General features: G+C 32.8%; 5 protein-coding genes across 8 annotated transcripts in view; 1 reads left to right on the top strand and 4 right to left on the bottom strand.

Annotated features, from left to right (window-relative positions):
• LOC123197746 (4-alpha-glucanotransferase DPE2) overlaps positions 1-8,282 on the bottom strand; it is a 9,694-nt gene extending 1,412 nt beyond the window's left edge. The window contains exons 1-21 of one of the 2 annotated variants that reach the window (XM_044612118.1): positions 8,109-8,282; positions 7,493-7,888; positions 6,392-6,509; positions 6,220-6,275; positions 5,961-6,088; positions 5,716-5,842; positions 5,355-5,551; positions 4,908-4,986; positions 4,686-4,724; positions 4,048-4,167; positions 3,825-3,926; positions 3,616-3,699; positions 3,263-3,505; positions 3,041-3,166; positions 2,841-2,915; positions 2,651-2,722; positions 1,369-1,488; positions 1,106-1,203; positions 722-881; positions 501-599; positions 1-22 (exon numbers count right to left, since the gene is read on the bottom strand). The exon at positions 1-22 is cut by the window's left edge and continues 176 nt beyond it. In XM_044612118.1, coding sequence (XP_044468053.1) covers positions 1-22; positions 501-599; positions 722-881; positions 1,106-1,203; positions 1,369-1,488; positions 2,651-2,722; positions 2,841-2,915; positions 3,041-3,166; positions 3,263-3,505; positions 3,616-3,699; positions 3,825-3,926; positions 4,048-4,167; positions 4,686-4,724; positions 4,908-4,986; positions 5,355-5,551; positions 5,716-5,842; positions 5,961-6,088; positions 6,220-6,275; positions 6,392-6,509; positions 7,493-7,846 — 2,419 coding nt within the window. In that variant the 5' untranslated portion in view covers positions 7,847-7,888; positions 8,109-8,282. Of the gene's footprint in view, positions 23-500; positions 600-721; positions 882-1,105; positions 1,204-1,368; positions 1,489-2,650; positions 2,723-2,840; positions 2,916-3,040; positions 3,167-3,262; positions 3,506-3,615; positions 3,700-3,824; positions 3,927-4,047; positions 4,168-4,685; positions 4,725-4,907; positions 4,987-5,354; positions 5,552-5,715; positions 5,843-5,960; positions 6,089-6,219; positions 6,276-6,391; positions 6,510-7,492; positions 7,893-8,035 lie in introns of both variants that reach the window. The other variant, XM_044612119.1, reaches the window with a different exon arrangement.
• Positions 8,283-11,903: 3,621 nt separating this feature from the next.
• Positions 11,904-16,800, bottom strand: LOC123197177. Its single transcript, XM_044611344.1, has 5 exons — positions 16,190-16,800; positions 14,200-14,312; positions 13,732-14,103; positions 12,740-13,484; positions 11,904-12,488 (listed from the first exon to the last, which is right to left on the bottom strand). Exons 1-5 carry the CDS (start codon positions 16,428-16,430, stop codon positions 12,421-12,423), a joined length of 1,539 nt encoding a protein of 512 aa, XP_044467279.1. The 5' UTR covers positions 16,431-16,800; the 3' UTR covers positions 11,904-12,420.
• A 9,405-nt stretch (positions 16,801-26,205) lies between these two features.
• On the top strand, positions 26,206-37,353 carry LOC123197646 (transcription elongation factor SPT6 homolog). The gene is made up of 17 exons (XM_044611985.1): positions 26,206-26,365; positions 26,440-26,529; positions 27,463-27,595; positions 27,969-28,041; positions 28,152-28,302; positions 28,387-28,522; positions 28,594-28,840; positions 29,125-29,331; positions 29,417-29,542; positions 29,660-30,046; positions 30,204-30,311; positions 30,428-31,207; positions 31,952-32,093; positions 32,175-33,349; positions 34,298-34,507; positions 35,408-35,903; positions 36,600-37,353. The coding sequence occupies exons 1-17, from the start codon at positions 26,335-26,337 to the stop codon at positions 37,028-37,030; spliced, it is 4,923 nt and encodes a 1,640-aa protein (XP_044467920.1). The 5' UTR covers positions 26,206-26,334; the 3' UTR covers positions 37,031-37,353.
• An 18,689-nt stretch (positions 37,354-56,042) lies between these two features.
• Positions 56,043-56,951, bottom strand: LOC123198162 (50S ribosomal protein 5 alpha, chloroplastic-like). Its single transcript, XM_044612797.1, has 2 exons — positions 56,742-56,951; positions 56,043-56,578 (listed from the first exon to the last, which is right to left on the bottom strand). Exons 1-2 carry the CDS (start codon positions 56,821-56,823, stop codon positions 56,250-56,252), a joined length of 411 nt encoding a protein of 136 aa, XP_044468732.1. The 5' UTR covers positions 56,824-56,951; the 3' UTR covers positions 56,043-56,249.
• Positions 56,952-57,283: 332 nt separating this feature from the next.
• On the bottom strand, positions 57,284-66,517 carry LOC123198161 (aladin). 3 transcript variants are annotated; one of them, XM_044612793.1, is made up of 16 exons: positions 66,317-66,517; positions 66,176-66,231; positions 65,954-66,094; positions 65,140-65,254; positions 64,879-64,978; positions 64,578-64,757; positions 64,196-64,254; positions 61,894-61,981; positions 61,716-61,791; positions 60,586-60,685; positions 59,822-59,873; positions 58,543-58,680; positions 58,084-58,171; positions 57,752-57,819; positions 57,597-57,636; positions 57,284-57,517 (listed from the first exon to the last, which is right to left on the bottom strand). In XM_044612793.1, the coding sequence occupies exons 1-14, from the start codon at positions 66,372-66,374 to the stop codon at positions 57,757-57,759; spliced, it is 1,314 nt and encodes a 437-aa protein (XP_044468728.1). In that variant the 5' UTR covers positions 66,375-66,517; the 3' UTR covers positions 57,284-57,517; positions 57,597-57,636; positions 57,752-57,756. The 3 variants fall into 3 exon arrangements, with proteins under 3 accessions (XP_044468728.1, XP_044468729.1, XP_044468731.1); XM_044612794.1 differs by having other exon boundaries at positions 57,597-57,633; XM_044612796.1 differs by lacking the exon at positions 58,543-58,680.
• Between the last annotated feature and the right edge of the window lie 5,174 nt (positions 66,518-71,691).

Genomic DNA, 71,691 nt, shown 5'->3' with positions numbered 1-71,691 from the left:
CATGGCAAGATGGAGCGCATACCTAAATTACATTGAGACAGACACCTATTTCAGCAGCATTCTAGCAAGATGAGGATCTCCTACCATGTGGCCAAAATGCACTACCAAAAGCATGTGATTTTCATGCCTTAATAGTAAAAACAAAATGCAAAATATTCCTTTCCATGTTTTGACTTCTCAATGTTATTGATAATTACTACACAAGTCTTCTGTTTGTAGAGCATTAAGAAAAATAGCTTTATGTTTAACTTCTCATATTTTCACAAGTATAACATCTTAGTTCACTGCATTCAACATCAAACACTATCTTACCTATTATTTGATTAATCTCTTTATGTTCTCTTTCTCCTGAATTTATATGTTTTTAAATCAGACATTCCACATGAAACCATGGTGATAATATTATAGAGCGCAATGGAATAACTTAACTCCAATAGACATCTATATTCACCTCAGTGATATGATTGTTTTCATTCTAAGCACATGGTACGCAATCATACCGTCATGTAGTTATATTGAGAAGGAACACCGAACTCTAGTCCAGGTTCACTGGGCATACGTTGAATACGTAAACCTATTAACCCCAGTTCTTGCATAACCTGAATAAAACCATCCTGTCACATTGTGCTTGCAGAAAATATTCTTTAAATATAAAGAAGCAAAGAGGGGCACGTAAGCTTAGGTATGGAGGGAGAGATATGTGAAGGCTGAATGCATTTACAGGATGAACACACGAAGGAATAAGGCCCAGATCTTCCCCACAGGCCATCATATCTGATGAGTTCAAAAGGGCAGGTAATGTCTTCAAGGCATTCTGTCGCCACAGCTTATCTTGCCGATGAAAATAGTAGTCATAGTACAATCTTTTCAGAACATTTTTGCTGCATCACAAGGACAACAAATAAGCAGAACCACATCAGCAGTAAATCAGGAGATTCATAAAGGAAAATGCCAAAGGGAAAGCATTTATGACTGTGAAGAGAACACCAACATGATTTACAATCATGAAATACAACTTCAATTCAAATCATTAATATCTCAGCCTGCTTCAAGATCACATGATAATTCAAGCTGATTATCCCAAAATTCACATGACAAAAAGTACCTGTGATCATCCAAGTCCATAAAACTTGATGTGTCTTCGAGATTGAATCGAGGATAGAATTTCCTTGCATCCTCTGGATCTCTGATAAGAACTATATTCTGCAGGAGCAACGGAATATATGAAAATCGAGGCCAAGTACTGGCAACATTATCAAACAATTATATATAGAATTCTGGAAGGGAAAAAGAAATTTATATCAAACAATTCATTGATTAACTAGTTTGAATCCAAAATTTCCAAACCATTCTAATGGAGCATGCTACCTTTAGAAGGTTGAAGAGATCGAGACGTATCCTATCTTCACTCTCCAGCAATATAGATTTATCTGCACATGACTTCAACTTCGCAGCAATTTTTTTCTCTGTGTTGCACTCCTCAGTGAACTAGGATATGGTATAAGAAATAATAAACAGAATTCAGTTTGGGCTCAAAGACATGTTGGTGTTCTCTGAAATTATGACTGTGTAGAGAACACCAACAGTTGATGCAAATGCAAATAGACTTTAGAATAGACCTAGAAATTTTTTCTCAAAAATTAAACGAATATCAACATTTTTTGAAACTAAAAGGTTGTTATTTATGAAGGGGAGAGAGAGAGGGAGAAACTTGTACTGTTTAGATTCACAATCTAAAACAAGTTACTGAGGATGAATTGTAAGCATCAAAACTCCATTTCTTAGAGTGATTCAGCAGAAACCATAGCTAAAGGGTGAAAGAAGAAAAGATCTCCACAAACTAGAACATATACAATAACGATGATATATGATAAAAGCAGAAGTTTGTGACGTTGCATGATCAGAGCATGCAATCACCAAAAGAGGTTAGTTATTATAAGCAGAAACAAAGCTTCAACATCAGGAAAGACATTACTTTCTGTGTCAACATTGAGTGGCAATAAACCTGTGTCAGTCCTTGAAAAAATGTGTGGAGGATTAAAGAACTAACTTACTGGGAGATTATCAAAAAACCTATGGCAGAAAAGATGAGAGAAGCGATCTAAACATAATTTGGTCAAGTGTGATGAAAATAAAATATTGCTCTCTCAAACCCAGAAAAATAATATAGTAATTATGCACTTAACTCGAATTGAGACATAGAGAGTTCATACTTCATGCTTTCCAATATTGTTGTGCAACTTTAATTTACATCTTATTTCACCATTCTAATTTTGAAGCCTAGTCAGCCCATTGACTACCTAACTGTCTGCAGGAAAATACAAAATTTCATAGACTAGATGCATTATTCATGCACTAAAATTAATTAAAATAAGTATATATAAAAACCATCTTCCTAAATAATTCCAAAAAAATGCCGAAGACCCTCTCTCAAATCTTTCTCTAAAATTAGAACTAATGCAATTGTTGAAAGACACAGCTTCTTAAACATGGGATTACATTGAAGTTGACTAACTTAATTGAAAATATCTCCATTTCTTCAGTAAATTCATATTGCGAAAGATCAAGACATTCTATAATTCCTTCAGAACAATTATGAGTTAGAAAAGACTAAAACATCAGACTTCATCCACCAAACTGTAATTATCACCTCATAGCGGCCCTTGTGAAACTCTTGTAGAAAATTTGCAGCAATATAAGTCCAAGAAGATCCAAATTTTTCCTGAAACAAGAAATAAAATTTTAAAAAAAAATTCACTAGAAGGATACTAAAATCACAACTTAAATGCCAGCAGGACTTTAGAAGAACCAGATTTTTCCAACAAGGAAAACTCAATAACCTGCAAGAACTCCTGTTTAACATACGGACGGGTCAAGCGATCAAAGTCCCATATTCCCTCTCGTTCTAGTTCTTCCTACAACAGAAGCACGTTTCAAGTAAAAATAAAATAAAATTATTTTTCTTATATGATATACTGATCTTGCCCTTATTTACCATTTAGATATAATATTTCAAGAATCATATGGGTGTAAGCCCCACCTGACTTAGAGGGATAGATGGCCGAAATTTTCCAAGTAGACCTGTCATAGCATGCTCTGGAAGCTCCCAAATTCTAAAGAAACCCAAAATATGATCAATCCTGTAGGCTGTAAAGTACTTTGCCATCTGTTACACAAGCAGAAAATAAACAAGAAGATTCAAGAACCAGAAAGAAAAAATAGCAGATATAGCATAGTCCGGAAACAAATAGGAGTGGAAAACCTGTGATAATCGAGCACGCCACCAGCCATAGTTGTCTTTTGACATTTCCTCCCAGTTATAAGTAGGAAACCCCCAGTTTTGGCCATTTTTATCAAAATAATCAGGAGGGGCTCCAGTAGATGTGTTCATGCGGAATAAATTTGGATAGACCCAGGTATCCACACTATTTCTGTCAACCCCAATAGGCAGGTCTCCCTTCAAAATAACTCCTTTCTTCCTCGCATATTCTGCAGCTTCTGATAGCTGCAATTGTATTATGTTACCAAAGAAAAACCATAAATAATTTGGTCAACACTTAGTGCAGATGATGCATGAATTATCTAGGCCAGAGATCATAGATCAACAGCACTTACCTGTAAATGTAAATGGTACTGGACATAATAGTTGAAGCAGATAATGTCATAGTGCGAGCTCTTTTCTGAGACAAGTTTCTCAAGCTGTAAGAAATGAAGATTTATCATTGCATAATCAAGGGAAGTCTTGACAAGGTTTAACATATTCTTCAGTCAATCATTACAACTACATTTAAAGCAACAGTCAATAAGATGAAATAGCTAACTACCTTGTCCTTCGAATAATGAGAAAAGCGACCCCATTGACTGTGGTCTGATGTTTCAAAAAAATCCCGTAGGAAACAAAAAGCAGCGTAAGGTTTTAACCAACCCTTTTACAAATTAAATGAAACACAGAATAAATTAGTTTTCTGAGGATTATACAAATTTAAATTTCAAAAAAGAAAATGGCATGTTCAACCGAATGAAGAAGAAAGTCAAACTCTATAAGACCTCATTCTCAGAGAGAAATTTCTGAAATGAACTGGATTTAAGTATTAAATCTTTCTCTCGGTCAAAAATTTTCTTGGCAATTGAAAGTTTAGCAGCCAGAGTAGCCTCATAATCAACATCCTGTACATATTCAAACTCAAATCAATTAAGAAAATGCCATGGATGCAAAGAGTTATATCACCACTAGTCATTGTACACTTGTATCTTTAAATTATTTACAAGAAAGACAAACATTGGAAAAAGTGGATTATATCTCTTGTATGGGCTTTTGTAGAAGGTTTTTCATGATAAATTCAACTTGAAGTATGAATTCACTGTTAGAGATCAAATATTGTTGCTGCAATTTTATCAATCAACTTAGACTTTTAGTAATGATTATTAAACATGGTATGAAAATGAATTTTGAGAAAGAGGTATTTCACGTCCTACACACACATAAGTAATTAATCAATATAAAGGACGTCAGCCATGTCCCAGATAGCTGGCTCACTACATCAAAAATAATTCCTTTTCTCTTCTATTCTTTCCATACCAAATATGGATTGAAACATGCATTGAAACCATAAAAAGATGAATGATATATTGTCTTCAATCAAGATTCAAAAAAAAAAAAAAAATTATAAATTGGGTGTTCTAACCTTTAAATCCAGTTGTAATTTTGCTTTCTCAATTTCTTTCTGCAAGAAAAGGAAACAAAAAGGTGGTCAAGATAAATAAATAAAAAACAAAACACAAAAAGCAAAAGAGAGAGAGAAAGAGATCACAAGTAGGAACAATTTAGATAAGTATCATTAATTGCTGAAGAAATATTATCATTTATTTGGGGACAAAAAACAAGAATCTAAAGTTATGAAGAGTACCTTGATATCCTCTGGCATGTTTTGAGAAAGTGCTTGCAGTCTCAGGTACAAGGGATGCAACGCAAATACAGAGAGTGAACTGGAATGAAAAAGAATCAGTGAGAACCATTAACATTATTATATTTATGGAAACAATCTGAATCTTCATGAATGCTACACTAACTGATTAACAGTAACTAAGGGAATATATAAGGTGATGTATGAATGTGACAGGAAAACGTAAGTCAAAAGAAGCAACTGTATCCTAGATGCAGATACAGGAAATAGGCTACTTCCATCAAATTAGATTATTGAACTAAACAATAGAAGCAATTATACGAATGCACAAATTTGCCAGCCAAAAGATGCATGTCACAATGTAAGTGATTAGTAAACATGCATGATATGTAAAGAATGGAAAATTTCATATTTGATTTATACAATTTAAGATCAAAGTCCTTGTGATACCTGTAGGGATATGAGTCCCACCACATCTTATGCACAGATGTATCATTGATTGGCAGAAGCTGAACTAAATGGAACCCAGACTGCACCGACCAGTCAACAAGTAATTTCAGGTCAAGAAACTCTCCAACACCAATATCAGCTTCTGTCCTAATAGAGAATATAGGGACTGCAACGCCAGCGCCTCTCCAAGGCATTTCCTAAGGAAAACAAATAGTTTAGAGAACAATATAACAGCCTCTTCTCTCTCTCTCTCTCTCTCTCTCTCTCTCTCTCTCTCTCTCTCTCTCTCTATATATATATATATATATATATATATATATATATTTCAGTTAGTTAATGATACGGTTTCCTCAGTAGTTACCCGCATCATGCCATCTGAAAGGAAGATGTATCTTGGCTGATTGTTAGAGGAGTCAACTGACAGTTCCCTTTGGGGACCAGTTTCCAAATGAATGTTCCCTGTTTTCCCATATTTACAGTACTTATACGTGGAATGAAGTTAAGGAGAAGAGAGAGAGAGAACATAATAATATCCAACCAGATTGCAGTATAGAAGATAATATGAATCTCACTTAATTATAAGATATGAAAAATCCAAAAGGATATTTAAAGGGAAAGTCACCCCTTTGCATTACACAGTCTGTTTCCCAAATTGATTCACCAGCATAACTAAGTTTAAGTCCGTCCTCAATCTTCCATTGCCCTAACTTTGAAGTGCTACCAATCAAATATACCTGCATTAGTCAAACTTCATAGATATAAGCAAGGCAGCAATTTCAAACAGCTGAGATTATTAGCCAAATTTAGAAGAAACAATTAATACGTAGATAATCATGAAAACTGATATCAGGTGAAGAAAGATTACTGAAGTGTCTTCTTCTATATTTGGACAGCAAATTTTGAAATGCACAAGGATTGAATCTGTTTTACATTTGAAAGACGTCAAAAATAACATGTTAGTTTGCTAATTTACAAGTTTTCAACTAGAAAAATTGGATAGAAAGGAGTGTCCAAAAATTCAATCTAATTATAATTACCTTCCCTGTCTAACTTATTCTGTATGAGTCCTTCAGGTCTCTCTATGTTCAAACTCCAACTTTGACGAAAGATGACATTTTTGAAGGCACTTCTGAAAGGGAGAGCATCGCTGCCTGTCTGGATTTACCCCAAAAAAAAACTATCAGGCAAAAATTGATTTTAAGAAACCAAAAATACTCAACATGAGAAATTTTTAGCCACCCGCAAATCAACCAACATCAAACAGCTAAGAATTTAAAAAGAGAGAAATACTTGTCAATATGAACTACCTAATGGCATATTCTAAGAGGGGGCTCTAATGATTGAAAAAACAAACTGTAACAAAAAATACTTTGGCAAAGCTCCATTGAGTTGCTGATAGGTTCTAAGACAAGACGGGGAGATACAATTCAAAATATGACTATACATTGATAATCATATTCATATTCAGTATTTAATATATAATTCTGACAGTGTTCAATAACAATTTTTACAGCAAATATTTATGAAACCAAAATTGAGTCCATAATATCAATAAGAATAAAGAGACACCAACTTAGAACTTATAATAAAAGAGGTACTGTGAATTCAAAAAACTCAAAGGTAATCATTACAAAAATATTATTAACAAAGACAAAACTGACAACCCTTAATCCCTAAGTGTGCAGATGCTTCAGTTGGGGCTAAGAAAATGAAGTCGAAGCAAGAGGGAAGATAAAACATGATTAGGCAACCTGCAACTTTTGAATTAGAGTGTTTTTTTTTTTTTTTTCCATTTAGATACCTAGAAATTCACTGACCTTCCCTGTATGGAATGCTTTAACACTCAAAGTTCCTTTATTCCTTTCTTTTCTTATATTCAGCGACACAAAATAACAAACAGAACTTTTTACGGTAACAATTCCCTATAATTGACCTTGGAAAATGTTGTCAGAGGATTAACAAATCCCAATTCCCAAATCAAAAATAAAACATAAGTTCAACTCAAGCAAGGAATATCCAACACCCTAGTTTTTTTTTTTTTTTTAAAAAAGAATATATCTGCAACCACAAAAACGCAAAGAGCCCATCAAAATCACAGATGAAGCATAGAGACGTAAGAAATTAAACAAGAAGAGCACCTGCCAAAGATCATGAAGCTGAACTACTTCCCCATCCTTAATCCCCTCGGGCAACAACACTTTACGTTTCTTTCCCATCTCCCATCTCAGTACATTTCTCTCATCATCCACGACGTAATAATTGTACTCACAAGAAAACCCACTTGAAACTGCAATATTTCCACACCATATGAGCTGGTCACCTTCATGAACAGGCCTCAGTAAAAAGCCCTTCTTCACATTCCATGAACCAAGCACCGGCTCAGAGCCGCAAACAAGCAGGCTCTGGCCCCACTGAGTATAATATGGTATCCTAAAGTTTATACTAGGGGACTTCACAGATTTGGTTCCAAAGAGTAACCCCAAATTCACCATTTCTTCGAAAATGAAGTAGACCGAGATCAAGTTTCTCGAAATCTAAGAGAACCCAAGTTTAAGTTAGTAGTATCTATAAAAACTGGACAGAGAATATAATGAAATTCAAGAAAAATTACTATTTTTAGAGATCCTGATAACTGACCCGAATATATATATATATATATATATATATATATATATATATATATATATATATATATAAAGGCAATAAGAAGAAACCGAACAGAGATATCAATGAAATAGAAGAGCAGTGGGTGACCTTCACTTGAACAAAGCGCAATAAATGCTTGAACGTATCTTCAAAGAAATGGTGGGTCTAAAATTAAGGGAGAGGAGAATATGCCAATAGGACTGAAGTTTTGTTTCGATGCAAAATAAAAACGAAGAGTTAGAGATTTTTGAAGAGATACACCGAGTAAAATGGAAGGAACATGTAAACAGAAGAAAGATATTTGGTTAAAAAGGAAAATAGAAAGGAAAGTGGTTGCGTTTAGTTGACGGTAAGCAATTGAAAGCGACATTCACGGACGGGAGATAACACAGACAATTGGCAGCTTCTGCAGAGTTCATGCCGGTTCGTGTCAAGTCAAGATCAAGATCAAGAATCGTTGATTTCCATATCCATATTAATTAACTAATGTCTAAAATCTCAGTTCTAGAGTTAATGATTCCTATTTGTCTAGTTTGATTTTATTTTTAATTAAAAAAATATTCTTTTTTCTCTCAAAAAGATATTTTTATTAGTCTTAGGACAAATATCTTTGTAAAAGAAGATGATTTTGAATGAACGTGTAAAATATGGAGGAAAAGTGGCTCCTCTCCTCTCCTCTCCTCTCCTTTATGTATGAAATAATGTTCTTAAAATTTAAGGTCGAGTTTAAATCGAATTAATTCAGTTTTAAAAATCAACTCAATTTGATTTGATTAGGTATAAAATCGTTTAACTTAGTTTATATTCATTTAGCTCAAATTCGAGTTTTTTATCAAAAAAATCAACTAATTGTTAAATTAAATCGAACCCAAATTAGAAAGAGTTCAGTTTGATCTATTTTACCAATCAATAAATGGTTTGATTCGATTAAAACTTGATTCATAATTCAATTCGAATTATATATTAAGCAATTGTCAAAACAACTTTATTTTATTTATTATTAAGCAAAACAATATTATTTTAATATTAAATTGCGAACTCAAACCATAGTTTTGGGTCATAAACTCAAACTAAATTTAAACTGATTTGAGTTAAACTATTTTTTATTTGATTTAAATTTACGCTACATTTGTTGGCAATGTTAAAACTAAGTCATTTGTACATCCTAGGGTGCGACCCCGTGCTTCTCTTAGCAGCTATTGTACAAAATATTTTGGATCTTAGAAGCATTTAACCCCTGTGAGGTTGGGATAGAAGTCCCTGCATGCTCTGCCTCCAGTGGGTTAAACTTTGGGGTGCTTCTATTCAATCTTCTTGGACATTATGATGCTATAAACCCACGCATGTTAGCTCATGAAAACTTAACTTCCAGGTAATAAAATTTTACTTGCATTGGTGAATTTGCGAGAATGGGCAAATTGTATGAGAAATTTCACATAACTTACTAAGCCACACATGACATACTCTCGCATAAACATGTTTTGGGTTTCAAATCGTGTTGTGATACCAACAAACATAACATACATCTCAAGAAGTATTATCCTCCGAAAAAAGACATTATTAACTTTATTACTATACATAATTAAATATTTTGTGGAAATTAAAAATTTATAATTACTAAAATAACATACATTACATAAATATTCATAAAATGGGAAGTGTATAAAAAATGTTTTTAACAAACCACATAAGTGTGTAGCATTAATGCTCAACAATTATAAAAAAAAAAATATAAATCTAACAACATAAACTTGATAAATCCCTCGTGTAAGTTTTAGTTAACTCGCCTTTTTGCAATTATTAACACATGTTACTTGTAAAATAATAAAGGAAATGAGGGCGTGGTAAATCACTTGTTAAATAAGAGACATTAGATTCTATATTTTTTTGTTTTTTAGTTCCTTTCCATAACTTAATGACTTACATTCTCTTATCTCCTAAGCTTCTCATTAAGAGTATATCTACGAACCTAAATTAAGATGACATAAAATGCAATGTATGATTAAAAAAATCATTAAAAACTTAGTAAAAGCATTTTCATATAATAACTTTTCTAAAAACTGAAATTGTTTATGCTTATCAAAGTAAATTGAAATAAAGGTTTAACATTCTGATCACATGAGTCTCATAAACTATCACAGTCACACAATATAATTGAAATCGTTATAACATCTCTACTGTGAGTGCGCATAATAGGTCTATCATAACACCCTACCATATTGTGTGTCCTACTATGGGTATTGAAAATCTCATGGGTACCTTCTCATAATAACTTTTATAAAAAACATATATTTAATAATTTTATGAGAAAACATATTTTTATCATTGTTATAACACTTTAAAATTTATACGATAATTATAGGAACACTTAACCCCAGTCCCACATGGCTTAACATCCTAAAGAATCTATAAAACATGTAAAAATATGTTTGCGATTGAAAAAGTAATCACTAACAAATCTGAAAGCAAGCACCTCTAGATTTTGCAATTGCCACATCCAAATTGATCAACTCCGTATGACATTGCTCTCATTACATTGATTAAGGGTGAGGGAGAAGGCCTTATAGCCATTACACGCACGTCATTGATCACCTAGAGTAACAACATGCGTCAAACTCTCATTCAACCCCTATCTTTTAATTCATCTCATTTTTCCCTCATCACTTCTCATTCACACTTTTGAGATAGTTTGGAATATTTAAAGGCATTTAATAAAATAATATCTTATAATATTAATCCAACACAATAATTATTTATATATTCTAATTTTATAAAAAAACGATACTAATTTATACCTAACACTTTTCAAGATACTCTATCTTGATGGTAATTGACAATGAAAAGATTAAACGCATCCCTCCACAAGGTTGACAATGGTTTGATAAAATACTTAACATGCCTCTGGAAGCCTCCCTTTAGATTAAGACTAGTAAAGGGGTCGAGAAAGTCCTTGGCATGATATCTTATGATTCAAACAGGCATTCATCTACTATCTAATAAAATTTTCTATAGGTGGACAAATAAAGTGCAGTTCTTTTTTTGGGGTCGACAAAACTAAATCTAATTATACTGTATTTGTTTATTAGCCGAACCAAAATTTTTATTCAATATGGTTCAGCTTACCCCATTTTCTAATGAATTTAAAAATATATATTTTTAGGAGTTTTATAATATTTTATGCGGCCTTTTGATAATTTTTGAAGTTATTAAAAAAAAAAAAAAAAAAGATAACGAAACAAACCAGGAACCGAAAACAGTACTCTACCACATAATTCCTTGAAAATCAAAACAAATGGTGTTATCGAGCTAAAAAACCGTACCATACAAGGCTGATAGCAAAACTGGAGTAGAAAATACATTCTTATCTCATGAAACTAAAGAGCAGTCCAACAACCAAGACCCCCATGTGTTTAGTTTCGGAAAGAAATTGATTTGAAAGATTAGACCGACAACCCACCAACCATTTATCAAAACTTGCACTCATCCGACTGTAGACATCAATATATCAATCAAATCTAGATGTAATCCCATCCACCAAACATCCAGCCACCGTATTCCAGCCCCATTCACACCCTCAAAAACTAAAAACAAAATTAAACTCCTTCTCTCTGTTGTGGTTAGTCAACATGGACCACACTGTCTGTAATCCCATCCACCGTATTCCAGCCCATTCACAACCTCAAAAACTAAAAACAAAATTAAATTCCTTCTCTCTGTTGTGGTTAGTCAACATGGACCACACTGAGGATATCCCACATCTCTAGAACTCAGCTCTTTCTCTAGACACTACTTTATGAAACCTGGGGGATTTGCTTAAACAGAAGCCATCATGGAGTTGAAAAAACCAAATTGTGGGCATGCATGCGTTTGAAATGATTTTTGGTCATTATGCTAAAACATAAATGATAAAAGCATCACTGGATTATATGTTAACAGAATTTGACATTTGAAATATTGTCCAAAATATCATTGATCAATATACACTTGAGTACAAGCCAGCACAAGTGACTTTTGACAGACTGCAGAGAAGAACAAGAAGAGAAGAGTTATAATATGATGTCAAAATTTCATACCTGGTTGGCCTTTGAACGATTAGAAACAATAATGTGATACATTTGTTACTTTTACCTCCTTACATTCTGCAGAAGAGAATACACAAAACAGCAGTACTGCACATAAGCAAGGGCCTGCCACCTCTGTGACTTTGACCTGATACTGCATCTGCCAGCTTTTTTTTTTTTTTTTTTAACCCAAATATTTACATGCACAAAAACATGTATCCACTCAGATGTGAGGTCTTTCTGCTGCTCTCACTTACAAAGCTTCTCCAAGGTCTATTTAACTTTGAAATATACAATTGAATCCCTCAAACACTAGAGAAGCAATTTTATCTTGACATTAGATTATTTCACTTTCATTGTTAAAAATGTAATACAACAGCTAACAAGAGCGACAACACCAATTGAACAGTTGAATGACCTGCATAAGCTGCAAAAATAGCAAACCATAACTATTACCTGATATTTCTTTCGTTTATAGATCAAAATATCAAAATGGCCAATCTAATGATTCACCAATCATCAATAAAGGAACTCTTAGAGATAAAGCAAATTATAAAAGAACCCAATGAACAATCAAATCATTACACAACAAAACCACCATACAGTAATTGCATGAAATAAGTTGTGTCAGATTCAAAATAATTTGAACATAAAATTACAATTATAGGAGATACTCACATGAAAGAGGAGATTGTGAAGCTGGCAGTGTTGAGTCGTGATGTTCCATGTCTGAACCACTCTTTGATGGGGGGCTTGCATGAGCAAAAGCTACATTTGGCAAGGGACTTAATGCAGGTCGTGAATGGGAGAAAGGTGCAGGTGTAGGTGTTGGTGGAGCTATATGTGCTTGTGGCGAGGCAGTAGAATAGTGAGGTGAAATAGTGGGAGCAATGGTAGGGGCCATATGGGACTGTGTCCTTCCCTTTTTCATAGATCCCCCTTTATTCGCTCTATGACAGCCTGGAGGCTTTGCCTCATGACTTATCTGGGGTGCAGGTGAATTTTTCATTGAGGCAGGTGAACCATGCACTGGCGGAGGTGCAGCTGTCGGAGTCTCAGGTGTTGGAGAACTTGCAGGAGCTAGATGATCATTGTGGTTATGGTGACGGTGATGGTGGTGGTGATGGTTGTGATGGTGGGAATGAGGAAGAGGAGCAGAAGAAGGTGATGATGAGGGGGCACTCCCATCGCCACCATTGAGGGAGTGTTGCAAGATAGATGAAAGTTGAACTTGCTTAACCTTACCAAATACAGTGTTATTTAGGCCAAGGTTTTTGGAATTTGAACCAGTGATGGTCTGAGCCAGCTGCTTCAACCTTGGGGTTGAGGGAGTGTTTCCAACAGTCAAAAGAACAGAAGACTGAACAATTGTGGGGGGAGCCACTGTTGAACCTTTGGAATTCAACAAGCTTATATACAAGTTCTGAAATCAACAAAACAACGCTGATCAGATAATCACACTCTCGCTGTAAAAGACAACAATATCTCCATTATCTAGCCATAGAGCCCAATGCTACAATGTGTATAAGTTTCTTTTTTATTATATGGTTATTCTTTTGTTCTAATGTATATAAAATCAAGTATATGAATAAAAAATAGAACAACTTGGATAATACTATAATCATGAAAAAGTACAGGTTTAACAGAGGAAAAAAATAAAGTAAAGCTACCTCATAGGATGCAAGATGTAATCCAGACTTCAGCTGGCTCGTCAGTTCATTGAAATTTACTTGTATTTGATAAATAGAGAAGTTCAAGGTAAAGTTGAAAAGGATTTGCACTTTCTGAAGAAGAAACGCACTCTGTAGAGGAATCACAATAATTCCTCCAGGGAATTTCAAAACCTCAAATAAGAACGGGTCCCCAAACAAGGATGTAGTCAAGCGAAGGAATGATTGGTTTATAACCAAAGATACAAATGATGATCTGATCAAGCTTTCAGAATACAAAGATATTTTTGAATTTTTGGTATCTGGATCCACAGCAAACACCACCTTCGTAATGTTAGATCCAGCTTCAGGTTCTAGAGATAAAATAACCACCTGATCAAAATTAATGAGTCAATATATGGGGAAGGAAAATTGAAAACTAAATGTTAAAAAAGTATGTAACATGAAAAGGAATAAGACAAAAGATACTTTGATGGTTGGAACGCTAATCTCGTTATAGATGTCTAACTCAAGCTGCATGATATTGGCTTCCAGCAAAGAAACTGGTTTCTTAAGATTGAAACTTGCAACAATGTCATGATCTGCATTAACAAATACTATTAATCACATTGTATCAAAAACATGACACATTTCTCATTCAAGAAATCACTAACTGCAATAACAATGTCAAGGATGTCACAGTTCCTAAACCATGAAAGTATATGATGACCTATAACTTCTACTAATTATCACACAAAAGAACATAATAAAAAGAACCCACAACATTTCCATAATGAAACTACAAAAAAGTGCAAAACTCCTAAAAACTATTAACATCAAAGTAGTGGCAAACATCTTCACATCTTCTATTGCCCCAAATACACTCAATCCTTCACAGAAAACAAAACTTGGATTGCAATAAGAGAAATGTTGGACCAACTCAGTGAATATGTAACAGTTAATACATCTTAGATGTGGCACTTCCATGTTCCATTCCACTTATAAGGGTAAAGAAGACAATCCAAAAACCATAAGCAACACTGAAATAATTGATCTAGGAAATTATAGACATAACTGATTTATGACAAATTTTCATACTAAATATAATTGAACTTGTCACCATTGATCTCTAGCCCCTTTGCTTCAACATGTGTAACTAAACTTGGACCCATAAAACTTTTATCCTAATATAAGTTCCAACTGCCTAAGTCCTGCTTCACTTCTTCACCTGCATTTCATTCACATTCGCTTTACAAATGATCCAATTTTGAATTTGTCAACAATTATCTCCAACCATTTTACTTCTCCGCATTAACTAAACTCAGATACAAAAAAACTTGAATACCTTATTGGTTCCAACTGCTTAAGTCCTGCTTCACTTGTTCACATGTAGATCATTCGCCTTCATTTTTTAAGGATCCAATAAACACAAATTGACATGGAAAGAGACCGTCTTTACCGGCTTGTGCTAAATGTTGTATTGTCAAACACTTCGATAAAACTAGTAATAACAATTTAACCAATTTTGTTAAGTGACTAGAATAAGGATGCATGTATAAAGTCCAGTAATTTGCTTTACAATAGCATGTTTGGCACACATGACGCAAATTAGTAAAAAAACTAGGAAGTGACTGCATCCTCACAAGGGAAGTCAGAAATAGAGAGTAAAAAAATTTATCATTGCAGAAACATTGTTCTGATGTGAATTATTCCCACCAAAGCCATCCAATAATCTCCTTTCTAAAGACCTTGTTGAACACTTGACCATAAATAAGTAGTCACACTCTGAAACCCATGTACATTTTTTCCTATAATAGTAATTCTGTCATGATATTGAACACCATAACTAATTGGAGCACAAAAGAAAGAAAGCCAAATTTAAAAATTTGAGACATCCCATCAACCATACTACAAGTCATGTATTCGTGTGACATGTGGATTATATTCTGTCTCATTTATCCTAACAATCACTTAACACAAAGCTATCCCAGAACCCTTCAGCCTAAATAGGAAACTTTTTTCATAAAATTTTACAAAAAAATAAAATGAAAAAAAAACCCTTACTTACCATAACACATATATACCCATAATTAGAAATTTGTTATTAATGTCTAATAAGAACACTCACATAATCTTTACATTAGATTCAAAAAAACAGAAATAAAAATATCAGCAGTCAAATGATTTTCCCACTTAAATATTCTGTCTATTTATCATCAAAACTAAATTCCCAAAATGTAGCTCCAAATTTGCAAACGTCACTCCACATAGAAATTTACAAGATAACCACAAGAATTTACTAATTGGTTCGCTTCTCTCAATAAATAGGAAAAAAACACCAATTATAATTATCAAATTGAAAACACTACTAATACACAAAACAACAGGATCATAAAAACACAAATCACTTTATCTTCCAACGTTTTATCAGCAGCCAAAGACAGCAAAAGAAAACACAGATCAAAACCCCAAATCTGACCTTTAAACTTGGAATCAAGATCCAGATCCTTCTGATCTGCAAACTGAAGAAAAGGAGGCAACCAAAACAAAGCAGAGAGAAAGACGGCAAGCGATAACAAGAGCATGAAGAAACATTTGAAGCCAATGAGCCTATAAATCCAAGAGCATCCTTTACACACAAATCTCGTGTCCACATTTTGCGGTACATTCTCATTCACAACACTAACGGCAAGAGTTTGTTCATCCTCGGGCTTCCCCATAATGCAAGTGACGATGACGGGTCAGAGTCCATCACCTGCTCGGAAGCCACTTAGGTGAGAGGGGTCTCCGTTTGTTGCACCCATTCTTGATAAAACTGAACAAACAAAAACCAAGAAAGCGGTATAGTTTTGTTCAGCTGTGAATATTTTAAAATGAAATTATAATTTTTAAAAAAAATGAGAGTTAGGGTTTGAAGAAAAAGGTCAAGGAAAGGAAGGGAAAGCTAGAGATGAAGAGAGAGAGAAAGGGAAGTGAGTATCTGTAAATGACAAGTATGGGCTTTTGGTTAAGAGATGGTGGTTTATCTGTTTTGTTTTTCTTGTTTTTGAAATTATGGAAAGAGAGAGTTTTCAAAATATAAAAAAGAGTGTGACTGCGTGAGTTGGTCCTCGTGAGTATTAAACTCTTGACTCAGAGCATTATCTGTGCACCAAACGGCATTGTTGGAAAGCGAAGGTATTTTAAATTTTTGAGGGAAGAGGATAATTTTCCACCTAACTTACGGCGAAATAATAAATATATACTTGTAATAGATACAAAATTCAGATATTTATTTAAGTTTTTATTTGTTAAGATATATCCGCATATATTTTATTAAGGTTAAGGGATAAAATTATCAGTTTTTTATAATATTAAAATAATTAAAATTATATCTCATTTTTTCTTTTAATTCAAAAAAATAACATTTCTTTCTTTAATTAAGTTTTAAAAAATTTGTTTTTCTCTTCTAAGATATCAAACCTAAAATCTGATCACTTTCTCTAACAAACGATAGACCAACAATGGAAGAACAAAACGGAGTCATTTAAAAGATGACCTTTGGATAATGAGCGTCATCTAGATCTGGATGATAAACATTATCCAAAATGAATGACAAGCATCATCTAAATATGGATGACGAGAATCGTCCAACAACACACGTCGTCTAGTAATGTGTTGCACTGGTTGTCAGTGGTCAAAGGAAGGGATGAAAAAAACTTTGGGATTTGAGGAGAGAAAAGTTATTTTTTAAAGCTTAGATATGAACGTTAAATGTTAATTTTTAAAATTTGAGAGAAAAATAAAATAAAATAATTTATTTTTTAATATTATTATTAAATAATAATTTTATTTTAATATTTAACAAAAAATTTAATAATAATTTAAGAATAAATGGGTATTTAGAATTTTTATTTATTATAAATATATTATTAAAAATTAGTTAAAACTTAAATGAAAAATAACCTTTTCGACATTTGAGGTAACTATTTTTTTATCATTTTGAAAATAATGTAAACTTTTCTTTCACTAATAACTCTAGTACACTAATTTTATTTAAAAGACCAAAGCATACAGGTTAATTTTATTATTTTTAGGGTGTGATTTATTTGAGTAATATTTATTATCTAAAAAATTATTAAATATAAATAATAATTATATTTGATAAAATTTAATAAATATAAATAATTATTATATTTAGTTAAAAAAATAATAAAAAAATATTAATATATTATTTTATTTAAATATCTTTAGCTATAATGATTTTTAAATATTTTTTTTATGTTAGTTGTCATATTAATTGACAAAAAGATTATTTTTGTTTTAAAAAATTAATAAATAATAATGTAATTATAATAAAATCAAGATTAATTTGACAATTTTTAATACTTAAAGTAAAGATAGTAATTAAAGAGTAATGTTATATGTACCTATTTTTGGTACACAATTCATGTACATAATGATGTGTCATTATGTAATTATGTGATTTTAAAACAAGTGTCATCATATAATAAAAAAAACATCTAATCACATGATAACACATTATCTGTGTACATAAATTGTATACCAAAAATAAGTATATATAGTTTTATTGGTAATTAAATTACATATTATATTATTAGTCACATCACCATTAGTAATAAAAGATTATCAAAATATTTTCTTATTTTATAATAAAATAAAATAATATTAGTAATAAAAGATAGATGCTCATTATTGAAAAATAAGATTCAATAACTATTTCCCACTCGAAGTCTATTCTAATAACCTTACCCACCCTTTAATTTTGGAAATACAGTTTTTTCACCTTCATTCAATTATGTTAATAAAATATATTAGATTTCATGATAAATTTAGTAAATAAATAAAAATAATCTTTATAGTTAGATATGGATGGTTTTCCACCAAATCAACTTAATTAATGTGAATTCATTTAAGTGAGGGTGGGCACATTAATTATAATATAATGTGCTGAAGGAAGAAAGTTTGGCTGATAATGGAAAAAGAAGAAGAGCATTTAATGTTTTTTATGGGATTAAGACAGAATGTGGAAATATCTTGGGGCAGTCGGTGGAAATTTTTATATAAATACCACCATCTCTCACATTTGAAATAACCTTTCTCTCATTAATAAAAAGGATACTTTGTCTCTCAATTTCCTTTGTAGTAATCTTAATTACTTAAATCTTTCATCTTATAATTTATAGTCATAAATCATTTCAATTATGTTTATAACATTTATTATATTTTTTAAAGTTGAATAACAATTTATTCTCTAAAAAATTTATTAATTTTTTTTTTTCACTCTTGATTAATAAAAAGTGGTTGATGTCCATACTGGGATCACACCACCAAACCACCACCCCCACTTCAAACTTCCACCCTCACCCCACCTTGCCAATGCCAAACCACCACTGCTTGTTTCTTGACTTACTCCTTGTTTTTTGAAAAAACATGATATATGAGGGTTAACTTGTTGGTTAATTTACCACCACCAAAAGTTCCCATGGAGTCCATTACAATAATTGAATCTCATCCACTCATATGAGTTCAAAGAGTCATTGTGCAATATGTAAAGAAACATTTGATTTTGGAAATTTAGCAAGAGAGGTGTTATGCAAACACATTTATCATGAGGGTTGTATATTACCATGGCTAGAAATATGCAACTCATACCCTTTTACAAGAAGGAGTTACTGACAATTGAAGAACATGATGGAGAAATAATTGAGTAATCTATATGAAGATTGCCAAAGGTACATTTATGATTGGAAGACACAAAGGGAGGATACAGACCAATAAAGAGAGGAGACTTTCATTTATATTTAGTTATATGGATAATTCATTTGTGGAAAGTGGTAGGATTTCTCAAAGAAGGGTCCCATGGATTAGAATGAGTTAGGAGAGAGATCAGAGAGGTTATGCAAGGTTGAGGAGGAGTTTTTGGTGGACTGAAAGCCTTTTTTATAAGATTTACAAGGGAAACAATAATGGTTCATTTTCTTTAATGTCACATTAAAATTAACGAAGATGTTTAGATTCCTGTTTACAATTAACTTACATATTATTTCATTGAATGGACAATAAATAGTTTGTTCATGTTTCATTTAGATTTGTAGGGGAATGCAACTTTCCTTCGTTAACTTCTTGTCTAGATCTATCATTGTTGGCCATTTTGTCAATTCCTTCTTTGGTTTTAGTGATTCTTTCTTCTTGATTTCGTCTTCACCTCGTCCTTCCTCTTCAATTTCATCGTCGACTTCTCTAACTTCTTTCGAGGGTTTTATGCCTACCAAGAAATGAGAAAAGAGTAAAAAGAAAAAAAAAAGAAGATAAAGAGGAAAAAAATATATAAAATAGTTAACGCAAAAATATCATTTGTTTGTATTATTAAGAGTGTAGATGATATTATTATATTATATATGTGCAATATTATACGTACATGCTTTTGATACACAATTTAGATATACAGATGATGTGTCATTATGTGATTGTGTGTTACTTTATCTTTAATTTAAAATCATCTAATCATAAGATAACACATTATTTATATACCTAAATTATGTATTAAAATTGTATATGCATAAGTTTATTGATTATATATTATATAAAGTGACAAAAATATTCTTTAACTATTAGAAATAATATTTGATCTTAATAAATGAATATTAAAATTAACTTTTCATAATTGAAAAAAGGGGAAATTGTCATCCATCAAAGTTCAACTGGGAGTTGAAAAATAATTAAAATGGGTTATATTGTCCTATAATATAGTTTAACATCAGTTAAACTATTAAATAAAATTAAATCTAGGGCAGTAATAAAGGCATTGGGTTTGGGTCTACTCGACCCCGTTATAATAACTGTCAATGAGCAGTTATTGACAATTGAGCTGGCAATTGGGACATATTTAAATGTCTCAACTCTTGCCATAAGAATAATAAGAAGGACGCCAAATTTTGTTCTCTGTTTCTCCTCCCAATACAAATGCAAAAACACAAAATAGAAATCAAATACAGGTGCATGACCATTGGACTCTTATCGCAAATGATCTTATTTGAGACAAAAATGTGAAAACTTTTAGGATTATGTGAATACATTATAGCTTACTAAGAAGCAACACATAACAATGAATGTGAGAAAATCCACTACTTTATCGTTATTTATAAATTAACGAAATATAAGATATTTGGTTTATCGTAGATTACATAGGAACTTTATTATAGATAAAGTGACTCGAAAATTTACACGAGATGATGAAATGGTCGTAGTTATAGTAGTGAAACATTTGTTATATTACATATTATATGTTAAATATGGAAATTCTGATATTGATAGAATTTAATGAAATTCTCATCCAACATTGGTATTAGCACAATTGGATTAATTTTTAAAATGTCAAATATTTAAGTCATGAAAAATGATTGAGAATATAGTGAACTTTCGATTTTATGTCATATGTGAAATATTTTAAATTTCAATGCGCAGTTACAACAATTAATGTGTATTTAATTGCAATAGTTAATGTTGTGTCTGATTTGTTTCCATGATCTAATTAACCATGACATCTTAGAATATTATAGGTGACTTGAACTAAATGAAAAATTGAATAAAGATAATTACAATGTATGACATTTAAAGATGCATTATATTATATCCTAAATGAATAAAAGGCCTTAGAGCCTATAAATCAAGTTATAGAAAAGCCATAACTAACTAAGGGGAAGAAACTCGAATAGTATCTTACACAAACATAATGTTGACGTATATCATGTATGTAAGAATAAAGACTCACTTTGTGTGGTATTTTGACCAATTCCAAGAATAACAATCTAGTATACGAGTACCAATAACACTTAACTACACATGCCATAAATATACTTTTGAAAGAAAAGTTTAGAAGAACTATAGTCTCCAAACTGAGATAGTTGACAGTCAAATTTGACACATATAAGAAGGTTCTCAATAAGTCAATGAAATAGGATCTAAGGGACACATCAAATATGATTATAAAATAAAAGTTAGTCGGACATAACCTGATAAATGAACAATTGGTTCATGTAATAAAACAATCTTTTCCTAAAAGTTAGAAACATATGAAGACGCATATGATTCACAATAAGAATGCAAGGACCTTTGTTGATTTTTCTCGGCGCATTGAACTAGAGGATAAATGTCTTGAGGTAGCTAGACTAGGTGCTCATGCATACGTTGCAGAGTCGAGTTCTAAAAGTTGTTTATGACTTTAAAAGTAAGTAGCACAAGTTCAAGAAAAGTAAGAAGATCGTACAAGGCTCAAAGAACTAGAACAAGAAATTAAAATAGAAGAATGATATACATATTGGAAGAAGAGACAAAGCCCAAATGATATGTTGCAATTGTAGCAATAAGGGTTATTTCGCTTGTGATTGTATGAAGTTGAAAATGATATTGTCTTATTCTACATAAAGTGATGAAATTTTAATTTTCAATACTATGTTATTAACTATATCTTATCCCATGTGGATTATTGACTTAGGAGCCATAGATCATGTAGCTTATAACAAAGGAGTTTTAGTGAATTTTTGTCAAATTTCGAAAGAGATAAGTTGGATTTATATAGGCAACAATACAAAAGTTGAAGTAAAAGGGATATACATGTGCAAATTAGTTTTGCGAGGTAGTCGGATCCTATACCTCCATAAAGTCCTATATGTTCTAGATATTCAACGAATTTTGGTCTTAGTACTTGTTCTACTTAAACTATGATATAATTTAAATTTCTTTAAGTGTTCTGTCAAAATATATAATAGTAGTGATTACTATAGATTTGGTTTGTTGTTGAATGATTATATGGTGTTAGTCATCATTTGTTATGATAATATTAGTTTTTATTATTTGTCACTCTTAAAGATATGAATGTATATGACATGCTAGATTAGGGTACATTAGCCAAGATGGAATGAATAAATTGGTACATGAAAATTTATTAGAAACTTTTACATAACTTGAACTGTTTAAATGAGAGCATTATCTAGTTGAAAAAAACTACAAAAAAACCATTTGATAAAGTTGTAAGAGTTTAACTTCATTTGCAATTTATATACTCAGGTATATGTACTTTTATGAATGTAAAGTTAGATATGGTGTCTCATATTTCATTACTTTTTTATAAATAATTATATTCAATTTGGTCTTATCTACTTGATCTCTCATAAGTCAGAAGTTGTAGATTGTTTTAAATAATATATAAATAAGGTTGAGAATTAATTAGACAAATGGATAAAAGTTTTAAGAATTGATTGAAGTCTTGAATATTTGTCTAAAAAGTTCAAAAAACTATGTAATGAAAAAGAAATAGTAGGACAACTAATAATTTCAAGAATTTTGCAACAAAATAATGTAGTTGAGAAGAAAAATTGAATTATATTAGAAATTGTTAAGTTAATGATAGCGTAGACAAATCTTCAACATCACTTTCAGGTGATGTGATGTTATTTGCTATCTATGTACTTAACCGAGTACCTATTAAATCAGTTACTTACACTCCCTATAAGTTATGGATAGGTAAAAAACTTGAGTTAAATTAATTGCAACTTCAAAGACCAATAGTGTTTATCCATGATTCTTCTCATAAGTTTGGAATATTGGTACCAAAGGGATAAGATAAACTAAACACTTCAAAAGATATGTGTTCACTAGGAAGGATTCCGCTGAAAGCTTAACTGAAATTGTATCAAGAGATGTTACATTCATAGAAAATATTTTTCCTAATAGGAATGATATTGATAATGGTCTTCATTTATATGAGATAGAAGAAGAATGAAGATATGTGCATTTCAATACCCATTAGTTGAGTTTCTAAAGATAATACCTTTATCTATTCTAAACAGTGGAAACAAATAAAATTGAACTCTAACCTATTCTAGATAACATGAGCAATACTTTTCAATTGTTTACCTCATCCATCTCAACCCAGTGGAAACAGTGAGATTGAGCTCCAAACAATTTGGATAGTGGGAGCGATGATCATCAATTGCTAAGAGTGAATGTTTGAAAGTACTCAAATGATGTTTTAAAATTAAAAACAAGGTTTTCAATACCACTCCTTAAGATGATGAAGAACTTAAAAACATAATAGAAGTTGTCTCATCCCCTTAACGAGAAAAAATGGAGAGATGCATTGAAAGAAGCAAGGAAATGCTTAAAAACAAACTAAGTCTAGAATTTGATTAACTCACTGTTAGGTCAGAAACCTATTGGGAACAAGTGAATTCCTTAAATCAAACATAAGATGGATGACTCAATAGATGAATGACTCAATAGATTGATACATTTTCGCCTTGTGGTGAAAAACTCTACTTAATAAAAATGTATAGATTGTAAGAAAAATAGTTTTACCAGTCATATGTGTCCTAAAGATAGAGACATGATTGGACACCTAGAGAATGATAGGCAAATTTGGGTAGAGACAAATTAGACTAAGAATGATGTTCAAAAAAGTTATAAGTGAATAGATATTGATAGAGATTTAATTATCTCGAGAGATTGAGATAAGTCAATACTTATGAGACATATATTTTGAGATCATAGACTAATTAGGGGGAGAATCTATGACCTAGACATACCCGTAGATAGAGTATAATTTGTCAATTGATATCCTTAAATAGAGAAAATTGTCAAGAAAGTGTGTTTGTCGATTGGTTGGAACTTAGCAAGATATAGAGAATCTAATGATTGAGGTCCATAGATTGATATGCTAAAACCATGAGTCTATAAAGAAATAGGACAACTAGGATTAGGAAGCCTTAGAGATTTGTCATTAAAGTTGATATGAAGATTCTCTTTATTCAGTTGAGATTCAACAACCTTAGATTAAAATAAAAGTAACATGGGTTATAAAAAGAGAGAAATATATTTGAGTAATGGATTATATGATAAATTATTCATACTTACTAACTATTTTTCACTCACTTTTTTTCTTTGATTTTATTGATGACAAACATAAAAAATGACATTGGCAATGTGACTAGTTAGTAATGAAACGACATGCAATTGATTCAATGATTTGATAGATTTCTATTTCAAGTTTGACTATGATTTATTCTAGTACACACTTATTTGGGTTATTTTAAATTTTATTATAATGCTTGAGGAATGAATTTATTATGGGATACTTCATTATTTTTTTGACTATTTGAAATTTATGCATGTTAACTCTAAAATATACTGGGTATATAGATGTTGATTCACATGCATTCATGGATTTAGTAGTATTTTATATTGAAAGATATGACTTTTGTTGGGTGCTATGGTGAGTACTTGGGAAAAAAGTTAGTTTGAGTTGCGAAATTGGTGGAGTCATTAAATGTTGGTATGATCACGAATCTTGCTTTAAATATAGGCCAAACGACTATTTCCCACCCAAGGTTTGATGTTTTCTCAAATGTCTCCCCTTTAACTATGGAAACACCAAACATCTACCCATGGTCGGTTAGATTTAACAAAACCCTAACGCCTGAAAATTTTATCTCTTTTTACCCTCTTAAACTTTAAAAACTAAAATTTTCCCTCAACCTAAGTTTTAAAAAATGGTAGTTTCACCCTAGGGTTTGGTTTTGAAATCTCCGGCGACCATTTCGACTCCATTGCCAACGACCTCTCCCTCCCGAAGCAGCCTTTCCTTCTGACGAATGCTTTTCTCCCATTTGGAGGCTCGATCGGCTTCGTCTTCGCTTTGAGAGACGATGCCGGAAGGAGAGGCTGCTTCGAGAGGGAGAGGCCATCGACAATAGAGTCGGAACGGTCGTCGGAGATTTCAAAACCAAACCCTAGGGTGAAACTGCCATTTTTTAAAACTTACACTGAGGGAAAATTTTAGTTTTTAAAGTTTAGGGGGGCAAAATTAGATTCTATTTTAGTTTATTTTTAATATTATAGCGAAAATAACGATTTTACCTTTATCACCGTTAGAGTTTTGTTAAATCTAACCAGCCATGAGTGGGTGTTTGAGGTTTCCATAGTTAAAGGGTGGAAACTTGAGAAAACATAAAACCTTGGGTGGGCAATAGTTGTTTGGCCTTAAATATATTTATAACTTCGTCTTTGATTCTAGGACTAATTGGGATCTCTTTTTTGTTAATTTTGGCCCTTGTTTTTCGCTGCAAAATATCATTTTTGAGCCCATAAAGAATCTTCAGTTTGTTTTTTTATACTTATTGAGCTTCATTGTCACAAAAAACAATTTAATTGTTGCTCTGTAAAGGTGATTGATTGGTGTTGCGATCTCTTGGGTAAAGAAAAAGAGCAAAGTTTGAGTTGATATGGGCAGCCAGATACCGGCTGGACTTGGTTCGATTGGGTGTATCCCTGAATAAGGGGTGTTTGTGGGAATATGTTACAAGTTTAAGGGTCCACAAGAGCGAACGGGAAAGTCAAGGGTGACTTGGTGACTTTATTACTCGTAAAATTTGTTTCACCCGAAAACCCGACTTCATTCGGGCCCTACTCTCTCTCAAGGACTTTTCACATTCATTTAAAAAATGTTGCTGGTTTAGTTTACTCTCAAAATCTTTCACTTGGCTCTGTAGGGTTTCTCTCTGGTTGCGGGTTTTTACATTTCTTTCGGGTCTGCGCTGAACCTAGTCTCCTTGTCTCTGTGGAACTATGGGCAAGCACGTGGTTTCTGATGAGGAAGGTCAGCCCTCAAAATGCCCTAATCTTTACCCTTTTTGCTTGACAATGATCTGAAATGGGCTCTTTTTTTTTCAGATGAGATCGAGTATGAAGGCGAAGAGGAACAAGAACCCGTTGAGGGGGATGCAGTCGAGGATCGAGATGATGATGAAGATGAAGATGATGGTGAGAGATTTGGATTGGGGTCGAATTTTAAAAATTTTATAGCTTTAGGGTTATTTTCGTGGAAGTTTTAGGGAGACTTGTGTCTATTGGTTATTCAGATTTTTTTTTTGAACGTCTAGGTTCCATTGCCTGGGGCGATTATTATTGTTATTTTTTTGGTTTTTCTAACCGATTAGCGTTTCGTTGCTGGGGAAAGAAATTAGTGAAAGGAAAATGCAAGTTGTTTTAGTTTTATTTAGATAAGTTTGACAATTTTTGGTATAGCTGGAGGAGTAAATTGTGGGTTTTCAAGATTGCCGTATGTTAAACTGCTTGTTTGAGCGAGGAGAAAAGTTGGGAAGTTGGGTATGAATAAGAATTAGCGTCTTTATGCATTTTAAGCTTTTATTCCTTTTGTGATTATGCAAGTGCACAATGAAACTTTAGTGGTAATGTAAATTCTTATAAGTCAAGCTTAGAGCTAATTAAACAGAGAATCAAGCTGTGTTAATGGTTGGATTTTTTATGGTTATGAAAATATATGCATGGAATATTGTTTAAACAAATAGGAATTAGTGTTTTGTTGTGGTGATAATTTATCTGTTGCTTGAATGGCATTTATTGCTTCATATCATGTTTGGCTTATTGTCAATTCACGATTTGGTTTCATATTTGAAGTTTTGCTGCCCAGCCTTTTTTTTATGGGGATCATGCTCATTCACATGGCATAAAGACATCCATTCACGCTTTAATATCTTCAATTGATTGGCTTAATATAATATTTTTTTTCCCGGTTTTAATTGTTGTTGGTTTTGGTGTCACGGATTTTTTATGTGTGCTAGTTTTATTTTTTTAAGTTCTTTACTTGACATATCAATTTCTTGAGTAAGGTTTTATCTTGGTTCATTATTTAGTATGCAATGAATATGAACAATTTAATTTGTGTTCTTGCAGAAGAAGTGCAAGATGAATATGAGAAGGATGGGTTCATAGTAGATGATATTGATGAAGAAGAGGAAGAGGAAGAGGAAGAGAGGGCTGACAGTGATGATGAAAGGCAGAAGAAGAAGAAGAAAAGGAAGAAAAAGTAAATATTTTTCTCCCATAACCTTTAAGTCTCTGGTGGAATGTGCTAAGTTTGTGGAATTTGTAAGAACACATTGGAGCCAAAAGTTCTGAGTGGCAAGGTTTTCATTGAAGGATTGGGGATAGTAACCATCTTCATTTGTCTCTCATGCTAGGCTCGTCTTACCATTAAGCTAATTTATTGTTTTATTTGTGTCTCTTTTGGTACCTTGTTTTTCCTTGCTTTTCTAAGTGCATGTCTCTGTGGATCAGAGCAATGAAAATCGCGGCTCTAATTCATTTTCTTTTTATTATTTATTGAGGTTCTCAACCTCTTGCAACAATTTGATGAGAAGTGTGTTCCTGTTCTAATCACTGCTGTTCATCACTCTTAGGGAAGCTGAGGATGTCCTTGATGAAGATGACTATGAGCTGCTCCGCGATAACAATATTAATTACCGTCCAAAGGTTGTGATATTTATGTTTACCCTGATCGTTCCCTTCTCAAATAATTTTACAGTTACTTAATTATGTCCATATACAAGTTCGAACTCATGGGGGTTTGGAAATGTGTCCAGGAAAGCAAAAAGTTTAGGCGGTTAAAGAAAGGTCAGGGGGATGCTGATGAAGATCGATTTGGGATTTCTGATGAGGAGTTTGATGGAAGTGGTAGGGGTGGAAGAACTGCTGAGGAGAAGCTTAAGCGTAGCTTATTTGGTGATGATGAAGGTATATATTATCTTAGAAATCGCCACTACTTTTTATGAGTTTGTTTCAGTTTATTATGAATTGATTCTTTGACTGGTATTGTAGGAGCACCTCTTGAGGATATTGCTGAGGAGGAGCAAATAGAAGAAGAAGAAGAGGATGGAGACATTGGTGAAGAAGATGAAATGGCAGACTTCATTGTAGATGAAGAAGAAGTTGATGAGCATGGTGCACCTGTGAGGTATAAAATGTGGCATGGTAGAGTTGTTTTCTGTTTTAAAATTTCTATTGAATAATTAACTCATTGTGCAGACGAAAGAAATTGAAGAAAAAGAAATCTAGGCAGGCTCCAGGAGTTTCATCATCAGCTTTGCAGGAAGCGCATGAAATATTTGGTGATGTTGATGAACTTTTGGAGCGTCGCAAACAAGGGTTAGATTCTAGTGAATGGAGAGAAAGGAGACTTGAAGATGAATTTGAACCGATAATACTCTCTGAAAAGTATATGACAGAGAAGGATGACCATATTCGGATGACTGATATTCCAGAAAGAATGCAGGTTTTGTATCTTGCTTTCTGAATGTAATAATGCTATACTTACAAAGTAAGTATCGAAATTTTGCATCTCTAGGGATGCGATTTTGCTTTATCAACACCAGAAGAATGATGAAATGATGTGGTAAATGATATAACTTCACAAATAACTTTTCGCATCACTTGTGGTAAATTTGGATACTGACTTTGTAAGTGTAGCTTGCTCTCGAAAAATTTCTCAGCAGTTACTCCGAGTGTCTTGATAAAAGCCTTAGTTATGTTTACTTGTTAGTATCTTTTTTTCTGTAGATTTCAGAGGAAAGCACTGGTAGTCCTCCTACAGATGAAGCTAGTATTGAAGAAGAGGCCAGTTGGATATATAATCAGCTGCTCGGTGGTACAGTGCCTTTGTTTGGTCATAGAGGTGCTGGGTCACCTAAAGAGGGGCAGGATTTGTCTATAACCAGGAGGGATATCTGGAGATTTTTGGACCTATTGCATGTGCAGAAGTTAGATGTAAGTATTATCTGATTAATGTTGGTGAACTTCACTCTTTGATCATTCTCTATCTTATCATGCTGTTATTTCTTCTTGCTCTCAGATTCCCTTTATAGCTATGTATCGGAAGGAAGAGTGCTTGAGCCTATTAAAAGATCCTGAGGAACAAGAAGTTGATGATGATAACAAGGATGATTTCGAGAGACCACCTAAATTAAAGTGGCACAAGGTGATTGAGTTTGTCAAGGAGTGATTGAATTGGCAACTTGATTCTGTAGGAAAAAAAATCTATTTATTAAGAAAAAGCCGTAACCCTAGAAAATAATGGCTAGTTTACTATTTTTAGGTACTTTGGGCAATTCAAGATTTGGACAGAAAGTGGTTGCTTCTACAGAAGCGAAAGAGTGCTCTTGAATCTTACTACAAGAAGCGTTTTGAAGAAGAATCTCGACGGATATACGATGAAACAAGACTAGCTTTAAATGAACAACTTTTTGATTCAATCTCCAAGTCACTCAAGGCTGCAGAGTCAGAGAGAGAGGTTGATGACGTTGACTCAAAGTTTAACTTGCATTTTCCTCCAGGTGAAGTTGGTGTGGACGAAGGTCAGTATAAGAGGCCCAAAAGGAAATCACAATATAGTATCTGCAGTAAGTCAGGTTTATGGGAGGTTGTGAGCAAGTTTGGTTACAGCTCTGAGCAACTTGGCTTGCAGTTATCCTTGGAAAAAATGGTAAGTTTGCTTCATTTCTGATTATATCTGCATTGTTATGGATGAGGATACCTCCCTTGTTTGTGCATGTATTTCTTTTTTCTTACATTAGTCTTCACTGTTCTAGATACCTCATGGAATGTTGAACTAAGATGTGACAATCATTGCTTGATTGTAGGGATATGAATTGGAGGATGCCAGGGAAACACCTGAGGAGATGGCTTCAAATTTCACTTGTGCAATGTTTGAGACTCCTCAAGCTGTGCTTAAAGGGGCTAGGCACATGGTCCGGATTGTCTTTTTCTTTTTGTCCATACTAATGAGTAAAACAATTTTTCTGTTTGGTGCTTGATTATCAGTTCATACAGTAATTTTTCTTCCATTTTTTGTGTTCTGTTTCAGGCTGCAGTTGAGATAAGCTGTGAGCCATGTGTTAGGAAATATGTCCGTAGTATCTTTATGGATAATGCTGTAGTCTCAACAAGTCCAACTCCTGATGGAAATTTAGCAATAGATTCCTTCCATCAGTTTGCTGGAGTTAAATGGTTGCGGGAGAAGCCGTTGAGAAAATTTGTGGATGCACAATGGCTCCTTATCCAGAAGGCTGAAGAGGAGAAGCTTATCCAAGTCACTTTTAAGTTGCCAGATGATTCTCTTGATAAGTTGATAAGTGACTGCAATGAACATTATCTTAGTGATGGTGTCAGCAAATCTGCCCAGCTGTGGAATGAACAGAGGAAGTTAATCCTACATGATGCACTTTATGGTTTTCTTCTGCCTTCGATGGAGAAAGAAGCTAGATCATTGATGAATAGTAGAGCTAAAAACTGGTTACTCTTGGAATATGGAAAGGATTTGTGGAATAAAATTTCTGTGGGGCCGTATCAACGGAAGGATAATGATATTATCTCAGATGATGAAGCTGCACCAAGAGTCATGGCTTGCTGTTGGGGCCCAGGAAAGCCTGCAACCTCTTTTGTAATGTTAGATTCATCAGGAGAGGTGCTAGATGTGCTTTATGCTGGATCTTTAACTTTACGGTCTCAAAATGTTAATGATCAACAGCGTAAGAAAAATGACCAACAACGTGTACTGAAGTTTATGATGGATCACCAACCACATGTTGTCGTTTTAGGAGCTGTAAACCTGTCCTGTACTGGGCTGAAGGATGATATTTATGAGGTATGCATTTGTAGTTGTCTTTCTTGTGGTCTTTGGTTTCACACTAAGGTTATGTTTTGTTGATATGCTATGTCTTGTTGTATAAATGGAACTTCAGTGTCCTTCATTGGTCTCAGTAAGTTATTGATAATGAACATGGGATTAGCTAACTCAGATGCTCTATACTTATTATGTGTTGTGTAAATTCAATTGCTGTGTGCAGGCCAACAGTTTTGGTCTCATGAAGCATAGTTGGGGTTTTCTAGGTGACTAGATCTTAGATCCTGAGTTGTTTTAAGTTGGTGCAAAAAGATTGAAGTGATATGCTGTGTGTTCTTAGGTCACTAAATCAAAGGAACTGGTGGGTAAAAGGACTTTGGCCTTTTTTCTGGGTCTCTGGTTCTATAAGATCAACATTCAATTGCTTTTGTTTAGACATTCCTAGGTTTTACCTTTGTACATGCAATTTCAAATTATAATGCATGCTCTCTGAGACTTACAGCATTGTGGACTTTCTCAGCTTACATCAGTATATTGCTTAGTAGAAGACTGTATATTTGTATGTTAAACTATTCGCTGCTCTAGGCTTCCTCCATTTGTAGGCAATTTGAAAAGGAAATGGCATTGCAACTTCTGCATATGAGTACATGCAATTTCTAGTCTTAAATTCTTTCTTTTATTTGGATGGAAGGTGGTTTTAAAGTCATTTCATTTTTCTCATTTGAAAAAAATGATTAAAATTTCCCATTTGATGCTTATTATCAGATCATTTTTAAAATGGTGGAGGAAAATCCCAGAGATGTTGGGCATGAGATGGATGAGCTAAGCATAGTATACGGAGATGAATCTTTGCCTCGCCTTTATGAAAACTCTCGAATTTCATCAGACCAGCTGCCTGGACAGTCAGGTTATTGCATTCTTGCTGTCTGAATTATGTGTACTTGAAGACATGTTTTACTTATCGCTTGTTATTTTCTTATTTCTTTAGGCATTGTTAAGCGGGCTGTTGCTCTTGGGCGCTATTTGCAAAATCCATTGGCAATGGTTGCAACATTATGTGGACCTGGGAGGGAGATTTTGTCTTGGAAGCTTGGTTCTTTAGAGAATTTTCTCACTCCTGATGAGAAGTATGGGATGATTGAACAGGTTATGGTAGATGTTACAAACCAGGTTGGCCTGGATATTAATTTGGCTGCAAGCCATGAATGGTTATTTGCTCCTCTTCAATTCATATCTGGCCTTGGGCCTAGAAAGGCGGCATCTTTACAGAGATCCCTAGTAAGAGTTGGGGCAATTTACACTCGGAAGGACTTTGTGACAGCCCACGGTCTTGGCAAAAAGGTGTTTGTCAATGCAGTTGGCTTTTTGCGTGTTCGTCGGAGTGGGCTGGCTGCTAGCAGCAGCCAGTTCATTGATCTTTTGGATGATACAAGAATACATCCAGAATCTTATGGTCTTGCACAGGAGTTGGCAAAAGAGGTATATAATAGGGACATTGAAGGTGATGCAAATGATGATGAAGATGCATTGGAGATGGCTATAGAACATGTGAGAGACCGGCCTGATTTATTGAGAACCTATCTTCTGGACAGGCATATTACTGAAAAGAAGCGTGAGAATAAGAAAGAGACATTATATCTCATAAGAAGGGAATTAATACAGGGTTTCCAGGATTGGCGTAATCAGTATAAGGAACCGAGTCAGGATGAGGAATTCTATATGATTGCAGGTGAAACTGAAGATACCCTTGCTGAAGGGAGGATTGTGCAAGCCACAGTCCGAAGGGTACAAGGTCAAAGAGCAATATGTGTGCTTGAATCAGGATTGACTGGAATGCTTATGAAGGAAGATTATTCTGATGATTGGAGGGATATTTCTGAGTTGTCTGACAGACTTCATGAAGGTGACATTCTCACCTGCAAGATTAAATCAATTCAGAAGAACAGATATCAGGTGTTCCTAATTTGTAGAGAGAGTGAGATGAGAAATAACCGATATCAGCATGTACAAAACCTTGATCCATACTATCATGAAGACAGGAGCAACCGTCAGAGTGAGCAGGAAAAGGCTCGAAAAGAAAAGGAGCTTGCAAAGAAACATTTTAAGCCACGAATGATTGTTCATCCTCGCTTCCAGAATATAACAGCTGATGAAGCAATGCAGGTGTGTTACTGATTATGTTCTGACTAACTTTTTGAACATTTTCATATTTTGTACGTGAGTTGAATTTGAATTCTTCTTATAAGTAGAGCATCTTATTTTGATTTCAAAGAGAGAGAGGTTATGTTTGAATGTCATTACTATTAAATCATTTAAAATTGATTTAATCTACAAAGTTCTTTAAAAGTCTGCTGTGTCTGCACTTTGTTTATCTTTACATGTGCTTAATATATCCACATATCTATATTCAATTATGTAATATAAGATTGACTCTGCATTTTTACTTAAAAAAAGAAGATACACATCTGCTGACAATCGACACAGAGGTACTGTGCCGGACTTGTATTAGGGATCTGATCTAACTCATAAACTGAAACTGACAGCTATCTACAATTGTTTTGCCCTTTCATGCAGTTGCATTAATCAGTCCCCTGATTCATTTATTTATCTGCTGAGGTCAAATATTCAGTTATACTATCATGCATGGTTGCAAAATTCTAAACTATAATTGCGAGGTTTCTGAACATCTAGTTTCATATTGAAGGAATGGTTAATGTACTGGGATAATCTAATAGGTGGTTAAGGCCATTCCAGTGCCTCCCTCTTTTTTTTTTTTTTTTAAAACCCCTTTTTTTTGGCTTTCTTTTGAATTGCTTGTTTTGTGTTTATATGTCTTGGCCTAGTCTATCTTTCCATGACATTATTGGAAAGCGGGCTTAGAGCTACATGTAGTTAATATTTAGCTAGATCTACATGTCTACATTCATGTTTATTATTATTATTATTATTATTTTTTGTGGACAGTTTTTTACTTAAGATATTGAGATCAAATTTTTTGTGTAATTTCCTTGAGGCTGAGGACTTGATAGCTTGAGTCTGGATTTTGCTTGAATTTTTGGAGTGTTTCAATCGATTAACCTAAATTCTTTTTATTTTAATCATGTTTAACAGTTCTTATCCGACAAGGATCCAGGTGAAAGCATCATTCGTCCTAGTTCTCGTGGGCCTTCTTATTTAACATTGACTCTCAAAGTTTATGATGGAGTGTATGCTCACAAGGACATAGTTGAAGGTGGAAAGGAACATAAGGACATCACAAGCTTGCTTCGAATTGGGAAGACACTAAAAATTGGGGAGGATACTTTTGAGGATTTGGATGAGGTCAGTCACACTTGTTTTATAATATTGCACCTGAGTATGGTAGTGAAGCAACAAATCATGAAAACTTTCTGATTCCTTTTCACACAAAATACAAAATGTTGGATAAGCAAAACATGGGTTAATGTATGAACAATGATATGTATTTTACATGTCATCAAGCAAAATGGCCTGATATGAGCCAATATCGTAGCAAAAGCTGTATTTTTACATAATTTATCCTTTCATAACATTAAAGCTGCTGGGAAAGTAGAAAGAGAAGAAAAAGCTACAGGCCATTTGAATAGTTAAAGCACCTGAAGAATCAAATTTCTTGAAGCTGGGTAATCCTGATTCAAACTATTTGAATCATCTTTTTGGATCATTGGAATGTAGAGAGCATAGATTGCCAATTATTTAAAATTTTTACAAAAATAAAAATTCCATGTTATGGAAGATGAAGAATTAGCCACTATACCTTTTAATATAATATGGTGGGATGCTCATCATCTTTGATGTTGAGGAAATAATAAGCAAAAAAGAGTTTCTCCCAGTCAAAAATCCTACTAAAGTTAAAGTTTGTGTCTATTTTCTTCTGTAAATTCACATGAGAGAAACATGGGATAATCCTGTGAGGAATTGCATTCAAACTTCAACAGTGTTCCCTGAACTGACATTAGAATCCCAAAATTAGCTTGAGTTTCATAAATAGTTTTAATAACTACCTAAGAAACAGATGGCAGGTGCTTGAAATTAACATTGTAAATATCTAATGTGAATGGTGTAATTGGGAAAATTTCTAGCATTTTGGTAGATCAGCTGATGTGTTGTTAAGGGCACAAGGAAAATGTGCCTTTTGATATCAGACCTGGTGCAAATGAAGTGAAAACTGATAAATCTGCCTTTTTTTTCTTAAATACGTAGGTAATGGATCGGTATGTTGATCCCTTAGTGGCCCACCTGAAGGTAATGCTTAGCTATCGCAAGTTTAGGAGAGGCACCAAAGCAGAAGTTGATGAGCTCCTAAGGATTGAGAAATCTGAGTACCCAACAAGGATAGTTTATTGTTTTGGCATATCACATGAACATCCGGGCACCTTCATTCTAACTTACATTCGGAGTACAAATCCTCACCATGAGTACATTGGTCTGTATCCCAAGGGATTCAAGTTTCGGAAGAGGATGTTTGAGGACATTGATCGGCTTGTGGCATATTTTCAGAGGCATATTGATGATCCGCAGCATGATTCATCACCTTCAATTAGATCAGTTGCAGCAATGGTACCAATGCGAAGCCCTGCCACTGGGGGCTCTTCTGCAGCATCTGGTGGTAGTGGCTGGGGTGGTTCAAACAATGCTGGTGGCTGGAGAGGCCAGTCTGTTGACAGGGATCGTTCTTCTACACCAGGTTCAAGAACAGGTATAGTCTTTAAAGTATTCAGCATTAATCTGCTACTTCTTTGTATTGCACTTTGGTGCTTTTAGAAAGCTAATTTTACTTTTTTCCCCTGGTGTTACAATTCATTTGAACATAAACCATTGTCTGTTTAATTTGCACTTCATATGGCTATGCCTAGGGTAATATAAGCATAAATTCAAGTAAATAGCCTTCTTATTCCTTTTAAGATTTCATGTACCAGGTAAATGAGAAATAAGATTTTTTTTTGCAGTGTGTATTGCAGGCGCATGTGTTTGTTCATTTAGTTTGGTCTTGTATTTTGTACGACTTGGATTTACATTTAGTATAGTTTGCACATTTAATGTATGAGATAAAGCAGTCCTATTTAGGGAATTTTATCTTGACATATTATCTATTTTTACCTACTCTTTACATCAATCAATTTTGTTCAACCTACTATTTTCGTCTGGAACCTACTAATTTTGGTAAATTGGTACATATTGTGCTAGTGGATTGAACATTCAATAAATGGTTCTAGTCTACGAAAGGAATCAATTACCTTTTTATTTGATAATATGCTGTATATGTTGATTGTTTGGTCTGTGGATTTTATTGTAGTGGTTGGGCTCTTCGCCATTCTACATGTATAGAGTTGCCCCCTAAATAAACTTTTCATGAATGGTTCTAAACTTACCAATTACTATCCTCTATTTATAGGCCGAAATGATTACAGAAACGGAGGTAACAGGGATGGGCATCCAAGTGGGCTTCCACGACCATATGGTGGCCGTGGCCGTGGTCGAGGTTCATATAACATGGGTAATAATTCCGGCAATGATACCCCCAACTGGGATTCTGGCACCAATAGCAGGGACGATGGGTGGAACAATTTTCCTGGTGCTAAAGTTCAAAATCCAGCTGACAGGGGATCTTTGCCTGGTGGTTGGGGCAGTGGTGGAAGTGGAAGTGGAAGTGGAAGTGGTGGCGGGGGTAGCAGTCGATGGGGTGGTGGTAGCAGTGGTTGGGGTGGAGGTAGTGGTGGTGGTGGGGTTGACAATGCAGGCTGGGGAAATGATGGTACTGACAACAAAGATTCTGGATGGGGTGGTTCTTCCAAGAAAAGTTCAGACAATGGTTGGTCAGGATGAGGAAGTGGTGGTGGTTTTTAAGGCGTTCAACTCTGACACTATCTCCATAACTAACTCCAATTGCAATCTTTTGATGGGGTTTAGAAGCCATAGTTCAGAATGGTAGCTTCTTTTCGCAGTTTCATCCATATTCTCTCTTTTTTTGTTCGGATATGAAACAATGATGTAAAGGCTTCTGCTATGTGCCTTGTATGTATGTATGTATCTAAATATTGTGAACACATTAGTAAGAAGTGCCTTTCTTATTTTACTCTAGGAATACGCTACTTCCTGGATTTAGGATCTTAATTTGAATTTTAATAACAATAATGCTACATTCACAACTCCTGGGCACAGAGACTTCACACAGACTGACGTGGTAGTGGCCATTTCATCTGCCATGTGGCAAATCTGCCATGTCATCAATATTAAAATAAAATGAAATTACATAGATTTAATTGTGCAAACCCGCCATTTTTGCCTTACAAAAATTTCAGAAGCACATTTTCTTTCCTAGAAGGATTTGTGACAAAACTAATTTCATTTCATTCGAACTCAAGGGCGTTATTGAGGACATAACTTTCAACCCATTCTATTTTTGTTTTTAAGGTATAAAATCTTCCACATTGTTCTTGTTCAACTACACTCTATGAGAGTTTTTGTTTCTGTAATTGCGCTTAAATTTGGTTGTACAAAAATTGTGGTCTCACAAGGTGTTTGATGAAATGCCTTTGAGAAATTAATTGTGTTTTGTTATATATATCTTTATTATTTTGGTGTTGCTTTTGATATGAGAGGTCTTAGAAATTAATTGTGTTTTGATACATATATATATATATAGACACATTCCCAATGCTAATACCTGGTAGAATATTTGCTAGAGACAAATCCGTTTTTACAATCTCGTCATTTTCTTTAACTTGATAAAGAGAGTCACTAATAGAACTCACTCAAAGAAATCTCCCCTAGTTTTTTAGGTCAGTTATAATGAAAATATATAAAGGCCCAATTACATTATTTCTCAATATAAATATATAGGTCTTTCATGCATATTTTAAATATCTGTCATCTTTGAAAGAACACTAATAATTTTGATCCTTTAAGTAACATTAATAGATGAAATTCCCCCATGATTATTTTTGGGTCATACTAGTGACCTTTGTGGGATTCCATTATGCATTGCACTTCTATGATGACTAATAAGATAATTCTTATTGGTTTTGGTGTGTGAAGCATAAACTTTGGAGCCAATATGCAGTATATTTATTGATTAATAAGCAGCCAACATAATGGGATGGAAATTTACAAATATTTTAGTTTAGTATGTTGTAGTAGTAATAATATAATTTGATTTGCAAATAGGTTGTGATTTGCAAAATATGATAAGATGGAAGCATGCAGTTAAACAAAGAATTGTTCTCATTTCAATGATGTGGAGGTAATTTTTTGTTTATTATTACAATGTATTTATTTATATGAATTTAATTTTTTATATAGTATTGTTTCTACACTTTTTAATTGTTTTATTATATTCTAATTGTGACTATTATAATATCAATATCTTAGAATAATTGCTCAGAAGAAATGGAAAATATAAAAAGTGTAGACGAGGAATGAGAGCCTAAGGTCGTAATGATTTTTGATTCGTTTGATAATTTAGTCCAAAACTATAAAAGCTATGGAAATAAAATGAGTTTTTAAACTATGATACAAACTTCACAGCAAGTATATGATGGAGAGATGAGATATGAGACCCTGGCTTGTTCTTGTAACGGGAAGTCGAAAAGTAACTCTAGAAATGCTGTTAAATTACATCCTATGACAAAAACTGATTGTAAGGCTCGGGTATGAAAAATGGCTAATATGTTCAGTTTTCTTGGATCATAACCATGAACTTAGTAATTAATCCAAAACTCGATATTTCAAGAGAAATAGAATAATGTTACCTTTTGTAAAAAGAAAGCTTGATGTGAATGATATGACATGCATTGAACCAAACACAAATTTTAATTCCTTTTTAGTTGAAGCATATGGTACTAAGAATTTGCCTTTCCTAGAGAAAGATTGTAGAAATTACATTGAAAAGGTCAAGAGACTAAGACTTGTTGTTGGTGATGCTTCTGCAATCCAAAAATATTTTTTGAAGATGCAAAATGAGAATTCAAATTTCTTCTACTTAATGGATTTAGATGAGGAAGGTCGATTAAATAATGTTTTATGAGTGAGTGCAACAAGTAGGGTTGCATTTAAAGAACTTAGTGACGTGACATTTGACACAATATATTTAACAAACAAGTATGATATGCCATTTGATGCTTTTGTTGGTGTTGATCATCATGGTCATTCCACACTATTAGGTTGTAGATTAATCTCTAATGAGGATGCAATTGATGTTTTTATCTCTAAATTATTTTTGTTTGATGCACTTTGATTGCATGTAAGGGTATAATATCTATGTCAAGCGTCGTTTTTTAGCTTCATTAACATTACAAATTTGATTGTCATTAGTTTTTCATATTTTTGTATAGGATAGTGATTGTTCCTCCAAAGATTGGTTATGTCAAGAAAGGAATGAATGAAATGCTAGTACAAATTTTGTTCTTATTTTTTAGTCCCTGTGTGGTTATAATGATTATAAAGTTGTGAAAGAAATTATGTGGATTTTGATGGTAATATTGTGTTGCGTATATTGTAGGATAAAGCTAGTGAATTCGGATGATGAAAAAGTTGCCTATGTCAAATGTTTTAATGATAGAAGTCACTATTTTTTTCGTAAATTTTTGTGAAAAATATTTATATCAAATATCTTTGGTTGAAGTGGTTGTAAATAGTGTATCTATTTTATGTTTATTCACATCCTTGTATATATAGATTCTTATTTATACCAAATATTTAACTACAATAGAAAATTTTTATCAAAAATATTTAGTATCAGATATCTTCTATTGATGTGGTTGGAAATAGTGTGTTTATTTTCTGTTGATTTACATCCTTTTATATATTGATTTTTATTTTTATAACATGACGTTAACTACTTATGCATTTTGTCTACAGTTTGTTCAATCCACATAAGCTTTTCCAAATTAGTTTGCTTCCTTCCCTTATCAAGCACAAATAATAAAAGTTTATGTTTTAATTGATGCCCTTAACATAACTCATTTGGCTAGTAAAAGAAGCCAAATATTCTTTCATTTGAGGCCCCCAACAAAACTCGTTTGGCTAGTAAATTAAGTCAAGCTCATTCAACAAATGTTTTGACCTAATTTTTTTTTGTTTAGTAATTTTCATTTTTTTAACTCATTGTTATCATCATTTTGAATATATATAGTTTCAGGTTTTCGAATTGTATTTAGCTTGTCTAAAATACTTTTGTATTTGTTTCAAATGATCATTCATCACATGTCTGTAGTTAATAGTTAAAATTTAGAAAGATTAGGTGAGAAGGATATCACATAAGTTATACATGCACATATGTATAGATGTGCACTTTTATCATACACAATCATATAATATTTCAAAACATATTATATATCATTCTTAGTATAGATTTTATTCTTACAGATTTTGGCAACCAATGTCACCTTTTCCTATATAAATATTCTACAAATGTTTTAGGCCCTCACCATATCCTAGTTTCAAAACTAAATAAGAAGAAATAAAACATAATAGTAAGACTAACTGAATTGTTCCATTGAATCTTAGTTTGCTTTGGATGTTCTAGCATTATGCACCAAGAGGTTGACCTCATTGAAGCAAAGGCAGCTAAATAAGTTACTCATTCTTGTGTATTCCCGTATAAATGCGGCTCCCTTGAGCACATTTGCATTAACATAATTAAATGGAACTATATATATCAAAAGGTCTAAAAGAAGCTTCCAAGAGATCTTTCAAAGGTTTATGGTTCCTATGAGAGATCTTAAGGGCCTTTTTTAAGGTTGACTCATGTTTCTTTAGTAAGACATTATATAATTTCAAAAGAAAAAAAAAAAAACCAAGAGAAAACATATGTAATTGAGCTAAAAGTGTGAGAATCTTCTTACCACTAACTGTACTTTCCTTTATACTCCAACGTTTCATTCCTTCATAGTGGTAAATTTTCATGTGAAAATTGATAAGAGGTTGGGCATATCACTTCCTTCATGAGCAAACTTGCAAAACTTTAGAGCAAGAACAAAGTGGGTGGGTGAAGGCACATTGGTTCTTGTAAAAATATTGGCTTGAACAAGTTATCACAAGAATCAATATTATTCATCTCCAACTTGTGAGACATTAATAGTTTTAAAGGAAATGCAAACTCGAGAACTAAGAAAGTGGAACCTTTATCTAATCAAAGCTCTCAGCCATAATACCACAACAACAAAACAACAATAATGCAAACATAACAAAATCAATACATACAACTAAAATAATCATCTAAATCACTATACCATCTTTAATTCCGCTCAACTGCTTGATGAAGGGTAATGCAGAGCATATCTTATTTATGTGGTTACCAATGATCTTCGTTAAACCAAAGCTTTTAACTACTTTGACAAAACAACACTAAAACAATGAAGACATAAATAACAAAACACAATTAATTTCTGAAAGGCATTTCATCAACACCTTGCAAGACCATAATTTTTATACAACCAAATTTAAGAGCAATTATAGAAACAAAAACTCTCATAGATTGTAGTCAAACAAGAACAATGTGGAAGATTTTGTACCTTAAAAACAAAAATACAGTGGGTTGAAAGTTATGTTCTCAATGGTGCCCTTGAGTTCAAATAAAATAAAATTAGTTTTGTCACAAATCTTTCAGGGAAAAAAATTGTGCTCCTAAAAATGTGATCATCAACATCCAGCCATGGTGGTAGATAGAGGAGCTGAAATTTTTGAGAAAGAAAATGTGCTGCTGAAATTTTTGGGCTGCAAAAATAGTGGGTTTGCATAATTAAATGTGTAATTTAATTTAATTTTAATATTGATGACATGGCAGGATTGCCACGTGGCAAATGAAATGGCCACTACCACATCGGTCTGTGTGAAGTCTTTGTGCCCAAGAGTTGTAGACGTAGCATTATTGATTTAAAAAACAACTAAATTGAAACTTGCATATTAGTACCTTTCATATATTCCCATTAAGTTCCATAATGAATATCTTACACACTTGGGAGATGATAAGCAGAGTGAAAGAAAAATTACTTATAGCAAATTAAAATAAACGATGTCTCTCCTTAGTTTTTGGGGTTGGATTCGATCTAAGATGTGTTCGATTAAGCTTTGCTAGGATGAGAAATGGTTTGCTTGAATTTCGCATGTGTTTGATGAGTTGTAAATTTGGGTAGTTCCAAGTTAATTTGATGTGCTTTTTAAAATCAAAGCTTGAAATCTTAGCCCAAAAGTAAAGCTTAAAATTGTATCTCAAATTCATAGGTGGAAATCCATTTTTCATTAACATTGTTTCTTTGACTTGGAATTTTATGACATTAATGCTACAAATTATCAGTATTTAAACATTTTTCATTACCCTAATGATTCATTACAATGAGATTTATATACTACTTAAAAAAAAAAAACTTAAACAGTAAGAAACTAACAATTTCGTAACCTCTAAGTAAGACTTTGTATATACATTTTCTTGCTTTTAACTGCTTTTTGTTGTATACTAAATCGTTATATGACTAAATACTCTGCTTCTTGTTCTTTTTCTTGCAAGTCTTTTTAGCCGCTTCTCATTGCTTAATAGGTTATTCAATGCTTACATTTTCTCCTACCTCTGCCTTTTATTGCAAAGCCCACTTGACAACTATTACTTTAGCTTTCAGTGGATCAATTTGTATGCTTGATCATGTACAAGTGTATTTCCCATTAAAATAAACATTGTCCTTAAGGCCCAACTCTACTTATAATTGGAAAAACACCGACAAATCTTCCTAATGGCATCCTCTAGTAGATTATGCAACCATAGTACCAAGACTTGGGGCTTTTGTCGGTCGCAATGCAGTACAAATTATGAAGATAGGTGGCTACTGGAAGTATGATAGCCTTATCACAGCATTATACAATGGCATGTCGTAAATAGTAAAGAGTGTGGATCTTTTAAATGCGTTTAAGAGGAGATGTGGAATGTCAGGCAGATCTTATTTTGCAGAAGGAGATGCAAGGTGTATGCTACCAATTCCATTGCCTTTGCCACATGAAAAGGATCTGAAGTAATGTCAAAAAAGCTTGTCATTGACTCGCTTAGCAAGGGTTGACTATTGGTAGGGTTTCAATTTCACTCAAATTAGATCCCTTGGAGCAAAGGAGGTGTCAATTTGCTTTTTGTTTACCAATTCTTTCCTACATTGTTTTCCTTGGTAGAGAAGTTATTTAAATTGGTAGAGAAGTTTATAGTAAAAAGACAAAAATTTGCCCATCACTTGTATAGTTGAGGTACCTTAAATGTAAGTCGGTATTATTGGCAATGCATGCGTATATACAACCTGGAAAAAAACTCACTCCAATGGAAGATTAGAAACTAGTGTTGCAGTCGTACTCAACCCACCCCAAAAAACTTTGACCATTACTTGCCTTTATTGACCATTAAGGCTTAAAGGTATTGCTTAAGCATAAATTTTTATTGGTATGCTGAGCTTATTCGTAGTTGTATAGCCGAGAGTTTGAAAATTCTTCTCCATAAGTAAGTGAAAACAAGATCTTGATCAAACACCATTTAGCTGGGTAGACTATGTAGATGCACCACCTTCGAGCATAAGAGCTTTGCTACTCAATTCATGGTATAATATGTCGGTAAAACCCTAAAAAGGGTTTTTTTTTTCCTCAAGCAACCAACTACAACCAATATGGTGGTGAAACCACGATAATTTGGCAAATCAACTGTCTAGTCTAAATTCAATTCTTCCCAAATTCTTTTAGCCACCTTAGTGGCTATAAGAAGCCATAAGGGATAATAATGGAGTTTTTAATTGCTTTGCAAATGTTACGACTAATGAACTCGTGAATAGATTTCTTCATACCTAGCCATTAGACATTAGTAAACAAGTGTGAATTAGTTCAAAGAATCCTTTATGACCGCCAGTCAGTGTTTCATGAAATTCTTTAAGTAATCTCTCCTTTAATGAGGAGGATGACTTAATATAAAACCTTTCCATAAAGAATAATATGTCATTTTTGACTTGTAAATCAGAAGTGAGGACTTTTCTAAGTTTGGTTCTCATCCCATAGTTTTGTTATCATCTTGAATTACTAAGACAACAAGGTTAAAAGTACTAATTTTCTATCCCATGTCTCTCTTTTTGTGCCTTTTAGAAAGTGCATCTACAACATTTTTATTAGACTATTAGTTGTTTTCATGAAAATAAAAATCAAGTTGAAATAACTAATTTTATCCGAAGAATGACTTAAATCATGACTGAATGGATAACTTGAAAAAAATATAGGTATAGAGCACATCACGACTGTGTACCCCTTGAGTCACGCCTACATCTTGACTTAGGCCCTCCATTTTTAGCATGACCTATAAGGGCACAATTTGTAATTTTGGGCCATGTGGGCTATGCCAGGGGCCTCAGGCCTAGACTCACAAGCTGGTCTTATATGATTGATGAAAAATAATAAAATATTTAAAATAATTAAAACATAAAAAATACATAACCCAAAGGGCCCTTAGGTTATGTCACAGGTCTTGCCATGTTAGCAGACAACTCGCTAAGCTTAGTAATTGGAAAGTCAAGACATAACTTGGCTCTTAGGTGTAATTAGTCACACTAAAGTCACTCCGATATAGTTCATTGTCGTGTCTAGTTAGCAACAACAATCATCACTTACAATGATTGCCTCACTTTATGCAAAAAAGAACACTAACATGAGAATGACAAAATTGGCTGTGAATACATGACATAATGGTTGAGAATTAGAGTATGAGAGAATAAGAATGGTCATTTTTGATCGAATAAATGGTTGAAGAGTTTAAAATGCATTTTTTAAAACAATCAAAATTCACTTATATAAGCCTAATATGTTGACTTTAATAATATAACTCTTGAATAATGGGTTATTTTCCATATATCTTAAAAATGGCTATTTCAATTAATTACTATTTTGGTTATTAGGGAAAAGGACTATTTCCCACCCAAATTTTAGGCTATTCTCAAATCTATATCCATAGGAGATGAAAAACCCTAACTTCTACCCATGACCAAACTGTCATCCAAAATTTTAGTTAGAGATAGGGGTAAAATCGTCATTTTACCTATAAACTTTAAAACTTTAAAATTTTTTTATTTCTCCCCTCCAGGTTTTAAAAACTAACACCTCAACTTATCTTCAAAGTTTGAAAAGTTTAGATTTCACCTTTAGATTGCTTCCTTCTCCGACCACCACTGATGGCCGATGCATTCTACCGATCTCCCATCTCTGACTATAAAGGACGATGAAGGATAACCCTTCGTCACCTAGATCTGGACGACAAAACGTTATCTAGATCTGGAAGAACAGACGAAGGATGACCCCTTCGTCGTCTGGGTGGTGCGACGAAGAGAGAGGTGCAACGAAAAGATCTCTATCTCTTCATCGCACCACTGCTATCACACCATACCACTATTAGTTAGTAAACTCAAGGCCCAACCAAGCCACCAAACCTTGTTTAATGTAATTGGAGTTTCTACATTATCAAGTATTATTACTTACCCTCTTAACTTGCAACTCCAACATTGATTGTTCAATAACAAGAACAACTCGTCGGTGCTCTTGAATAGGAAAAGCTCAATGTAAGTCGATCCAACCCACCCAATTTGGATTTTGCAGAATTTCCTTTTTTCTTGGTCCTTATTAAAGATTGTACACTTTTGAAACAAATTTAACATTTAATTTTGCGTTTTCTCTAGAGAGTAATATTATGTGTAATACCAATTTAGATGTTAATTATGATGTATTACCATATTATTGAATTTTGTTTTATTATTAATTATGAGTTTATATCATCGTTCTTTTTTAAAAATTATGAGTTTATAGACTTATGAAATTGTTGAACATGTACTTCCTAGAGTTGATAAATTTTAATATAATTCGTTAATATGATATAAAAAAATTGGGTTAGGTTAGATTTTTTTTTTAAACAAAAAATTTAGTTTGCGTTAATATAACACAACTTAAAACTAAATCGAATAGAATTTGGATCCATATAGAACTAACCTCAATTAACCCAAATTGATTCGAATGTATAAAGAAATATTATTGTAATAGAATTTTTAGGAATGAATTGAAGAGATATTAAAAGAAAAGTATCAATAGCAATTGAAATCCTTAGATATTATATGCAATTATATCTTCATGTAGTTGTACTTCGATTATTGTTGATCTTTATTTAAAATTTTATTTTATTTTTGAAATGTAAGAATGACATTTAACTAGTAAAATTATTGGTGTGCATTGATATACAATTTTTTGAACCATTTGTAAACCAGATAAAGTATTATGTTGTTTATTTTGTTAATAATAAATTGGGGTAATTTGTAGGGGTGTGCTAATTTGGTTTAAATTATGAAACTAGACCGAACTACTTAAAAATTATGATTTAGTTTGTAAAATGGTTTGGTTTAAGTTGATAAATTTTTTAAAAACAGTTTTTAGTTTGAGTTGCAGTTTGGACAATTTTCAAACTGAATCAAACTGTAAACCGTATTTAAAAAAAAAAATATATATATATATATTTATATAAAGTTATATTTGGGATAATATTTCAATAAGTAATTAAGCGTTCAACTTGTTTATTTCATATTTATTATATTCTTGAAAACTATAATTCAATTAATTTTATTAAATAATATATATTCAGAAGTGAATAATTTTAATAAGTTGAAACTATAATCCAAATCATATTTTTTCAATTTGGTTTGGTTTGAAAATTTTTTAAACTTTTTTTTTTCAATTTGGTTTGAATAAACTTTTACTTGCACTAAACTAAATTGTGTACACCTCTAGTAATTTGGGAAAGAAATTGAAACGCTAAAAACACTAAAGAGAGTGGAGACATTGGACAATTTCTGGTTAATACAGGTTGTGTTAGGTTAACTTGAACATAATTTAGGTTAGATTAAGGTTGTTTGATATGATTTTAAAAATGGTTTGGGTATAGAGGGTTTGTAACCTAAACTCGAATTAATATAACATAAACATTGTCTACTGACACGAATTGCTAATTCTATGTTTTATTTGATTTGTAAGTCAAAATAGGGTTGGATTTGAGTCGAACTGGGTCAAACTCAAACTCAAACTCAGCTTAGTTACTGTTGAAATAAGCTTGAACCCAAACTTGGGCTTGACAAGCCAAAGAAATCAATATTCGACTTGATCGAGCTGTTCATGTGTTTGTTTCGGGTAGGCTTAACGAGCCTAATCACGAGCCAAGCTTGACGAGCTCAAACTAGCCTGTTTAGAACCTATGTGCTTCTGCCTTCTTTTTAATAATTTGGAACTAAATTGAACCATAATAACTTAAACACAACATAACAAAACCATAATCATCAAGTCTAATAACTTTCTCAACAAGCATACCAAAAAATCAATAAAAAAATTAATTCCTACCTCCATGAAATTTCACTGAACTTGGTCACACAAACTGATGAAACAAGAACAAGTCTCTTTAGTGAAGAAGGCAAGGCAATGCAAACACAAGATTTCTCACATGCTCCTAATCTTTAAAAGCACAATATTGTAAACACCGTTGAATTATATTTAATATTTTCAATATGCACATATGTCATGATATGTAACTTTTGATGTCCATGCACTCAATGCCAATATTGTTTGAGCTTGATTTGGGTTGTTCATATTATGCCACAAGTTGAATTAAATTGTATAAGGCTAGTGTTCAACCTGTTTCATAAGAACAAGATTATTGATCAATAGTTGTTCAATAATCAACAAGTCAACAGAGAAACTTATTCCCTTATAATATAGACTGTCTTCTTCAACATAATCCTTTTATTGCCATAATAAAACTATTATTTTCCTAATACAAAGTTTACTTTTCAAGCAACAAATTATGGGGGAATAAATTCCAAAATTAGGGTTTAATAAATTCAAAGAAAAAATTAACAAATTCAAAGTAAAAAATTAAAAAACACAAACTTGAAATTACCTTGTGTTGTCGTCGTCGAACTTGTCACCGTCGATTCCTGCTTGTCGAATAAACAAAAGACAAAACTGAAGACTAAAAAAGTGTTTGAACTCAAAAGTTTGACGGAGTCTATAGGAGTTGATGTTGTCGATAGAGAAGAAAGACCATAACTAAATTGAAGACTGAGGTAGAGTTAGAGTTTAGAAATTGGAAAATAGAGGCTTGGAATTGGAGAGCGTGAATGAGAAATTAGAAATGAGTTTAGTTTTTGATTTTTTTGTTTCATATTCAATTAACTAAAATGATAGCGTCCCACCCAGCTTGAGAAATTAAAGTGGTTAGCTGCTTTGGCTCACTAGCCACTCAACTCAAAGCTTAGGTTTAGCTCTGGCTCATTTTTTTTGATATATAAAACTCGAGTTTGAGTTCAGACTCATTTCTATATGACTCGTTTTAGATTTGTTCAAGTCGAGCTCAAGCTCAATTCGAATCCAACCCTAAGTCAAAGTAATGAGGTTTGCTGTTATGGCTTTTGTAAAGGTTTGATTTGTTTACAATGATGGATGACTCATGTGGCAGATTGATGAAGATAATGAGGAGGAGGAGAATGCTGATGACAAGGATGAAAAGCATGTTGAAAGTAAGCAGAAAACATTTATGTGAAGTTAATTAAGAATAATTCTTCCATAGTTCATTGAGTTTGTTGTTTTAGAGCATATGTGTTCTAAGTATACAACATAACAGTTAGATGATTTTCTCATTGTAGTTTTAAAATATTGATTTTAATCCATACTTTTATATGTTGAATATTTTACATTACTTGCAAGGTTTGTTAAACACTTAGGTGATTGAAATTTCAGCTTGTGTGGAATGATCTCTTAATGTTTATCTTTATCAATTTAGTTTAATGTGTAATGTAAACTTTTGTGCTTTTATTTTCAGATTCTGTTTATTATCTTAAAACCTGATTTTTTCAAGAACCCCACATCAGACACATATTATATTTGGTGAAGCAAAGATTGAGGATTTGAGTTCACAACTACAGAATAAATCAAGGCTTATTCGAATTTGAGTAATGTTGCATTAAATCCTAAGGTATAAGCCATGGCTCAAAATGACAAAGAAGTAGATGAGACTGGTGTTGAATAGAAGGGCATTGAGTTGGTGACGACATAAGCTACATATTTTATGCTATTATGGAGCTAACAAACTGATTGTCACATGATTAGTGAATGTTCTTCAATTGAGTGGTCACCCCATGATTTCTTTTAATTTTTGTGTTACCTTATGAATGAGCTTGCAGGTTTATATTCTATTAGTAATATTTGTATTTTGGTCTTGCACTCGTGCATTAGCATAAAACAACAGTTCTTATATTTATTTTGTGTTGCTTAATTGTTCATGGAAGAAGTAGCTTAGTGCATATTGGTATGACAAAATATTATTATAGCGAGATCGTTTGTGGGTTTAAGAGGAATATTGTTATAGATAATGATTTTTATACTTGGATTATGCCAACAAAATATTGAAATATTATGCTTGCTTTTACTACACTTGATTTAATGGCATATCTTAGTCAATCCAAATCAAAATATCTATATATAATGGTAATATTAAGGATGGCACCAAGATTGATGATAATATGCAAAAGTCTGAAAATTTATGGTTTGTTCCAAGCCATTAGCTTAAAAACAAAAGGAAAAAGATCTCTTTATCCTTTGAGCATTTATTTTGTATTGAAATATGAACTTTGATGTGCTAGAGTGAATTAGCAAAGAGCTGGAAGTTGAATATTGATGTGGCATAATGACATTGCTTTCTTGGTAGCTTTGATGTAATGTTTTTATGTAATTAACTTATACTTTTGTAAAGTTGATAGTATTAGGTGTCTTAGGTAAAACATTGACATAAGTTAGTGTGTGTTAGTTTAAGTCAATAGTTATGCCTAAATTAAGCTGAGTAGTAACTAATTTTACTCACTTTTTACGATATAAGTTATGTAATATATATTTAAGAAAATGTCAAGGAAATATAGAACTCTCTAGCAAAATTTTAGTCAAGAACTTAAGCATTTTCCTTATTCTTACAATGAAAAGCTCCTCTCAAAATGAACAAAGTGGTACTAGAGCATCTTGTTTTTAGCAAGGGGCTTTTGTAACTAAGAAGAATAGTTAAATGTTGTACAATAAACAAGTCAAGAAATTTATGACATCAATTTTTGCAACTCTTTTGTCAGATAATCTAACAATAAACTAAATCAAATACCATTCAGAGGAAGTTGCCAAGAGGTACAAAACACTTTCTTGCATGCACTCAACTGACACTAATATGATTTTTGCAAGAATAATAACTTGTGAGACAATAAAAGAATCTTAGGATAAGTTAAGATTAAAGTTTCATGGTAGTGACATGTCAAAGCAAATGCAAATATTCAACTTAAAGAGGGAGTTTGCACAGTTGAGAATGAAAGAGATTGAAGCTGTCAAGGAGTATATTGATAGACTTATGAAAGTTGTTAACCAATTAACATTGCTTGGTGAAGAGGTACCTGAAAGCAAGATAGTTGAGCAAGTTCTTATGATCGTGAGAAGTTTAAAGCCAAAATTTCCTTTCTTGAAGACTCTAAAGACATGACTAAAATGACTATTTCATAGCTCTCAAACTCACTACAAACTGTTGAACAAAAGAAAACTCTTAGAGATGGAGTATCAATAGTACAAGAAGCCTTTTTTACAAGTAAAAAAAGAAGGCATGAAGTTACATCAAATGCTAATAAGAAGCATTTGACAAAGAAAGAAAATAAAGAAGTTTATGACAATAAGTAAAAAGGGAAAAGAGGAAGATTATGCCTTGTCCTCATTGCAAAAAGGCTAACCATGCAAAGAAAGATGGTTGGCTCAAGCTCGGAATACAATGCAAGGCTTGCAAAGAATTTGTCCATATTGAAAAAGTTAGCAAAAACAAGGACAAGTCCACCCAACAACAAGCTCAAGTGGTGGAAGGGTAGCAACAAGAAAAATAACATCAAAAGGAGCAATTGTTCACTACAAGTTATTATGAAGCTCAAGCACAATCATAAGCTTGATTGCTAGACAGTGGTTGCATAAACCATATGGCAACTAATAAGAGTCTTTTCATCAATTTGAAGAGAAACCATGTCTTTAGACTAAAAGTGGGTAATGGAGAAATTGTTTAAGTAAAAGGCTTAGACACTATTGCAATAAACACTCCATCAGGTACTAAAACCATTCATAATGTTCTTTTTGTACTTGATATTACACAAAAATTGTTGAGTATAGGAAAAATGCTAGAGAAGAATTACTCTCTACATTTTAAAAATAGGGTGTGTGTAGTGTATGATCCAAGTGGAGTAGAAGTGATGGTTATGGAGATGAAACAAAGAAACTTTCCACTTGACTTAAATGCAACAAACACACAAGCACAATTGATGAAACCATGTGTTGGCACAAAAGGTTGGGGCATTACCACAATGTTGGACTTAGTCACTTACATAAAAGAGATATGGTTGTTGATTTACCTGATATGCATGAAATTACTGTAGTATGTGAGGCCTGCAAATTTGGCAAGCAAACAAGGCTACCATTTCCAAAGAATGAAGCATGGAGGGCTAAGGAAAGACTTCAAACTTATTCATACTAATGTTTGTGGTCCTTTGAATACATGTTCCATTCATAGATGTTTACAGTAGAAGGTGTTGGGTGTATTTTTTGAATTTGAAATGTGAAATTTTTTTTAAATGTTTCATCATTTCAAGAGGCCAGTTGAAAATAAAAGTGGCTACAAAGTTAAAATGTTGAGAAGTGATAATGGTGCTAAATCTACTAGTGACAACTTTGAGAAAATTTGAAAAGTAGCTAACATTAAATACTAATTCATAGTTTTATACACTCCTTAACAAAATAAGGTGAGTGAAAGGAAGAATAAGACTATAATGGAAATGTCCATGTGTCTTTCTTTTGAAAAAGGCTTGCCTAAAAGTTTTTAGGTAGAGGTAGTCAACATTTTAGTTTACTCAATAGACTGTCAATTAAAACCTTAAAAGACATGACACCACACGTCTTTGGTATGGAGCAAAACCAAGTGTAAATCATTTAAAAGTGTGTTTAGAAGTGTATGTTAGACATATGTTCTCGATATAAAGAGAGATAAGATAAGCAAAAAACCTAAAATAGACATACTTGTTGGTTATAGTTGCAAGTCCAAAGGCTATTGAGTGTACAACTTGGAAACTAAAAAAGTGGCAGTTCATAAAGACAAAAAAGTTTATGAAAACTCTCAATGGAATTGGGAAGAAAATGTAGTTTAAAGGAAGCCAAAAGTGGAGGTTGTAATGCAAAACAAGGAGATAGCTCAAGAAAAAGTGTAGGATAATAGAAAATGCAACGATCAAAGTAAGAAGTCTTGTAGATGTTTATAACAGGTGTAACATGGTTGAAATTGAGCCTATGAATTATGAAGAAGTTGCAAAAATCAGTAGATTGGAGAGCAACAATGCAGGAAGAGATAAACATGATTATGAAAAACCAAACATGGAAAGTAGTGGACAAACCTCTTAATAAACATGTCATTGGTGTAAAGTGAATTTTCCTAACCAAGTTAAACTCTAGTGGTTCAATTAACAAGCTGAAGGCAAGACTACTTGTGAAGGGATATGCTCAAAGAGAAAGTATAGACTATAGTGAAACCTTTGCATTAGTTGCAAGGTTTGACAAACTTAGGTTACCTATTGCTTTGGCAACTAAAAAAGGTTGGATTATTTATCAACATGATGCAAGATCTGCTTTTTAAAAAGGAGACTTGCATGAAAAAGTCCTTATGGAGCAATCACCTAGTTTTTGTAAAGGCTGAAAAAAAGGAAAAAGTTTATCTACTAAAGAAGGCTTTGTATGGCCAAAAAGAGGCTCCAAGAGCCTAGTACAACAAGATAAATGCCTACCTACAACTTATTGGCTTCAATAAAAGTCTAAGTGAAGCCATATTATATGTGAAACAAGACAATGATGGAGTCTTGATCATCTCTTTGTATGTTGATGACTCGTTGGTGATTGGAAGCAATCTTAATTTGGTAACATGGTTTAAAAAATAAATGCAAGAGGTCTTTTAGATGACATACCTTGGTAAATTGAGTTATTTCCTTGACACTGAAGTGTTTCAACATAAAGATGGAACCTTTATTTGTCAGGAGAAATATAACAATAAAGTTTTAAGGAAATTTAGAATGGAAATTTCAAAGGGGATTGAAAATCTTTAGCTCAAAATGAGAAGTTAAGCAAGAATGATGGAGCTAAGAAGATGAAGTGTGGTGCTTTCAGAAGTTTAGTAGGTTGTTTATTTTATTTGACAACACCCAAACCTGATATTATGTATGCAGCTAGTTTGCTATCTAGATTTATGCAAGAGCCAAGTGAGGTTTATTTCAAAGTTGCAAAAAGAGTGTTCAAATATGTGAAACAAACATGTAACTTTGGCATCCTATACAACAAAAAAAAGAAAATGAAACTTATTGGTTATGTTGATAGTGATTGGGGTGGCTCAATTGATGATTTTAAGAGCACATTTCATTATATTTTCACTTTTGGATTAGGCATGATATGTTGGAATTCAAGAAAATAGGAAGTGGTAGTTTAGTCAACAACAAAAGCTAAGTATGTGGTAGCTACTTCAACAGTGAATCTAACAATTTGGTTTAGAAAAATTTTGAAAGATTTGCAAGGAGACCAATATAAAGCTACTATCATATTTTGTGATAACAAATCAGTTGTAATAGTTAAATACTAGGCAGTTTGACAAATAGAGGAAGAATATGAAATTAAAATGATTCATTATAGTTCAGAGGAGCAAATAGTTTATGTTTTGGCCAAAACTTTTGGTGTTAAGAGGTTTCACTACTTGAGAAGCAAAATGGGAATGACTAGAAAGCATGTCAAAGAGGAGTGATATGTTAGAGTGAATTAGCAATGAGTTAGAAACTGAGTTGGAAGTTGAATATTGATGTGACATAGTGACATTACTTTCCTGGTAGCTTCGATGTAATGTTTTGGTGATTAACTTGTACTTGTGTAAAGTTAATAATATTAGATGTGTAAAGCAAAACATTGACATAAGTGACTGTACATTAGTTCAAGTCAATGGCTATGCTTAAATCAAGTTGAGTAGCAAATGATTTTACTCAATTTTTGTGAGATAAGTTATATAATATATATTCAGAAAAATGTAATGAAAGAACAGAACTTTTCTAGCAAAATTTTAGTCAAGTACCTGAGCATTTTCTTTGTTCTTACAGTCAAAAACTCCTCTCAAAACTAACAAACCCTTACAAACCAATTTTACTATTATTAAAATATGATACAATATTTGAATGAAATTATAAAATCAACCTTGATGATTGGCTTTTAGAATACCTACTCTAACATAATAATATTCTTTCTATGCGGAATTATAAAATACTAACCTTTTGCCATTATTTACTGTTGAATTGCAGCAGAATGACAGCCTCGTCTTACTGAAAGCACAACTCTTCCAAACTATACGAATTAAAAAATTAATTGTGTATGTGACAATGGAATTCGTTTTTCCAAGGATCCATGCAATACAAATAATGTAACTACAGGGGAAATGGAGAAACAGACATGGACTATCATATGTGTTGAATTAACTATTGAAACAGTTATTGGAGATTAAAACTCAACCCTCTATCTCCCCAATTAACTGCTGACAATGGAGAAAGAAAAGCCAACAAGAAATACTCATTCAACCAAAAATTTTTTCTTTATCATTCATTAGTGTAAATATGTAGTAATGAGTGATGATGAATTGAAGAAAACTTAACTTAAAAAAGTGGAATCTTTTCATACTGTAAATTTTCACATTTAAAAATTGTAACATCAGTAGAAGTCATTTTTTAGGTAAAAAATACTTAGCATGATTAATAGGTCACATAACAATTAGCAAATGTGACAAGAAAACAAAAATTAACTATAATTGCCTTATTTTGCTGCTCTTAACAGTCTAACTATCATCCCCTATCAGGAAAAACATCCGGCTATAATGGGGAATATCATATTGCATATTTATTATCATTTAGGTAAACATTAATTCTATATATATATATATATATATATATATATATATATATATATATATATATATATATATATATATATATATATATTATTAAATTGGCTTGAAAGACGAAAATAATCACCTGAAGGAAAAACAATGGGAAACACAAATCATTTTTCATTGTTTCTGTGTTTTTTCCTACTTGTATCATCTGGTAATTTTTATATATTTTTTGTTTTTTTTATCTGCAAAGATGATTTTGAGTGTTGTGTTCTATATTTGCCTTGATCATTGATATTGTGAGATGAATGTACATAGGAACACAATTTGAAGAAGCGCAGGCAATGGATATTGATTGTGATTTTATTCTTCTTGTAAAGGGTACTTGCTCAAATCTTTTCTGTTATGGGATTTGCCATGAGAAGGACAGTAATATTACACATGCTTTATGCAGGATAAATGAAAGTGTTTGTTGTTGCATGAAATGAAATCATCATCTTTTGGTTAATGAAACAAACACATTTTCATACTAATACCAAGTTTACTCTTTAAGAGATTGAAATTTGAAATGAACTCTCTGTTTATTCCAATAATGTTAATAGGTAATTAAGCACCTAACTGATTAATCATATTGTAGTTGTTATGTTATTCTTCCCCAAATCCTTCCACTCTTGGGAATCCACATGAATTATATCTAATTAATATTCTATCAACAACCACATGTGTGATTATCCTAGGATTTTTTACCATACATGAGCCTTTTGACGTATCCCCTAAAAAGATTGAGGGCATACTTACTTTATCTTTGATTTCTCATGAATATCATCTACTTGGAGAGGCCTCTTTGGAGTTTGAAAACAACAATACAACCTCAAAGGGTTCCAAAACACCCCCTTAAAATCTGAAGAACACAATTCAAAATGTTTGGAAGATGTGTTAATTATTTTAACTTTGGGGAAATTTTCAAATTCAGAGACTTTGGGTTAGTGCTACTTTTTGAGATACTTTCAAGACCAAAACATTGATTCTGCAGCTTAAAATGATCAAGTCTCACACATTCTTCAATTTGTTAATCTTAGAGGGCGGCCATCGACCCCTCTTCCTCATCCTCCGTTTATGGAGAAGTTTCTTTCTGCGAAGGCGTATTTTCTTTGAAATTTTTATCCTCATCTTCTGTTCTAGCTTTAGCTGAAGCTTTGACTCCACTGGCATTTCGTTCAACAACAAATCCTCTTCATTATCACTTTCAGACTGCGGCTCAACATCTCCAAAACACTCCGTTTCAGTTGAAGCCTTAACAATCAAAGCATCTCTTTTGCTGGCGATAGCACAAAATCTAGGGCAAGACCTCAATTGCAGAGCAATGGGTTTCATGAAAACTGAAAACCAACAACTTAACAGCATCATGGCATGAAAAACTCAGTAAAATGAGATTGCCCATCAGGGTCTTATTTGCAAACTTTTAAAGTTAAACTCCTTTTAGTACGAATAAAAATTCCTAATTCCTATTCTGAACAGTTATGAAGAGAAAGAAAACCTTACCGGGTGCCGCCATGAACAAAACGGTCATAGTTGATGAATATGGTGGACTCAGTGTACTAAAGCAAGACGGGAGAAGAGCCATTATCTTCTGCTTGCAAAGTCTCGACTTCTGGATTTTTTTTAACTTGTGCAAAACGCCAAATATGAGCCCTGTGTCTGCGATTATTACGTTTTCGAAAAGGGTTTTAGTACTGTACAATACAGGTGGAGAATCAGAGGTTCTTCTCCCGTGGAAAATCTGGTTCATTCCAGTGGAAAATCTGAACCCTTGATCGAAAATCCAACGGACAACAATTTTATTAAAATGAAGTTGATATTAATAAAAAGATATCTTTTTGTTTATGTTTGTTTTCTTTTCATGCCAAATTTCCTTATTAAGAAATAAAATCTAATTAAAATATTTAGTAATAATAAACATATTCATTTAACAAAAAGTAATTACATGTCTTAATTATCAACCAATTCAATTGGTACCCCGTTATTCCTTCCATGGACTTCTCTTTTATCTTTTTATTTAAAACATAAAAACAAAACAAAAGTTGTAACGTTCTTAAGATGTGCTTGGACATTGTTAGATTAGATTTTTATATGTGCTTATGGCATAATTCTAATCAGCTTAATCATTTATTAAGAAACCAAATAACAACAACAACATTGCACATTAACAATTTAGAACAAAAGCCACGCCATCCCTCAATTCCAATTCTCCACCAAATCATCACATCACCCATTTGCCTTGCTTTGCCTCTCAAAGCATACAGTTCCATGTTCCATCTCTGGAGACAGGAAAACAAATAATCAATCTCAAGGTCAATAATACTACTGTTTCACTTATGAACAGAGCCAATAGTATACCTGCATCTGTCTTCTTCACCACCATCACTGGTTGGGGCTACTACACACATTCATAAGAAACAATGGATGAGCCGTAGTATGCTGACTCAAACTTCAAACAAAATGTGGTTTAAAAAACTAATGTTAATAAACTAAAGTAGAACGAAGTCATATACCTTAACTAAGGAAGAACATGAGATTGAAAAATGAGAGGATAGGTACAGCAAAATCCACTGCTCCAGCACTGCGTTTTTGAGACAAAATACATAATATTTTTATAATTAATCCAAACTCCTAAAGTGGTGGAATCAATATGACTAGTCTCCAAATTCAATAAACACCAATGTGAACAATTTGTTACAACTTCTCCATTATGCAAGTAGAAACAAGCAGTTCACACAACAATGTATGCTCAATATTAAATAAAACAATAACTAAATAAATTGTTTGAAGTTTCAGAATCATGAAGGTTGAACAAGGAAATGTTAAATAAGTTGTGACGGCTTACCACAGATAGCAATGGTCCCTGTTTGAACTTGTCATGAAATGCAAAGGTGAGTGGTTTTGGATAGTCCCCAGGCCCTCTAATAAAACCACTGATTCATAAAATACAAATATCAAAATTAATTACAGGCTAAATGCAAAGATTGCCCTCATCAATATTCTTCCATTTGTATATATGAAATGATACTTGACAGTAGATGAAAATGATAAATAACCATTATATACCAAGTAAATAAGGGCATACATGAAAAGATTTATGGCAATACAATTTTTTGTAACTTTTACAACATTTAAACTACTAGATCAAACTTTAGAGAGTTGGAATTGAGTTCAGCATTCATGAATAATGGTCCAAATATAGATATTTCTGAATAGGCCTTGAGCTTAATATAAGCTGTTAAGTCCTAATCACTTTAAGGTTTTTATGTCAAGCAGTTACTTAATTGTGGAGAAAACGACTTACATTAGTGAAACAGAAATCAAAGGACTCCTTCTAACATCATATACAGCAATGAGACCCTTGTAAATATCATGACCCCCTTTATAAGACACAGCTAATCGCTCCCCTGAGTCATCCCATGCTACCTTCTCAATTCCCTGACTGCAGAATACAACATAAAGAAATAGTTGTCTGATGATGTCATGAAAGGCACTAATTTTGAAAAATATTTGTAACATATGCACCTTACTGCCTGTAGATCATCATATTAATATGTACAACTTACTGGGTAAGATAATCTTGATATTAAAAATTATGATGCCACCTGAAAAGGCAACTCTGATTTAACCTGGGTGTTGGTGCATGAGTGGGAGACTCCTAGATTTTTAATGCAATAAATGACTAAATAAAAGAATGAGTTTTGTTTGCTTCTACAGGTGTACTCAAAATTGCGTCATACACAGAACTCTACTAATTTCAGAAAATTCTTGTTTTTCTCTTTCTGTTAAACTCAGTCAATTTGAAGATAACAAAACCTTGTGTTTAAGGCTGAATGTATGGCAGATACATGACAAAAAAACAAACCAAAGACAAATAATTGATTGTTTTAACGCTGGCAATGATATATAAAACTGGAAATTCGATTTTTTGGTGTTCTATTCTCACTATAAATGTGCTTTTTCATTCAGTCAAAATTATATGAATCAATTAGACAACACGATAGTTTTGTTTATCTTGTCAAAATTATATGAATCAATTAGACAACACGATAGTTTTGTTTATCTTGTGCACATATTCTTGATGTTTCACTATCATAGTGCCTTTATGAGTGAAAAAGCTACTGTATTTTAGAACTATGCAATGACACTATTTTTAGTTTGGTTAGAAGGTAATATGAGGATCTTTGAAGATCATTTGGAAGAAGGCATCTCCCTTTTATGGGATAAAATGTGCATCTCTTTATGCTACAGTAACTTCAGATTTTTGTATAATTCCCCATTTTTTTAATTCATCATACCTCGGAAGCAGTTCTCTAATGATTTGTCTTTGTGTTAGCTAGTTTGTGGCAGTAGGCTAATTTTGAACGTCCTCCTTGTGAGTGGGAGTCCTAGGCTGTCATGTTTAATAATTTTTACTCTTTCCTGCTTTTACTGAAGGACAGCTTGTTCTTTTCTTGAAAATTTTGACCCATAATATAAATTAAGTTCATGATTTTATCCAAAACATAAAATTAATAAAAGAAAAAATGACAAATTTTCAAATATTAGGCAACACTAAAGGAAATGATTTATTTTATCTCTACCTGCCAGTTAAGGAAAGTATTTCAGGCAAATCAACAGGTAATAGATGTGCATCTGCAGAGAATTATCAAAGAAAGAAATTACAGTCACCATACTGATATCAAGGGAGTAATACGTTTTTTAAGAAAACAAAGCAATTTACACAACTGAGAAGAAAGTACATCTGAAACATTCAAATTCTAACAGCAGACTATCACAAAGAAACTAAATATGTCAAAACTTTTTATTCAAGTCTTGGGGATGGTTCAGTCAAATCCTATCTCTGACAATCTTTTTCTCATGACATATATTAGCGCATGCTCATGAAACTGGGTAATGGTATATATCTTTTAGCTCTCTAAAGCTGGCACTATTTTAGTAGACTGGTAACATTTGAAAGATTGCTTTATATTAATATATATTGCAAATAATAATACTATGTGCACAACCTTATGCACAAACAACAATGTGTCACCATGTGATTAGGTGTTGTTTTATCTTTAATTTTTAACTGTCTAATCATATGATGACACGTTGTTGTTTATGTACAAAGTTGTGCACATAACACTACTCTATTGCAAATTTATTAGAAAAATAGCCATACTATACAAACTGCTGAAAATTAGTTCCAATGTTTTTTTTTCTAAAAGGAAAAGAACTATTCAATTTCTCAAATACTTTATTTCCATATCTTAAGCTTGTTTAAATTCTTATTCAAATCCATAAAATACACAATTATTATCACTCAGATTGTTTTAATTATGAGTAATTGTGCAAGCAAGCATACCCAATGATGGAGGCTTTGATGCAAAGTGTATAGAGCCCAATGTTGAAGACCCAGAGAAAGCAAGCAATATCATACGTCCCTCAGGATCCCATGTTGCTCCCTGATAACGACAATCAAGATTGAAAGCTGGATGGTTAAAGACTTCTCCCAGAGTATAATGCAGAGTACCCAAAACAATTATACTTACAAGAAAAACAATAAAGCATGAAATTAAATGAAAACTACAATTTTCCAACAGATGTTAGTTATCTAGCTGACTAACTATGCCATCCTTGCCCAAAAAAAGTCCAGTCCAAGATAAATTTAGAAATCATTGCACATCTAGAGTAGAAATACAAGCCAATCCTCACAAGCAATGAAGCCAAATCACATAAAAGAGGACTGACAAGGCTCATTTAGTCAATCAGCACACCTTTTGATAAAGGGTCTCTGTACTTTTAACATCATTCTATCAAAATTATGGGATTATGTTTGAATCAATTAAGGTAAAAATTGAAGAAAACCAGATGAAGTCACTATAAAACAAAAACAGGAAAAGGTTGAATTGCATACCATTTTTTTTTTTTTCCTTTCAAAGGAATCTATGAAATTATATAATTTTGTGGACAAGTTGACCACTCAATCAGTACAAAAACTTGATCACGTATTTAAGATATTTTGTCCCAAAAACAGTAGAGAATCTCTTTCTTAATTTTCTTAATCACACACTTATTTCTTTCCAGCCAAATAATCCTTAAGAGCTTACACAACACCCCTACATAGAAGTCTGACTTTCTTCTCTAACCCAAGACCAAACAACTTTTCCATAAGCAAAAAACACAATTGGTGTGTTTCCACTGATATTTTTTGCTTCTTTGATTAGAGTATGTCACAACCTGACTGCTACTGGACTGTGGATAAACACAATCTGCTTTTTGACTTTGTTTTTTTAATACCCGCAAAAAAAATGATGGAGATAAATTCATATATAAACCATACATCATTCATAAAACTATTCACAAGAAAAACAAATAAAGAACAAGAATCGGACACAGGGTTTGCATTAACAATATCTGAATATTCACAATAGTTTTTGAGTTATGATCATGAATTTAAAAAATCAGTCACCAACATCAATGCTATATTCTTACCTTGACAAAGCCACTAGTTGAAGACCATGGTTCAGAAGTCCACAAGTTTGTTTCCCAAAGATAAAATGTTCCATCACTAAAATGAAACAAAAACAGTATGATGCATCTCCTAAACTGCTCATGGTTTATCCAATCAAAGCATATATGTAACTATAAGGGAGTTCTGTTAAGACGGTACAATTTTGCAGAAAAAAAGTAATCTCCTGTTGGTGACCATTTAAGCATTGATATGCCAGCCAATCCACGTCGAATTGGTACCCCCAGCCCTGAAATGTTATATAAGACTATGAATATCACTGAATAAAGAGGAAAAGAAAATCCCCAGTTTGGTACATGTTGAGCATTCTTTTGCTAATAAGACTACTCATACAATAAACTAGATAATGCATTTACAATGTAGCATTATATTGCAGAGCTTCAAGACATGCAATGGTAAATAGATACAAAATATTATGTTCTTCTCATTATATATCATAAACCATCTGCAATTGAAGTGGCAACAAAAATTGAGAGTGCATGAAAGATTAGTTCATGTCACATCGTAAGACCTGAACCAGAATTAAATAAGTCAAAACTCGAGTGTTAAGAACTCATAAATCTCTTAACTCTCAAACAACCAATTGAAACAACACAAACAAAATGGAATGGAAAATAGGATTTTTTATACAAGACTATTAATAAGCAATGTCTACAAAGAACAAAAACAAAAACCAAAACAGTCCTATTGGCTTGCAAGAAGCTATAATCTGTCTAATTTGTTTACCTTTCAAGAGGCTAGAACTCTCCCTACCCTATGTGTTTTCTCTCCATTTTTCCTCCCCCATTCTTTTCGCAATTCCTCTCTCACACTTGTCCATAACTGCCTTCATAACTACCCATGTTTCCCATTATTATTCTTGCCTATTAACTACCTACCTTCATAACCACCCACTATCTTATTTCATAACTACCCACTATCTTATTTCATAACTGTCCACTCCCCATTTTATAACTGCCCACTTCTCTTCTTCGACAATTTAACTAAATATGAGTTCTAACATTATCTGTCTCTTTGAAAACCATCTTGTCGTCAAGGTGGAGGCAAGGAAAGATCTTCCCACTACAAAATTCCGTTAACCTCCTCCCTCATGTTATCCATCTTGTCATCCTCACTCATAAACATTACTTTCAATTGCCAAAATTTACAACAGTGGGTTGGAGTATATTTCTCATCACACCAAAAACATAATCTTTTCTCCCATTTCAATTGAATTTTGGCATCCTTCCTTACTTGCATTTGAAATTAACTTGCTAAAGCTTACGGACCTATTGTATTTTTCCATTGATGATTTGAATATTTCAATTGGTGTAGGAGTCTTTGGGGGTTTGAAATTGTAAAGGTTGGGCTCGGTTATGGTTTGAGTGATTAATGAAGCTTGGGTTTGGGTAAATGAGTTTGGGCTTGTGTGATGAATGTTTTGATTTGGGTGGGAGTTGTTTGGGTTTGATTGTAGGGTGTTTGGGCTTGGGTAGTAATGTTTGGATTTGTGTGGTAAAAGTAACTATCTTCAAAACTTATGGGTGGATTTGAATCAAGCTTGATCTTGGGCTTGCTCGAGTTTGGCTTGGTCTTGTAGCAATATTAAATTTATGTAGTAATTTTAAACTTATTAATTATTACTTTTTACGAAAATTTAGTTTTCTAATAAAATAAAACATGTAAGGAAGTTAAATTGTGATGAAAAAGGAAAATAGTAAGTCTATTTATAATGGGTAAGGCAAATTGTTGAAATTTCTCTCACTAGATATGGGACTCTTAGAATTGGATTGCAAGCTTATTTACAGTGGGTGTGAGAAATTTTAACAACTTACCTCACCCATTATAAATAAGTTTACTTTTTCGTTTCTCATCACAACTCAACTTTTTTCCATGTTTTCTTTTATTAGAAAACATAAATTTTAAAAAAAAATTTTAAATGAATGGCTGCTCAATTCGGGCTCAATCAAGTTGAACTAGCAATCGAGCTCAAATAGCTCAGCTTGAATCTAGCTCTACATAAACTGCCCTCATAATTGTGCATGTTTTCGACTCTTATTCTTGCCTATATTGCCTTCATAGCTACCCACTTCCCTTCTTTTACAGGTCACCTAAATATAAGTTCTAACATCAAGCAAGGACAATTGTTATTTTATATTCTACATGCGTACATCATAAAAAATTTCAAGAGTGCTGAAGAAGCTAGTTGGATATGGTAGAAGCAATGTCAACTAATTCTAAATTTATCCAACAAACTAGCAAACAATTTTTGAGTGCAAAAGAATACTAAAAAAGAAAAGTAATTCAATCTAAATCAATACTATAGCTTGAGCAACATCCCATATGGTAAATGATGAGAAGCAATGTCAACTAATTCTAAATTTATCCAGCAAACTAACAAACAATTTTTTAGTGCAAATGAATATTTAAAAAAAAACTAATTCAATCTAAATCAATACTATACCTTGAGCAACATCCCAAATGGTAAATGATGAGCTCTCATATGAGGCTGATGCCAACCATGTAAAGATAGGTCAAGGATAATCATAATTACATATTAAACAAACACCCGATCAAATACAAACAAACCAAGAGAGAGGTCAGATTGTACTAAAGTATGAAGTATCCAAAAGATTGATTAATAAAAGTAAAACACAGTTCAAAATTTTAAGCAAAAGAAAAATATTCTTATTACACTACTGTAAGGATGAAAAGATAGCATGTTAATTATAGTTCTTAATTGCCATGTAAGCTCTTAAACAATAGAGGTTATTTCTAGTTTCAATAAACCAATAAAATCAAAATAACACCTCACAAATAGTCAATATATAAATAGATGTGGATATCTTCCATCTGGACTCCATGAGAGGCCCGTTATATGTTCTCCATTCTCACTTTGAAGAAAGTCAACTAGAGTCCATCGAGTTCCAGAGCCTCTAGAGAGGGTTCCCAAGAATGAAGCAGCCCCAGATCTCACAGATGCTGCATTACCTGGATAAGAAGCAGCCCATATGCAAATTCCACCCCTAAAGTTTAAGTCAAGAGTTAAGAAGTTAATTAGGCTTTATCATCTATCAGAAAAATTCTGCGACAAAATGCTAGCACAAGCAAATTAATAGAAAAATAATGAGACAACATGGTACTTGCTTGCATCCTATAGAGAGAGACCTCCCCCCGTTTGGTCTCCACTCAAGAACTTGAACATTTCTTTGAGACTCACTAGTCAAAATGCATGGATCCTTCCCCTCTGTTCAAAATCAAAGTTCTATGAGCATGTATATGATTAAAGAGGCCAAAAGTAATCTCTTCAACAATAGAAATGCCGATAGAAAATAGAAAGTAAGTAGCTAATGTACTCAAAAAATAACTGAAAGAAAGTTCAAAAGAAAAATAAAATTATATACAAACCCGAATCCTCAAAATCACGAACTATAACTTGATTAGTCCCAGAGATAAACGCAATGATATTCTTATATTGGTGCCAACTTACACCTTGAAGATCAACTTCAGGTAACAAGTTCACCTACATTATGAAATAGAGAGTAATTCAATAAAATCCTACAACTTTTCTCATATAGTAGTGTCTTCACCTGGCAAATGAACTCTAACATTGATCTTGTCTTATCTTACTAAGTTTGTTTATATTGTACTATTCACTGCCTTCAAACTTGAGCAATAAAATATCAGTGCAATCAATTATTTAAAATAAATTGGTAGTTCACAAAAGTACCAATGGTACAATCAATCAAAATCCCAAATTGCGGCATCTTACAATAATATGTTAAATAGCACTAGTAGACTAAACCACAAACAAATGAACCTCATTAGCAAGATTCTGTTTTCTATCTTGGATGATAAACTTTTGAGATTCTGGTGTAGAAATTTACCCGCAGTGGTAATTCTAGAACATCAATCAGTAACATAATTAAAGAAATGGAAACAAAATATTCCATCACAGAGAGAAAATATCACAGCAAGAGAACAATACCCACAATTCCTTAAAAGGAAGACTGTCCACCTAAACAGATACAATAAAAATTCCATTTACGATCCATAACAGGGTCGGGCTAATACTAGAAAATTAATACCAAATGACAGACATTACAATCCGTAACTACTCTACTTAATAGCATGAGCGTTATGCTTCGGTAGTCAATATACAAACTTTGCAAAATTTGATCAGGAAATTAAGAAAGGCATAGTAATTAAGAAAAGAAAATACATGATTGGGATAAAAAATGCGTTTAAGGCCCAGCAATGTTGACAAAAAACCCTCTGTTTCACCGTTTCTTCTGCCTCCCTGCTCAGTTTCTTGATGATCGGGTTCTTCACTCTGAAACGGCACCGGACTGAACACCATTCCCTGTGACATATCAACGAAGCAACACAATTTGAATCACTACCAGTAAAAGCATACTTGGGTTCTAAACAAAATGAATCATACAATGAGTTTTCCATAAGTTTCTTTAGCTCGATCATCAGACAGAACATCGGCAGTAACTGCAAAAAAAGATGATTAATTTATATCAGAGATTGTAAATTACATTATACTGTGTACAGAGATAAAGATTGAAAAAGAACATACTCAAATCTCTGTTGATTTCGCAAATGGTAACAGTGCCAGGATTAGGAAAACAAGGCATTGCAAAATGATCAAAATTTCAGGAATTAAGAACTTCGAAGTTTTAGGGTTTTAAGGCCAAAAGCTTTAGGGTTTGTAGGCTATTGAAACCAAAGCTCAACCCACACCAAAATGAAGTTGAAACGTTAATGGGCGGTAATTTGATCTGCAATGGAACTAATTTAAGTCAATTTATATGATCTAATTTAAATTAGGGAAATTTTGAATGGCCAAAATTAAGGGCCTAAGCGAAATTGCCAAAACAATAAGGTTTAAACAAAAATGCACTTTTTTATGAAATGTCTAAACTGCCCCTATATATAAACTAAGGGTTTTACTTATTTTCCGCTTAATTTTCCCACAGTTTTACTGTACAAATTCAAAGAATTTTTCCTTTCCCACAGTCATCCCATGGTTATTCTATGGGCGAAGCAATTTTCATCGATTTTCATGTTTTTAGGCGATCAAAAATGACAAAGAATGTTAGTATATCTTTCCTACTATTGTTTTAATGAATTTATTGTTAAGATTATTGAGATTTGAAGGAGATTTTGTGGTTTGAAATTCTAGGGTTCTGATTTTAAACAATGCATAAATGTTTTGATTATTAATTGTTTTGGTTGAATTTCTTGAGAGGTTTTGTGTTATAGAATATACACATTTGATTTGTGTTCAAATTGGAGGCAGAAACGACGACTTTTGCACCAGAAAAGGGGTTAAAACAACCAATGCTTATGTCTGTGGGAACAGTAAATCCCACGGTCAGGACGAATTCTCCCATGGTCAAAAGAGATTGACCGTGGGTTAGGGGGTGAAATAGCTTTTTTAAAACATTAGGGAGTTAGGGGAGTCCATGGGGGTGTTTGTGAAATTTGCCATGAGACAGTTGGCTAATACTGTGAAAAACATGGGTTGGGGGAAATTTACTTTTTTTAAACTACAGGGGCGCTAAGAAATTAGAAAATTGCTGAGGGGGCAAGAGATAAATATTGGAGATAAATATTGGACCTGTTTGTAGTAGAAATTTTCTGAGGAGGTAAATTGATATTTTTCATATATACGGTTTCTCAACGTGTAGTTTTCGAATTTTATATCTATTTTTTCTGTTTTAGGGTTTTTCGATATGTAGTTTTTAATTTTGATATTCGGTTTTTCAATTTTTGTGCTTTTTTTAACATATTTTACAATGTAATGACGAAATTTTAGCTTGATATTTTGGTTTCGATTTTTGTGCTTTATAGGATATATCGATTCGTATTTTTGAATTCTAGTTTCGTTTTTTTGAATTTTGTCGTACTAGGATATACTGACTTGTATTTTTCATATTTCTAAATGATTTTTCAATTAGTGACATTCTCACGTATTTCAACTTATAGAATTCAAATTCTAGTTTCGTTTGTTTGATTTTCGTCATTTTAGGATAAATTGACTCGTATTTTTCATATTTTCTAACGATTTTTCTATTGTTGATATTTTAGGGTATTTCAACGTATAGAGTTTAAATTTCAGTTTCATTTTTTCGATTTTCACCTTTTAGGATAGATTGATTTGTATTTTTCAGATTTTCGAATGATTTTTTAATTGTTGATATTGAAAGGTATTTCAACATATAGAATTCGAATTTTAGTTCTGTTTTTCTAATTTCCACCATTTTAGGATATATCGACTCGTATTTTTAGATTTCTAAACGAATTTTCGATTGTTGACGTTTTAGGGTATTTCAACGTATAGAATTCAAATTTCAGTTTTGTTTTTTTATTTTTGCCGTTCTTGAATATATCAACTCGTATTTTTAGATTTTTAAACGATTTTTCGATTATTAATATTTTAGGGTATTTCAATGTATAGAGTTTGAATTTCAATTCCTTTTTTTTTATTTTCACCTTTTTTGGATAGATCGACTCCTATTTTCATATTTTTTAACGATTTTTTTGATTGTTAACATTCTAGGGTATTTTGATATATAAAATTCGAATTTTAATTCCATTTTTTTATTTTCACCTTTTTTGGATAGATCGATTCGTATTTTCAGATTTCTTAATAATTTTTTGATTATCGACATTCTAGGGTATTTCAATGTATAAAATTCGAATTTCAATTTCAATTTTTTTATTTTTGCCTATTTAGGATAGATCGACTTGTATTTTCAAATTTCTTAACGATTTTTTGATTTTGACATTTCAGGGTATTTCAACGTATAGAGTTCGAATTTCAATTTCGTTTTTTCGATTTTCACCTTTTTAGGATAGATCAACTCATATTTTCAGATTTCTTAATGATTTTTTGATTGTTGACATTCTAGATATTTCAATATATAGAATTCAAATTTCATTTTTGTTTTTTCGATTTTCACATTTTTATGATATATCGACTCGTATTTTTAGATTTCTTAACGATTTTTTGATTGTTGATATTCTAGGGTATTTCAACATATAGAATTCGAATTTTAGTTTCGTTTTTTTTTATTTTCACTATTTTTGTTTTGATTGTTTTTCTATGTTTTTTTATTTGTCATTTCTACATTTATTTGCATATCTGTTTTTAATTAATGTCTTACAAATTTTTAAAATTTTTTGCAAGATATTTCTCGTAAAAGGAAACGTGTTGAAGGTGAGCTGGAAATCCCGATGAGTCCAGACACTTTTGAGTAGAGGTTATATGTCATGCATAACGCACCGTATTATCCAAAATTACTTTTACACTGATCCCGGATCAACTTTAACTGTTTGAGGGGACATGTTTCGAGTATCTCCTTCGTATACTCGAAACCAAATTTTTCAGAGTGTTGGTTCATGTATTTCTCCTATGACAGCTATATCAGCCCTCCGTCAGAGACAAGTTATGGTTTAGGGTTAATAGAGTTAAAGTGAGATTCAACTCGTTTGAGTTTTCTTTGATGATAGGGCTATCATTTAGCCGACTCACTACTCTTTCATCATATATTTCTCGTTCATCCATACATAAGATCAGAGATACATACTTTCAGAGTTGTCTAAAGGTGTAGTATCATGACATAGAGCATATTTTTTTGGCTAGGCCATGGGGGGATGATGATATTGACGCTGTCAAGATGGCCTTGCTGTACTGTCTTCATATGGTGTTATTAGGGAATGATCGACGAAAGAAAATATCCATCCAATACTTACAATTGGTTGATTATCTGAATGGGTTTAATTCCTACCCCTGGGCGGTATCGTGTGGTAGATGATGTACGAGTCTATGTAGCAAACGAGTGATAGAGTCTGCTCCAGACAGATGCCTAAAATGCATAAATATGACCTCTACGGATTTCCTTTTGCATTTTAGGTAAATTTAAATTTATTGATTATATATATTAATTGGCAAAAATACGAATTGATTTATTTTAATCATTAATAGTTATATTGCAGTATTGGATATATGAGACACTAGACACCTTGTATGATTAGGTTGATATGATTGATATCTATGCGTCTCCACAAATATTTAGGTGGCGTACGCAGGACATCCCTAGTTAGAGTCATGTGGGCACTATTTTCACTTGTGACCTGGTATGTAATCGTTAATTAGTCAGTCGATTGATTTATTGAATATTACAATTATTTTAAGTTACATATCTTCATGAATAGGATGATGTCACATTCTTGCCTCGTCTGTCACTGATTGATGAAGGTTTACCATGGTATACATATATCTGTGAGTACACTAGTTTGTCGGATGCTTATTCCTCTTCATCGTCTTTGATGCCTCCCCCGACAAGAGACGAGTCTTCTCCTTTGACGCCATATTCAAATATAGCCGTCAATACTCCTAGGACACTTGAGGAGCTACCTTAGCCTCCTGTTATAGATCAACCTTTATGTCCCCCTGTAGTTCAGAGCCTATTAACTGAGACTACAAACCTTCTTGGGGTTGAGGACCGTGCTACCCATCTTGTCACAAAGGAGTGCCCCCCCAGTGTCACCCAGTTTATCCACAGTAGATGTTGCATTGGTGCACTGGGGTGCTATAATTTTACGTGAGATTTTCTGTTTCTGTGATGAGGTGTCTTCACAGATGACTTAATTACATGATGATGTGTCATCTTAGATGACTCGATTAGAGGATCATTTGACTCATTTGTAGAAAATCGTCACACGTACATGTCCAACCCCAGTCGATCAGGTTGTTAAACATCTCATTTATTACTTATAAAAATTGTATTTCGTTATTACTCTGACAAGTAACATTTTATTCGTATAGGGTATGCATGACAGTGTCGAGATGACCTCTCCTATTGACAGGTGAATACCATCCCATCAACCACATGAGATATGTATTTAATTTCATAGAAATATTTAATGTTAAATGTTGTTAATATATTTTGATTGTGTTTTATATGAAATGTTACTGATCAAGTTATTTTACTATTACCTTAGGGTGGTCGCTACAAGGGGGTATCGGTTAGCCTTTTTGTTATATCACCTCTCCAATCTGAGGTATGTCACTTATCAGTGGAACTTTATTTTTTAATTAATTGTTATTTATTAATTCATATTACATATTCGTGTAGGGTTTTCCTTATGAAGGCCTTTCGATAAGACCTTCGGTTGGTTCAGATCCCTTACCTGAGGTATAAAAATTATTATGGTTATTATATTTTATATAAAATATTATTTACCATTTTGTTCTTTTCATGCGTATAGGGGATCGACATTGAGGTATTATCGATCAAGGGTTCTCCTCAAACACCTTCCCTGATTGTAAAGGTGGTGTTTTTTTAATAAATGTCATTGATCGATTTGTCTTTTTAGTTATTATGTTTATTTACGATATTTTGTCTCCTTTTCAGGATGAGAGGTTGTGGTTACTTGCTGATATCTCTAGCTCCAGCAAAAGGACAATGGATATTAGTTCACAAGATAAGGACTTACAGGAGGATGTTTCTAATGCAATCCATGTTAAGGTATATCCATTATAAATAGTATATAAATATTCATATATCCTAATCACTAATAATTCAAAATTATAATCTTGCAGTTCATCGAGGGGGCACGCATGGTAGACTTGACCATGATATAAGATTCTCCAACCAAACCTCCTTCGACATACATGGAGAAGGTAACATTAATAGAGTAATTCGTAATTGTTACATAAGATGAAATAATGAATTAATAGTTGTATGTACTTGCAGTTGGTTCGTACATCACACGATCAGATCATCTGAAAAAGTCCACTCATTCACACTCTGTATACAAATCCAATCAAAAGGAGGGCAAAACAACAGCTCGGGACCATTCCATCCTCTATCTTAGAGTGTAAAGAATCTTTCCTCACATGGTACATCAAAGCTGTAGCTATGCGTATGATGTTTACTTCAT

The sequence above is a fragment of the Mangifera indica genome, chromosome 15 (genome assembly GCF_011075055.1).
Source record: "Mangifera indica cultivar Alphonso chromosome 15, CATAS_Mindica_2.1, whole genome shotgun sequence".
NCBI lineage: Eukaryota > Viridiplantae > Streptophyta > Magnoliopsida > Sapindales > Anacardiaceae > Mangifera > Mangifera indica.
This window is presented reverse-complemented; position numbering and strand designations above follow the sequence as displayed.

What these genes read in the sequence shown, in the direction of transcription:
- LOC123198162 (XM_044612797.1), bottom strand. Translation starts at nt 56,823, where the DNA reads ATGGCTCTTCTCCCGTCTTGCTTTAGTACACTGAGTCCACCATATTCA. An exon ending in TTTGTTCATGGCGGCACCCG is followed by an intron (nt 56,579 to 56,741) that starts GTAAGGTTTTCT and finishes GTTGGTTTTCAG; the next exon opens with TTTTCATGAAACCCATTGCT.
- LOC123198161 (XM_044612793.1), bottom strand. Translation starts at nt 66,374, where the DNA reads ATGCCTTGTTTTCCTAATCCTGGCACTGTTACCATTTGCGAAATCAAC. An exon ending in CAACTAGTGGCTTTGTCAAG is followed by an intron (nt 60,686 to 61,715) that starts GTAAGAATATAG and finishes TGTCGTTATCAG; the next exon opens with GGAGCAACATGGGATCCTGA. An exon ending in AGGGACCATTGCTATCTGTG is followed by an intron (nt 57,820 to 58,083) that starts GTAAGCCGTCAC and finishes TCAAAAACGCAG; the next exon opens with TGCTGGAGCAGTGGATTTTG.
- LOC123197177 (XM_044611344.1), bottom strand. Translation starts at nt 16,430, where the DNA reads ATGGGGAAGCCCGAGGATGAACAAACTCTTGCCGTTAGTGTTGTGAAT. An exon ending in TCTTGATTCCAAGTTTAAAG is followed by an intron (nt 14,313 to 16,189) that starts GTCAGATTTGGG and finishes TTGTTAATGCAG; the next exon opens with ATCATGACATTGTTGCAAGT. An exon ending in TTCACAATCTCCTCTTTCAT is followed by an intron (nt 12,489 to 12,739) that starts GTGAGTATCTCC and finishes CTATTTTTGCAG; the next exon opens with CTTATGCAGGTCATTCAACT.
- LOC123197646 (XM_044611985.1), top strand. Translation starts at nt 26,335, where the DNA reads ATGGGCAAGCACGTGGTTTCTGATGAGGAAG. An exon ending in ATATTCCAGAAAGAATGCAG is followed by an intron (nt 28,841 to 29,124) that starts GTTTTGTATCTT and finishes TTTTTTCTGTAG; the next exon opens with ATTTCAGAGGAAAGCACTGG. An exon ending in TGAAGGATGATATTTATGAG is followed by an intron (nt 31,208 to 31,951) that starts GTATGCATTTGT and finishes GCTTATTATCAG; the next exon opens with ATCATTTTTAAAATGGTGGA.